The sequence below is a fragment of the Manis pentadactyla genome, chromosome 10 (assembly GCF_030020395.1).
Source record: "Manis pentadactyla isolate mManPen7 chromosome 10, mManPen7.hap1, whole genome shotgun sequence".
NCBI lineage: Eukaryota > Metazoa > Chordata > Mammalia > Pholidota > Manidae > Manis > Manis pentadactyla.
The window spans coordinates 55356227-55427220 of NC_080028.1; positions in this window are offsets into that span (position 1 = coordinate 55356227).

Consider the following 70994-nt stretch of genomic DNA (forward strand, 5'->3'; position numbering starts at 1 on the left):
GGCGCCCACCCGCGCGCCCGGCCTTCCTCGCAAGCCGCGCACGCCCCACAAGCCCCGCCCCACCGGCCCCCTCGGCCCGCCGTGATCCCATTCAGCCAACGGTCCCCACTCGTTTCCTCGGGTCCCCTCGGAGGCCTTCCCGCCGGTAAGACACGCTGACCCTCCCCAGACGGAGGACTTGACTTTGAAAGGTTTTTTTTTCTTCAGTCCTCAGGGGGTTCTGTGCCGTTTTCACCTCTTCAAACACCTTGGTGCGCGTCCACCGTGTCCTGTCTCCGTTTAGCCTCCGCTATGAGATATGCTGCCACAACTGCTCCCTTCTTTCAGTTCTGTTTTTTGGGGTCATTTTTCTATTCCTCCTATTTTTACTTTTATTTTTTTGGGGGGGGATCATTAGTGTACAGTTACATGAGCAACATTGTGGTTACTAGACTCCCCCCATTATCAAGTCCCCCCCTCATGCCCCATTGCAGTCACTGTCCATCAGCGTAGTGAGATGCTGTAGAGTCACTACTTGTCTTTTCTGTGTTCTCTACTGCCCTCCCCGTGCCCACCCCCCTACATCATCATGATGTAGGCCGATCCTAATGCCCCTTATTCCCCTTCTCCCTCCCTTCCGGCCCACCCCTCCCAGTCCTTTTCCCTTTGGGATCTGTTAGTCCCCTCTCGGGTTCTGTGAGGCTGCTGCTCTTTTGTGCCTTCAGGTTTGGCTTTGTTCTCACGCTCCACAGATGAGTGAAATCGCTGGATACCTGTATTTCTCTGCCTGGCATATTTCGCTGAGCATAATACCCTGTAGCCCCATCCACGTTGTTGCGAATCCTTCTTTCAGTTCTTAAAGCCCTGAACTTCAGCACAGAATGGGTTTAGCAGGAAACTTGGTAAATCACTTAAAATATCCCTGCTTCAGGTGAGAATACCATCTGTGTGTTTATTGCAGCACTCTTTACAACAGCCAAGATGTGGAAGCGACCTAAGTGTCCATCAGTAGATGAACGGATAGAGAAGAGGTGGCACATATACAAAATGTTACACTCTTCAGCCATAAGAAGAACACAGATCCTACCATTTGCAACCATATGGGTGGACCTAGAGGGGATTATGCTCAGCGAAATAAGCCGGGCTGAGAAAGACAAGTAGCCAATGATTTCCCTCATTTGTGGAGTATCAAATCACAGCAGATCTGAAGGAGCACAACAGCAGCGGACTCACAGACTCCAAGAAGCGACCAGCGGTTCCCAAAGGGGAGGCGTACGGCAGGTAGAAGAGGATTCAGGGGTATTATGATTGGTGCACGTGGTGTGTGTGCGGTCACGGGGAAACAGTGTAGCTCAGAGAAGTCAAGTAGGGACTCCGTGGCATCGTGCTACGCTGACGGACAGCGGCGGCAATGGGGTAGGGGGTTGTGGGACTCGATAGTACGGGTGAATGTAGTACCCACACTGTTTCTCTTGTAAACCTTCAGGGCAGTGTATATCAAAGATCACCTTAATAAAAAAGAAAACAAGAAAACGAAAATGTTCACATGTTTGGTCTCCTGGGGTCGGCGCCGCTTCGGGGCCGGTGTCCGGTGGCTCCTGAAGGACCTGATTGTTTCCTTTTCCCTGATGAACGGTCTTCCTGGGGGTGGGGGTGGGCGTGGGGGTGGGGTCGTCCCTGGGTCTCTTTCTGGGGAGTGGGATGGAGGTTGGTGGGATGAATTTTCAGTAGCATTGCTTTGCAAGTAAAAGCAGTCTTTCCATCTCAGTCTGAAGAGATTAACCTGCATTGTCTAAGGAAACTGTAAAGACTTCCCTTGAGGCAAATTGCCATAGCATTCACCCAACTACATCTCTTTGCTTCTAGACCTTTAACCAGACTCAAGCCCGAGCACGCCCCTGAAGATGAGGGCAGGCTTATTCCCCTTGAGGAAGGAGCCCAAAACAATACTGGGGGTTCATCCTATTGACCTTTGTCCCGCTCTTCGCGGGGAGGCCTGGAGCCTTTCGCCGGGAGGACTGTTCATTGGGGAAGGGGAGGTGGTCGGGTCTTCCGGGAGCTGCTGGACACTGGCTCTGGGCTGGCACTGGTTTCGGGAGGCCCCGACGTGTCGCTGTGGTCCGCTGGGGTAGTCTTGGGGCGGCCGGGATGATCAGACCTTCCTTTTGAGAACAATAACTCCCTACGTCTGATTTTTACCTCTTCTCCAAAGGAACAGTTTAGCCTAATCTGAAATTATACAGTCATGGGAAGAATAACCAGATGATTGTGGTTGATAATTCTTGTGTTTCACTGTTTTGCTTCTTAAGTTGTATGGCTTTTGTTGTTGTTGTTGTTTCCTATTTTTCCTCTACAGTCTTTTGAGAAATAAATATATGGTCAACATGCACATGAAATGAAAAGACAATACTTGACAAAAAGAAAAAAAAAGAAAGTAAAAAACAAGTTCACGTTATACCAATTGACTCATTTTATGAAAGACTTAAATGCTTTTCTTTTCCTTTTCCTGTTTCTTTTTCGCCGTCTCGCCAACGGGTCTCGTGCTACTTGGTGGCCGCGGCGGCCGCGCTGGTCGAGCTGGCTGGGGGGCCGCCGCAGCGTGTGTGCGTGGGGGGGCCGAGCCGCGAGCCCCGAGCTGCCTGCCATTCGCGCGCCGTCTCCCGGCAACGGGAGCGCGCGCCGCCAGCGCACAATGCCCACCGGCGCACAACGCCCGCCAGCGCACAATGCCCGCCAGCGCACAATGCACGCCCGCCTCTAGCCCCGGCGCGCTAGCGAAGGCAGGCAGCCTGGCGGAGAGAGCCCCGCGGAAGCCTCTCGCCCGCGGGACAGAGCCCGCTCGTCGCTTCAAACGGGAGGAGTTTTGAGCAAGCCCCGCCCCCCGCAGCCCGCCCCCGATCCGGAGGCCAGGAGCCGGCGCCCACCCGCGCGCCCGGCCTTCCTCGCAAGCCGCGCGCGCCCCACAAGCCCCGCCCCACCGGCCCCCTCGGCCCGCCGTGATCCCATTCAGCCAACGGTCCCCACTCGTTTCCTCGGGTCCCCTCGGAGGCCTTCCCGCCGGTAAGACACGCTGACCCTCCCCAGACGGAGGACTTGACTTTGAAAGGTTTTTTTTTCTTCAGTCCTCAGGGGGTTCTGTGCCGTTTTCACCTCTTCAAACACCTTGGTGCGCGTCCACCGTGTCCTGTCTCCCTTTAGCCTCTGCTATGAGATGTGCTGCCACAACTGCTCCCTTCTTTCAGTTCTGTTTTTTGGCGTCATTTTTCTATTCCTCCTATTTTTACTTTTATTTTTTGGGGGGATTATTAGTGTACAGTTACATGAGCAACATTGTGGTTACTAGACTCCCCCCATTATCAAGTCCCCCCCTCATGCCCCATTGCAGTCACTGTCCATCAGCGTAGTGAGATGCTGTAGAGTCACTACTTGTCTTTTCTGTGTTCTCTACTGCCCTCCCCGTGCCCACCCCCCTACATCATCATGATGTAGGCCGATCCTAATGCCCCTTATTCCCCTTCTCCCTCCCTTCCGGCCCACCCCTCCCAGTCCTTTTCCCTTTGGGATCTGTTAGTCCCCTCTCGGGTTCTGTGAGGCTGCTGCTCTTCTGTGCCTTCAGGTTTGGCTTTGTTCTCACGCTCCACAGATGAGTGAGATCGCTGGATACCTGTATTTCTCTGCCTGGCATATTTCGCTGAGCATAATACCCTGTAGCCCCATCCACGTTGTTGCGAATCCTTCTTTCAGTTCTTAAAGCCCTGAACTTCAGCACAGAATGGGTTTAGCAGGAAACTTGGTAAATCACTTAAAATGTCCCTGCTTCAGGTGAGAATACCATCTGTGTGTTTATTGCAGCACTCTTTACAACAGCCAAGATGTGGAAGCGACCTAAGTGTCCATCAGTAGATGAACGGATAGAGAGGAGGTGGCACATATACAAAATGTTACACTCTTCAGCCATAAGAAGAACACAGATATTACCGTTTGCAACCATATGGGTGGACCTAGAGGGGATTATGCTCAGCGAAATAAGCCGGGCGGAGAAAGACAAGTAGCCAATGATTTCCCTCATTTGTGGAGTATCAAATCACAGCAGATCTGAAGGAGCACAACAGCAGCGGACTCACAGACTCCAAGAAGCGACCAGCGGTTCCCAAAGGGGAGGCGTACGGCAGGGAGAAGAGGATTCAGGGGTATTATGATTGGTGCACGTGGTGTGTGTGCGGTCACGGGGAAACAGTGTAGCTCAGAGAAGTCAAGTAGGGACTCCGTGGCATCGTGCTACGCTGACGGACAGCGGCGGCAATGGGGTAGGGGGTTGTGGGACTCGATAGTACGGGTGAATGTAGTACCCACACTGTTTCTCTTGTGAAACCTTCAGGGCAGTGTATATCAAAGATCACCTTAATAAAAAAGAAAACAAGAAAACGGAAATGTTCACATGTTTGGTCTCCTGGGGTCGGCGCCGGTTCGGGGCCGGTGTCCGGTGGCTCCTGAAGGACCTGATTGTTTCCTTTTCCCTGATGAACGGTCTTCCTGGTGGTGGGGGTGGGGGTGGGGGGGTCGTCCCTGGGTCTCTTTCTGGGGAGTGGGATGGAGGTTGGTGGGATGAATTTTCAGTAGCATTGCTTTGCAAGTAAAAGCAGTCTTTCCATCTCAGTCTGAAGAGATTAACCTGCATTGTCTAAGGAAACTGTAAAGACTTCCCTTGAGGCAAATTGCCATAGCATTCACCCAACTACATCTCTTTGCTTCTAGACCTTTAACCAGACTCAAGCCCGAGCACGCCCCTGAAGATGAGGGCAGGCTTATTCCCCTTGAGGAAGGAGCCCAAAACAATACTGGGGGTTCATCCTATTGACCTTTGTCCCGCTCTTCGCGGGGAGGCCTGGAGCCTTTCGCCGGGAGGACTGTTCATTGGGGAAGGGGAGGTGGTCGGGTCTTCCGGGAGCTGCTGGACACTGGCTCTGGGCTGGCACTGGTTTCGGGAGGCCCCGACGTGTCGCTGTGGTCCGCTGGGGTAGTCTTGGGGCGGCCGGGATGATCAGACCTTCCTTTTGAGAACAATAACTCCCTACGTCTGATTTTTACCTCTTCTCCAAAGGAACAGTTTAGCCTAATCTGAAATTATACAGTCATGGGAAGAATAACCAGATGATTGTGGTTGATAATTCTTGTGTTTCACTGTTTTGCTTCTTAAGTTGTATGGCTTTTGTTGTTGTTGTTGTTGTTTCCTATTTTTCCTCTACAGTCTTTTGAGAAATAAATATATGGTCAACATGCACATGAAATGAAAAGACATTACTTGAAAAAAAGAAAAAAAAAGAAAGAAAAAAACAAGTTCACGTTATACCAATTGACTCATTTTATGAAAGACTTAAATGCTTTTCTTTTCCTTTTCCTGTTTCTTTTTCGCCGTCTCGCCAACGGGTCTCGTGCTACCTGGTGGCCGCGGCGGCCGCGCTGGTCGAGCTGCCTGGGGGGCCGCCGCAGCGTGTGTGCGTGGGGGGGCCGAGCCGCGAGCCCCGAGCTGCCTGCCATTCGCGCGCCGTCTCCCGGCAACGGGAGCGCGCGCCGCCAGCGCACAATGCCCACCGGCGCACAACGCCCGCCAGCGCACAATGCCCGCCAGCGCACAATGCACGCCCGCCTCTAGCCCCGGCGCGCTAGCGAAGGCAGGCAGCCTGGCGGAGAGAGCCCCGCGGAAGCCTCTCGCCCGCGGGACAGAGCCCGCTCGTCGCTTCAAACGGGAGGAGTTTTGAGCAAGCCCCGCCCCCCGCAGCCCGCCCCCGATCCGGAGGCCAGGAGCCGGCGCCCACCCGCGCGCCCGGCCTTCCTCGCAAGCCGCGCGCACCCCACAAGCCCCGCCCCACCGGCCCCCTCGGCCCGCCGTGATCCCATTCAGCCAACGGTCCCCACTCGTTTCCTCGGGTCCCCTCGGAGGCCTTCCCGCCGGTAAGACACGCTGACCCTCCCCAGACGGAGGACTTGACTTTGAAAGGTTTTTTTTTCTTCAGTCCTCAGGGGGTTCTGTGCCGTTTTCACCTCTTCAAACACCTTGGTGCGCGTCCACCGTGTCCTGTCTCCCTTTAGCCTCTGCTATGAGATGTGCTGCCACAACTGCTCCCTTCTTTCAGTTCTGTTTTTTGGCGTCATTTTTCTATTCCTCCTATTTTTACTTTTATTTTTTGGGGGGATCATTAGTGTACAGTTACATGAGCAACATTGTGGTTACTAGACTCCCCCCATTATCAAGTCCCCCCCTCATGCCCCATTGCAGTCACTGTCCATCAGCGTAGTGAGATGCTGTAGAGTCACTACTTGTCTTTTCTGTGTTCTCTACTGCCCTCCCCGTGCCCACCCCCCTACATCATCATGATGTAGGCCGATCCTAATGCCCCTTATTCCCCTTCTCCCTCCCTTCCGGCCCACCCCTCCCAGTCCTTTTCCCTTTGGGATCTGTTAGTCCCCTCTCGGGTTCTGTGAGGCTGCTGCTCTTCTGTGCCTTCAGGTTTGGCTTTGTTCTCACGCTCCACAGATGAGTGAAATCGCTGGATACCTGTATTTCTCTGCCTGGCATATTTCGCTGAGCATAATACCCTGTAGCCCCATCCACGTTGTTGCGAATCCTTCTTTCAGTTCTTAAAGCCCTGAACTTCAGCACAGAATGGGTTTAGCAGGAAACTTGGTAAATCACTTAAAATATCCCTGCTTCAGGTGAGAATACCATCTGTGTGTTTATTGCAGCACTCTTTACAACAGCCAAGATGTGGAAGCGACCTAAGTGTCCATCAGTAGATGAACGGATAGAGAGGAGGTGGCACATATACAAAATGTTACACTCTTCAGCCATAAGAAGAACACAGATCCTACCGTTTGCAACCATATGGGTGGACCTAGAGGGGATTATGCTCAGCGAAATAAGCCGGGCGGAGAAAGACAAGTAGCCAATGATTTCCCTCATTTGTGGAGTATCAAATCAAAGCAGATCTGAAGGAGCACAACAGCAGCGGACTCACAGACTCCAAGAAGCGGCCAGCGGTTCCCAAAGGGGAGGCGTACGGCAGGGAGAAGAGGATTCAGGGGTATTATGATTGGTGCACGTGGTGTGTGTGCGGTCACGGGGAAACAGTGTAGCTCAGAGAAGTCAAGTAGGGACTCCGTGGCATCGTGCTACGCTGACGGACAGCGGCGGCAATGGGGTAGGGGGTTGTGGGACTCGATAGTACGGGTGAATGTAGTACCCACACTGTTTCTCTTGTGAAACCTTCAGGGCAGTGTATATCAAAGATCACCTTAATAAAAAAGAAAACAAGAAAACGAAAATGTTCACATGTTTGGTCTCCTGGGGTCGGCGCCGCTTCGGGGCCGGTGTCCGGTGGCTCCTGAAGGACCTGATTGTTTCCTTTTCCCTGATGAACGGTCTTCCTGGGGGTTGGGGGGGGGTGGGGTGGGGTCGTCCCCGGGTCTCTTTCTGGGGAGTGGGATGGAGGTTCGTGGGATGAATTTTCAGTAGCATTGCTTTGCAAGTAAAAGCAGTCTTTCCATCTCAGTCTGAAGAGATTAACCTGCATTGTCTAAGGAAACTGTAAAGACTTCCCTTGAGGCAAATTGCCATAGCATTCACCCAACTACATCTCTTTGCTTCTAGACCTTTAACCAGACTCAAGCCCGAGCACGCCCCTGAAGATGAGGGCAGGCTTATTCCCCTTGAGGAAGGAGCCCAAAACAATACTGGGGGTTCATCCTATTGACCTTTGTCCCGCTCTTCGCGGGGAGGCCTGGAGCCTTTCGCCGGGAGGACTGTTCATTGGGGAAGGGGAGGTGGTCGGGTCTTCCGGGAGCTGCTGGACACTGGCTCTGGGCTGGCACTGGTTTCGGGAGGCCCCGACGTGTCGCTGTGGTCCGCTGGGGTAGTCTTGGGGCGGCCGGGATGATCAGACCTTCCTTTTGAGAACAATAACTCCCTACGTCTGATTTTTACCTCTTCTCCAAAGGAACAGTTTAGCCTAATCTGAAATTATACAGTCATGGGAAGAATAACCAGATGATTGTGGTTGATAATTCTTGTGTTTCACTGTTTTGCTTCTTAAGTTGTATGGCTTTTGTTGTTGTTGTTGTTTCCTATTTTTCCTCTACAGTCTTTTGAGAAATAAATATATGGTCAACATGCACATGAAATGAAAAGACATTACTTGACAAAAAGAAAAAAAAAGAAAGAAAAAAACAAGTTCACGTTATACCAATTGACTCATTTTATGAAAGACTTAAATGCTTTTCTTTTCCTTTTCCTGTTTCTTTTTCGCCGTCTCGCCAACGGGTCTCGTGCTACCTGGTGGCCGCGGCGGCCGCGCTGGTCGAGCTGGCTGGGGGGCCGCCGCAGCGTGTGTGCGTGGGGGGGCCGAGCCGCGAGCCCCGAGCTGCCTGCCATTCGCGCGCCGTCTCCCGGCAACGGGAGCGCGCGCCGCCAGCGCACAATGCCCACCGGCGCACAACGCCCGCCAGCGCACAATGCCCGCCAGCGCACAATGCACGCCCGCCTCTAGCCCCGGCGCGCTAGCGAAGGCAGGCAGCCTGGCGGAGAGAGCCCCGCGGAAGCCTCTCGCCCGCGGGACAGAGCCCGCTCGTCGCTTCAAACGGGAGGAGTTTTGAGCAAGCCCCGCCCCCCGCAGCCCGCCCCCGATCCGGAGGCCAGGAGCCGGCGCCCACCCGCGCGCCCGGCCTTCCTCGCAAGCCGCGCGCGCCCCACAAGCCCCGCCCCACCGGCCCCCTCGGCCCGCCGTGATCCCATTCAGCCAACGGTCCCCACTCGTTTCCTCGGGTCCCCTCGGAGGCCTTCCCGCCGGTAAGACACGCTGACCCTCCCCAGACGGAGGACTTGACTTTGAAAGGTTTTTTTTTTCTTCAGTCCTCAGGGGGTTCTGTGCCGTTTTCACCTCTTCAAACACCTTGGTGCGCGTCCACCGTGTCCTGTCTCCCTTTAGCCTCTGCTATGAGATGTGCTGCCACAACTGCTCCCTTCTTTCAGTTCTGTTTTTTGGGGTCATTTTTCTATTCCTCCTATTTTTACTTTTATTTTTTGGGGGGGGATCATTAGTGTACAGTTACATGAGCAACATTGTGGTTACTAGACTCCCCCCATTATCAAGTCCCCCCCTCATGCCCCATTGCAGTCACTGTCCATCAGCGTAGTGAGATGCTGTAGAGTCACTACTTGTCTTTTCTGTGTTCTCTACTGCCCTCCCCGTGCCCACCCCCCTACATCATCATGATGTAGGCCGATCCTAATGCCCCTTATTCCCCTTCTCCCTCCCTTCCGGCCCACCCCTCCCAGTCCTTTTCCCTTTGGGATCTGTTAGTCCCCTCTCGGGTTCTGTGAGGCTGCTGCTCTTTTGTGCCTTCAGGTTTGGCTTTGTTCTCACGCTCCACAGATGAGTGAGATCGCTGGATACCTGTATTTCTCTGCCTGGCATATTTCGCTGAGCATAATACCCTGTAGCCCCATCCACGTTGTTGCGAATCCTTCTTTCAGTTCTTAAAGCCCTGAACTTCAGCACAGAATGGGTTTAGCAGGAAACTTGGTAAATCACTTAAAATATCCCTGCTTCAGGTGAGAATACCATCTGTGTGTTTATTGCAGCACTCTTTACAACAGCCAAGATGTGGAAGCGACCTAAGTGTCCATCAGTAGATGAACGGATAGAGAAGAGGTGGCACATATACAAAATGTTACACTCTTCAGCCATAAGAAGAACACAGATCCTACCATTTGCAACCATATGGGTGGACCTAGAGGGGATTATGCTCAGCGAAATAAGCCGGGCGGAGAAAGACAAGTAGCCAATGATTTCCCTCATTTGTGGAGTATCAAATCACAGCAAATCTGAAGGAACACAACAGCAGCGGACTCACAGACTCCAAGAAGCGACCAGCGGTTCCCAAAGGGGAGGCGTACGGCAGGGAGAAGAGGATTCGGGGGTATTATGATTGGTGCACGTGGTGTGTGTGCGGTCACGGGGAAACAGTGTAGCTCAGAGAAGTCAAGTAGGGACTCCGTGGCATCGTGCTACGCTGACGGACAGCGGCGGCAATGGGGTAGGGGGTTGTGGGACTCGATAGTACGGGTGAATGTAGTACCCACACTGTTTCTCTTGTAAACCTTCAGGGCAGTGTATATCAAAGATCACCTTAATAAAAAAGAAAACAAGAAAACGAAAATGTTCACATGTTTGGTCTCCTGGGGTCGGCGCCGCTTCGGGGCCGGTGTCCGGTGGCTCCTGAAGGACCTGATTGTTTCCTTTTCCCTGATGAACGGTCTTCCTGGGGGTGGGGGTGGGGGTGGGGGTGGGGTCGTCCCTGGGTCTCTTTCTGGGGAGTGGGATGGAGGTTGGTGGGATGAATTTTCAGTAGCATTGCTTTGCAAGTAAAAGCAGTCTTTCCATCTCAGTCTGAAGAGATTAACCTGCATTGTCTAAGGAAACTGTAAAGACTTCCCTTGAGGCAAATTGCCATAGCATTCACCCAACTACATCTCTTTGCTTCTAGACCTTTAACCAGACTCAAGCCCGAGCACGCCCCTGAAGATGAGGGCAGGCTTATTCCCCTTGAGGAAGGAGCCCAAAACAATACTGGGGGTTCATCCTATTGACCTTTGTCCCGCTCTTCGCGGGGAGGCCTGGAGCCTTTCGCCGGGAGGACTGTTCATTGGGGAAGGGGAGGTGGTCGGGTCTTCCGGGAGCTGCTGGACACTGGCTCTGGTCTGGCACTGGTTTCGGGAGGCCCCGACGTGTCGCTGTGGTCCGCTGGGGTAGTCTTGGGGCGGCCGGGATGATCAGACCTTCCTTTTGAGAACAATAACTCCCTACGTCTGATTTTTACCTCTTCTCCAAAGGAACAGTTTAGCCTAATCTGAAATTATACAGTCATGGGAAGAATAACCAGATGATTGTGGTTGATAATTCTTGTGTTTCACTGTTTTGCTTCTTAAGTTGTATGGCTTTTGTTGTTGTTGTTGTTTCCTATTTTTCCTCTACAGTCTTTTGAGAAATAAATATATGGTCAACATGCACATGAAATGAAAAGACATTACTTGACAAAAAGAAAAAAAAAGAAAGAAAAAAACAAGTTCACGTTATACCAATTGACTCATTTTATGAAAGACTTAAATGCTTTTCTTTTCCTTTTCCTGTTTCTTTTTCGCCGTCTCGCCAACGGGTCTCGTGCTACCTGGTGGCCGCGGCGGCCGCGCTGGTCGAGCTGGCTGGGGGGCCGCCGCAGCGTGTGTGCGTGGGGGGGCCGAGCCGCGAGCCCCGAGCTGCCTGCCATTCGCGCGCCGTCTCCCGGCAACGGGAGCGCGCGCCGCCAGCGCACAATGCCCACCGGCGCACAACGCCCGCCAGCGCACAATGCCCGCCAGCGCACAATGCACGCCCGCCTCTAGCCCCGGCGCGCTAGCGAAGGCAGGCAGCCTGGCGGAGAGAGCCCCGCGGAAGCCTCTCGCCCGCGGGACAGAGCCCGCTCGTCGCTTCAAACGGGAGGAGTTTTGAGCAAGCCCCGCCCCCCGCAGCCCGCCCCCGATCCGGAGGCCAGGAGCCGGCGCCCACCCGCGCGCCCGGCCTTCCTCGCAAGCCGCGCGCGCCCCACAAGCCCCGCCCCACCGGCCCCCTCGGCCCGCCGTGATCCCATTCAGCCAACGGTCCCCACTCGTTTCCTCGGGTCCCCTCGGAGGCCTTCCCGCCGGTAAGACACGCTGACCCTCCCCAGACGGAGGACTTGACTTTGAAAGGTTTTTTTTTTCTTCAGTCCTCAGGGGGTTCTGTGCCGTTTTCACCTCTTCAAACACCTTGGTGCGCGTCCACCGTGTCCTGTCTCCCTTTAGCCTCTGCTATGAGATGTGCTGCCACAACTGCTCCCTTCTTTCAGTTCTGTTTTTTGGGGTCATTTTTCTATTCCTCCTATTTTTACTTTTATTTTTTGGGGGGGGATCATTAGTGTACAGTTACATGAGCAACATTGTGGTTACTAGACTCCCCCCATTATCAAGTCCCCCCCTCATGCCCCATTGCAGTCACTGTCCATCAGCGTAGTGAGATGCTGTAGAGTCACTACTTGTCTTTTCTGTGTTCTCTACTGCCCTCCCCGTGCCCACCCCCCTACATCATCATGATGTAGGCCGATCCTAATGCCCCTTATTCCCCTTCTCCCTCCCTTCCGGCCCACCCCTCCCAGTCCTTTTCCCTTTGGGATCTGTTAGTCCCCTCTCGGGTTCTGTGAGGCTGCTGCTCTTTTGTGCCTTCAGGTTTGGCTTTGTTCTCACGCTCCACAGATGAGTGAGATCGCTGGATACCTGTATTTCTCTGCCTGGCATATTTCGCTGAGCATAATGCCCTGTAGCCCCATCCACGTTGTTGCGAATCCTTCTTTCAGTTCTTAAAGCCCTGAACTTCAGCACAGAATGGGTTTAGCAGGAAACTTGGTAAATCACTTAAAATATCCCTGCTTCAGGTGAGAATACCATCTGTGTGTTTATTGCAGCACTCTTTACAACAGCCAAGATGTGGAAGCGACCTAAGTGTCCATCAGTAGATGAACGGATAGAGAAGAGGTGGCACATATACAAAATGTTACACTCTTCAGCCATAAGAAGAACACAGATCCTACCATTTGCAACCATATGGGTGGACCTAGAGGGGATTATGCTCAGCGAAATAAGCCGGGCGGAGAAAGACAAGTAGCCAATGATTTCCCTCATTTGTGGAGTATCAAATCACAGCAAATCTGAAGGAACACAACAGCAGCGGACTCACAGACTCCAAGAAGCGACCAGCGGTTCCCAAAGGGGAGGCGTACGGCAGGGAGAAGAGGATTCGGGGGTATTATGATTGGTGCACGTGGTGTGTGTGCGGTCACGGGGAAACAGTGTAGCTCAGAGAAGTCAAGTAGGGACTCCGTGGCATCGTGCTACGCTGACGGACAGCGGCGGCAATGGGGTAGGGGGTTGTGGGACTCGATAGTACGGGTGAATGTAGTACCCACACTGTTTCTCTTGTAAACCTTCAGGGCAGTGTATATCAAAGATCACCTTAATAAAAAAGAAAACAAGAAAACGAAAATGTTCACTTGTTTGGTCTCCTGGGGTCGGCGCCGGTTCGGGGCCGGTGTCCGGTGGCTCCTGAAGGACCTGATTGTTTCCTTTTCCCTGATGAACGGTCTTCCTGGGGGTGGGGGTGGGGGTGGGGGTGGGGTCGTCCCTGGGTCTCTTTCTGGGGAGTGGGATGGAGGTTGGTGGGATGAATTTTCAGTAGCATTGCTTTGCAAGTAAAAGCAGTCTTTCCATCTCAGTCTGAATAGATTAACCTGCATTGTCTAAGGAAACTGTAAAGACTTCCCTTGAGGCAAATTGCCATAGCATTCACCCAACTACATCTCTTTGCTTCTAGACCTTTAACCAGACTCAAGCCCGAGCATGCCCCTGAAGATGAGGGCAGGCTTATTCCCCTTGAGGAAGGAGCCCAAAACAATACTGGGGGTTCATCCTATTGACCTTTGTTCCGCTCTTCGCGGGGAGGCCTGGAGCCTTTCGCCGGGAGGACTGTTCATTGGGGAAGGGGAGGTGGTCGGGTCTTCCGGGAGCTGCTGGACACTGGCTCTCGGCTGGCACTGGTTTCGGGAGGCCCCGACGTGTCGCTGTGGTCCGCTGGGGTAGTCTTGGGGCGGCCGGGATGATCAGACCTTCCTTTTGAAAACAATAACTCCCTACGTCTGATTTTTACCTCTTCTCCAAAGGAACAGTTTAGCCTAATCTGAAATTATACAGTCATGGGAAGAATAACCAGATGATTGTGGTTGATAATTCTTGTGTTTCACTGTTTTGCTTCTTAAGTTGTATGGCTTTTGTTGTTGTTGTTGTTTCCTATTTTTCCTCTACAGTCTTTTGAGAAATAAATATATGGTCAACATGCACATGAAATGAAAAGACATTACTTGACAAAAAGAAAAAAAAAGAAAGAAAAAAACAAGTTCACGTTATACCAATTGACTCATTTTATGAAAGACTTAAATGCTTTTCTTTTCCTTTTCCTGTTTCTTTTTCGCCGTCTCGCCAACGGGTCTCGTGCTACCTGGTGGCCGCGGCGGCCGCGCTGGTCGAGCTGGCTGGGGGGCCGCCGCAGCGTGTGTGCGTGGGGGGGCCGAGCCGCGAGCCCCGAGCTGCCTGCCATTCGCGCGCCGTCTCCCGGCAACGGGAGCGCGCGCCGCCAGCGCACAATGCCCACCGGCGCACAACGCCCGCCAGCGCACAATGCCCGCCAGCGCACAATGCACGCCCGCCTCTAGCCCCGGCGCGCTAGCGAAGGCAGGCAGCCTGGCGGAGAGAGCTCCGCGGAAGCCTCTCGCCCGCGGGACAGAGCCCGCTCGTCGCTTCAAACGGGAGGAGTTTTGAGCAAGCCCCGCCCCCCGCAGCCCGCCCCCGATCCGGAGGCCAGGAGCCGGCGCCCACCCGCGCGCCCGGCCTTCCTCGCAAGCCGCGCGCGCCCCACAAGCCCCGCCCCACCGGCCCCCTCGGCCCGCCGTGATCCCATTCAGCCAACGGTCCCCACTCGTTTCCTCGGGTCCCCTCGGAGGCCTTCCCGCCGGTAAGACACGCTGACCCTCCCCAGACGGAGGACTTGACTTTGAAAGGTTTTTTTTTTCTTCAGTCCTCAGGGGGTTCTGTGCCGTTTTCACCTCTTCAAACACCTTGGTTCGCGTCCACCGTGTCCTGTCTCCCTTTAGCCTCCGCTATGAGATGTGCTGCCACAACTGCTCCCTTCTTTCAGTTCTGTTTTTTGGGGTCATTTTTCTATTCCTCCTATTTTTACTTTTATTTTTTTGGGGGGGATCATTAGTGTACAGTTACATGAGCAACATTGTGGTTACTAGACTCCCCCCATTATCAAGTCCCCCCCTCATGCCCCATTGCAGTCACTGTCCATCAGCGTAGTGAGATGCTGTAGAGTCACTACTTGTCTTTTCTGTGTTCTCTACTGCCCTCCCCGTGCCCACCCCCCTACATCATCATGATGTAGGCCGATCCTAATGCCCCTTATTCCCCTTCTCCCTCCCTTCCGGCCCACCCCTCCCAGTCCTTTTCCCTTTGGGATCTGTTAGTCCCCTCTCGGGTTCTGTGAGGCTGCTGCTCTTTTGTGCCTTCAGGTTTGGCTTTGTTCTCACGCTCCACAGATGAGTGAAATCGCTGGATACCTGTATTTCTCTGCCTGGCATATTTCGCTGAGCATAATACCCTGTAGCCCCATCCACGTTGTTGCGAATCCTTCTTTCAGTTCTTAAAGCCCTGAACTTCAGCACAGAATGGGTTTAGCAGGAAACTTGGTAAATCACTTAAAATATCCCTGCTTCAGGTGAGAATACCATCTGTGTGTTTATTGCAGCACTCTTTACAACAGCCAAGATGTGGAAGCGACCTAAGTGTCCATCAGTAGATGAACGGATAGAGAAGAGGTGGCACATATACAAAATGTTACACTCTTCAGCCATAAGAAGAACACAGATCCTACCATTTGCAACCATATGGGTGGACCTAGAGGGGATTATGCTCAGCGAAATAAGCCGGGCGGAGAAAGACAAGTAGCCAATGATTTCCCTCATTTGTGGAGTATCAAATCACAGCAGATCTGATGGAGCACAACAGCAGCGGACTCACAGACTCCAAGAAGCGACCAGCGGTTCCCAAAGGGGAGGCGTACGGCAGGGAGAAGAGGATTCGGGGGTATTATGATTGGTGCACGTGGTGTGTGTGCGGTCACGGGGAAACAGTGTAGCTCAGAGAAGTCAAGTAGGGACTCCGTGGCATCGTGCTACGCTGACGGACAGCGGCGGCAATGGGGTAGGGGGTTGTGGGACTCGATAGTACGGGTGAATGTAGTACCCACACTGTTTCTCTTGTGAAACCTTCAGGGCAGTGTATATCAAAGATCACCTTAATAAAAAAGAAAACAAGAAAACGAAAATGTTCACATGTTTGGTCTCCTGGGGTCGGCGCCGGTTCGGGGCCGGTGTCCGGTGGCTCCTGAAGGACCTGATTGTTTCCTTTTCCCTGATGAACGGTCTTCCTGGGGGTTGGGGGGGGGGTGGGGTGGGGTCGTCAGTGGGTCTCTTTCTGGGGAGTGGGATGGAGGTTCGTGGGATGAATTTTCAGTAGCATTGCTTTGCAAGTAAAAGCAGTCTTTCCATCTCAGTCTGAAGAGATTAACCTGCATTGTCTAAGGAAACTGTAAAGACTTCCCTTGAGGCAAATTGCCATAGCATTCACCCAACTACATCTCTTTGCTTCTAGACCTTTAACCAGACTCAAGCCCGAGCACGCCCCTGAAGATGAGGGCAGGCTTATTCCCCTTGAGGAAGGAGCCCAAAACAATACTGGGGGTTCATCCTATTGACCTTTGTCCCGCTCTTCGCGGGGAGGCCTGGAGCCTTTCGCCGGGAGGACTGTTCATTGGGGAAGGGGAGGTGGTCGGGTCTTCCGGGAGCTGCTGGACACTGGCTCTGGGCTGGCACTGGTTTCGGGAGGCCCCGACGTGTCGCTGTGGTCCGCTGGGGTAGTCTTGGGGCGGCCGGGATGATCAGACCTTCCTTTTGAGAACAATAACTCCCTACGTCTGATTTTTACCTCTTCTCCAAAGGAACAGTTTAGCCTAATCTGAAATTATACAGTCATGGGAAGAATAACCAGATGATTGTGGTTGATAATTCTTGTGTTTCACTGTTTTGCTTCTTAAGTTGTATGGCTTTTGTTGTTGTTGTTGTTTCCTATTTTTCCTCTACAGTCTTTTGAGAAATAAATATATGGTCAACATGCACATGAAATGAAAAGACATTACTTGACAAAAAGAAAAAAAAAGAAAGAAAAAAACAAGTTCACGTTATACCAATTGACTCATTTTATGAAAGACTTAAATGCTTTTCTTTTCCTTTTCCTGTTTCTTTTTCGCCGTCTCGCCAACGGGTCTCGTGCTACCTGGTGGCCGCGGCGGCCGCGCTGGTCGAGCTGGCTGGGGGGCCGCCGCAGCGTGTGTGCGTGGGGGGGCCGAGCCGCGAGCCCCGAGCTGCCTGCCATTCGCGCGCCGTCTCCCGGCAACGGGAGCGCGCGCCGCCAGCGCACAATGCCCACCGGCGCACAACGCCCGCCAGCGCACAATGCCCGCCAGCGCACAATGCACGCCCGCCTCTAGCCCCGGCGCGCTAGCGAAGGCAGGCAGCCTGGCGGAGAGAGCCCCGCGGAAGCCTCTCGCCCGCGGGACAGAGCCCGCTCGTCGCTTCAAACGGGAGGAGTTTTGAGCAAGCCCCGCCCCCCGCAGCCCGCCCCCGATCCGGAGGCCAGGAGCCGGCGCCCACCCGCGCGCCCGGCCTTCCTCGCAAGCCGCGCGCGCCCCACAAGCCCCGCCCCACCGGCCCCCTCGGCCCGCCGTGATCCCATTCAGCCAACGGTCCCCACTCGTTTCCTCGGGTCCCCTCGGAGGCCTTCCCGCCGGTAAGACACGCTGACCCTCCCCAGACGGAGGACTTGACTTTGAAAGGTTTTTTTTTCTTCAGTCCTCAGGGGGTTCTGTGCCGTTTTCACCTCTTCAAACACCTTGGTGCGCGTCCACCGTGTCCTGTCTCCCTTTAGCCTCTGCTATGAGATGTGCTGCCACAACTGCTCCCTTCTTTCAGTTCTGTTTTTTGGCGTCATTTTTCTATTCCTCCTATTTTTACTTTTATTTTTTGGGGGGATCATTAGTGTACAGTTACATGAGCAACATTGTGGTTACTAGACTCCCCCCATTATCAAGTCCCCCCCTCATGCCCCATTGCAGTCACTGTCCATCAGCGTAGTGAGATGCTGTAGAGTCACTACTTGTCTTTTCTGTGTTCTCTACTGCCCTCCCCGTGCCCACCCCCCTACATCATCATGATGTAGGCCGATCCTAATGCCCCTTATTCCCCTTCTCCCTCCCTTCCGGCCCACCTCTCCCAGTCCTTTTCCCTTTGGGATCTGTTAGTCCCCTCTCGGGTTCTGTGAGGCTGCTGCTCTTTTGTGCCTTCAGGTTTGGCTTTGTTCTCACGCTCCACAGATGAGTGAGATCGCTGGATACCTGTATTTCTCTGCCTGGCATATTTCGCTGAGCATAATACCCTGTAGCCCCATCCACGTTGTTGCGAATCCTTCTTTCAGTTCTTAAAGCCCTGAACTTCAGCACAGAATGGGTTTAGCAGGAAACTTGGTAAATCACTTAAAATGTCCCTGCTTCAGGTGAGAATACCATCTGTGTGTTTATTGCAGCACTCTTTACAACAGCCAAGATGTGGAAGCGACCTAAGTGTCCATCAGTAGATGAACGGATAGAGAAGAGGTGGCACATATACAAAATGTTACACTCTTCAGCCATAAGAAGAACACAGATCCTACCATTTGAAACCATATGGGTGGACCTAGAGGAGATTATGCTCAGCGAAATAAGCCGGGCGGAGAAAGACAAGTAGCCAATGATTTCCCTCATTTGTGGAGTATCAAATCACAGCAAATCTGAAGGAACACAACAGCAGCGGACTCACAGACTCCAAGAAGCGACCAGCGGTTCCCAAAGGGGAGGCGTACGGCAGGGAGAAGAGGATTCGGGGGTATTATGATTGGTGCACGTGGTGTGTTTGCGGTCACGGGGAAACAGTGTAGCTCAGAGAAGTCAAGTAGGGACTCCGTGGCATCGTGCTACGCTGACGGACAGCGGCGGCAATGGGGTAGGGGGTTGTGGGACTCGATAGTACGGGTGAATGTAGTACCCACACTGTTTCTCTTGTGAAACCTTCAGGGCAGTGTATATCAAAGATCACCTTAATAAAAAAGAAAACAAGAAAACGAAAATGTTCACATGTTTGGTCTCCTGGGGTCGGCGCCGCTTCGGGGCCGGTGTCCGGTGGCTCCTGAAGGACCTGATTGTTTCCTTTTCCCTGATGAACGGTCTTCCTGGGGGTGGGGGTGGGGGTGGGGGTGGGGTCGTCCCTGGGTCTCTTTCTGGGGAGTGGGATGGAGGTTGGTGGGATGAATTTTCAGTAGCATTCAGTAGCATTCCATCTCAGTCTGAAGAGATTAACCTGCATTGTCTAAGGAAACTGTAAAGACTTCCCTTGAGGCAAATTGCCATAGCATTCACCCAACTGCATCTCTTTGCTTCTAGACCTTTAACCAGACTCAAGCCCGAGCACGCCCCTGAAGATGAGGGCAGGCTTATTCCCCTTGAGGAAGAAGCCCAAAACAATACTGGGGGTTCATCCTATTGACCTTTGTCCCGCTCTTCGCGGGGAGGCCTGGAGCCTTTCGCCGGGAGGACTGTTCATTGGGGAAGGGGAGGTGGTCGGGTCTTCCGGGAGCTGCTGGACACTGGCTCTGGGCTGGCACTGGTTTCGGGAGGCCCCGACGTGTCGCTGTGGTCCGCTGGGGTAGTCTTGGGGCGGCCGGGATGATCAGACCTTCCTTTTGAGAACAATAACTCCCTACGTCTGATTTTTACCTCTTCTCCAAAGGAACAGTTTAGCTTAATCTGAAATTATACAGTCATGGGAAGAATAACCAGATGATTGTGGTTGATAATTCTTGTGTTTCACTGTTTTGCTTCTTAAGTTGTATGGCTTTTGTTGTTGTTGTTGTTTCCTATTTTTCCTCTACAGTCTTTTGAGAAATAAATATATGGTCAACATGCACATGAAATGAAAAGACATTACTTGAAAAAAAGAAAAAAAAGAAAGAAAAACACAAGTTCACGTTATACCAATTGACTCATTTTATGAAAGACTTAAATGCTTTTCTTTTCCTTTTCCTGTTTCTTTTTCGCCGTCTCGCCAACGGGTCTCGTGCTACCTGGTGGCCGCGGCGGCCGCGCTGGTCGAGCTGGCTGGGGGGCCGCCGCAGCGTGTGTGCGTGGGGGGGCCGAGCCGCGAGCCCCGAGCTGCCTGCCATTCGCGCGCCGTCTCCCGGCAACGGGAGCGCGCGCCGCCAGCGCACAATGCCCACCGGCGCACAACGCCCGCCAGCGCACAATGCCCGCCAGCGCACAATGCACGCCCGCCTCTAGCCCCGGCGCGCTAGCGAAGGCAGGCAGCCTGGCGGAGAGAGCCCCGCGGAAGCCTCTCGCCCGCGGGACAGAGCCCGCTCGTCGCTTCAAACGGGAGGAGTTTTGAGCAAGCCCCGCCCCCCGCAGCCCGCCCCCGATCCGGAGGCCAGGAGCCGGCGCCCACCCGCGCGCCCGGCCTTCCTCGCAAGCCGCGCGCGCCCCACAAGCCCCGCCCCACCGGCCCCCTCGGCCCGCCGTGATCCCATTCAGCCAACGGTCCCCACTCGTTTCCTCGGGTCCCCTCGGAGGCCTTCCCGCCGGTAAGACACGCTGACCCTCCCCAGACGGAGGACTTGACTTTGAAAGGTTTTTTTTTCTTCAGTCCTCAGGGGGTTCTGTGCCGTTTTCACCTCTTCAAACACCTTGGTGCGCGTCCACCGTGTCCTGTCTCCCTTTAGCCTCTGCTATGAGATGTGCTGCCACAACTGCTCCCTTCTTTCAGTTCTGTTTTTTGGGGTCATTTTTCTATTCCTCCTATTTTTACTTTTATTTTTTGGGGGGGGATCATTAGTGTACAGTTACATGAGCAACATTGTGGTTACTAGACTCCCCCCATTATCAAGTCCCCCCCTCATGCCCCATTGCAGTCACTGTCCATCAGCGTAGTGAGATGCTGTAGAGTCACTACTTGTCTTTTCTGTGTTCTCTACTGCCCTCCCCGTGCCCACCCCCCTACATCATCATGATGTAGGCCGATCCTAATGCCCCTTATTCCCCTTCTCCCTCCCTTCCGGCCCACCCCTCCCAGTCCTTTTCCCTTTGGAATCTGTTAGTCCCCTCTCGGGTTCTGTGAGGCTGCTGCTCTTTTGTGCCTTCAGGTTTGGCTTTGTTCTCACGCTCCACAGATGAGTGAGATCGCTGGATACCTGTATTTCTCTGCCTGGCATATTTCGCTGAGCATAATACCCTGTAGCCCCATCCACGTTGTTGCGAATCCTTCTTTCAGTTCTTAAAGCCCTGAACTTCAGCACAGAATGGGTTTAGCAGGAAACTTGGTAAATCACTTAAAATATCCCTGCTTCAGGTGAGAATACCATCTGTGTGTTTATTGCAGCACTCTTTACAACAGCCAAGATGTGGAAGCGACCTAAGTGTCCATCAGTAGATGAACGGATAGAGAAGAGGTGGCACATATACAAAATGTTACACTCTTCAGCCATAAGAAGAACACAGATCCTACCATTTGCAACCATATGGGTGGACCTAGAGGGGATTATGCTCAGCGAAATAAGCCGGGCGGAGAAAGACAAGTAGCCAATGATTTCCCTCATTTGTGGAGTATCAAATCACAGCAAATCTGAAGGAACACAACAGCAGCGGACTCACAGACTCCAAGAAGCGACCAGCGGTTCCCAAAGGGGAGGCGTACGGCAGGGAGAAGAGGATTCGGGGGTATTATGATTGGTGCACGTGGTGTGTGTGCGGTCACGGGGAAACAGTGTAGCTCAGAGAAGTCAAGTAGGGACTCCGTGGCATCGTGCTACGCTGACGGACAGCGGCGGCAATGGGGTAGGGGGTTGTGGGACTCGATAGTACGGGTGAATGTAGTACCCACACTGTTTCTCTTGTAAACCTTCAGGGCAGTGTATATCAAAGATCACCTTAATAAAAAAGAAAACAAGAAAACGAAAATGTTCACATGTTTGGTCTCCTGGGGTCGGCGCCGGTTCGGGGCCGGTGTCCGGTGGCTCCTGAAGGACCTGATTGTTTCCTTTTCCCTGATGAACGGTCTTCCTGGGGGTGGGGGTGGGGGTGGGGGTGGGGTCGTCCCTGGGTCTCTTTCTGGGGAGTGGGATGGAGGTTCGTGGGATGAATTTTCAGTAGCATTGCTTTGCAAGTAAAAGCAGTCTTTCCATCTCAGTCTGATGAGATTAACCTGCATTGTCTAAGGAAACTGTAAAGACTTCCCTTGAGGCAAATTGCCATAGCATTCACCCAACTACATCTCTTTGCTTCTAGACCTTTAACCAGACTCAAGCCCGAGCATGCCCCTGAAGATGAGGGCAGGCTTATTCCCCTTGAGGAAGGAGCCCAAAACAATACTGGGGGTTCATCCTATTGACCTTTGTCCCGCTCTTCGCGGGGAGGCCTGGAGCCTTTCGCCGGGAGGACTGTTCATTGGGGAAGGGGAGGTGGTCGGGTCTTCCGGGAGCTGCTGGACACTGGCTCTGGGCTGGCACTGGTTTCGGGAGGCCCCGACGTGTCGCTGTGGTCCGCTGGGGTAGTCTTGGGGCGGCCGGGATGATCAGACCTTCCTTTTGAGAACAATAACTCCCTACGTCTGATTTTTACCTCTTCTCCAAAGGAACAGTTTAGCCTAATCTGAAATTATACAGTCATGGGAAGAATAACCAGATGATTGTGGTTGATAATTCTTGTGTTTCACTGTTTTGCTTCTTAAGTTGTATGGCTTTTGTTGTTGTTGTTGTTTCCTATTTTTCCTCTACAGTCTTTTGAGAAATAAATATATGGTCAACATGCACATGAAATGAAAAGACATTACTTGACAAAAAGAAAAAAAAAGAAAGAAAAAAACAAGTTCACGTTATACCAATTGACTCATTTTATGAAAGACTTAAATGCTTTTCTTTTCCTTTTCCTGTTTCTTTTTCGCCGTCTCGCCAACGGGTCTCGTGCTACCTGGTGGCCGCGGCGGCCGCGCTGGTCGAGCTGGCTGGGGGGCCGCCGCAGCGTGTGTGCGTGGGGGGGCCGAGCCGCGAGCCCCGAGCTGCCTGCCATTCGCGCGCCGTCTCCCGGCAACGGGAGCGCGCGCCGCCAGCGCACAATGCCCACCGGCGCACAACGCCCGCCAGCGCACAATGCCCGCCAGCGCACAATGCACGCCCGCCTCTAGCCCCGGCGCGCTAGCGAAGGCAGGCAGCCTGGCGGAGAGAGCCCCGCGGAAGCCTCTCGCCCGCGGGACAGAGCCCGCTCGTCGCTTCAAACGGGAGGAGTTTTGAGCAAGCCCCGCCCCCCGCAGCCCGCCCCCGATCCGGAGGCCAGGAGCCGGCGCCCACCCGCGCGCCCGGCCTTCCTCGCAAGCCGCGCGCGCCCCACAAGCCCCGCCCCACCGGCCCCCTCGGCCCGCCGTGATCCCATTCAGCCAACGGTCCCCACTCGTTTCCTCGGGTCCCCTCGGAGGCCTTCCCGCCGGTAAGACACGCTGACCCTCCCCAGACGGAGGACTTGACTTTGAAAGGTTTTTTTTTCTTCAGTCCTCAGGGGGTTCTGTGCCGTTTTCACCTCTTCAAACACCTTGGTGCGCGTCCACCGTGTCCTGTCTCCCTTTAGCCTCTGCTATGAGATGTGCTGCCACAACTGCTCCCTTCTTTCAGTTCTGTTTTTTGGCGTCATTTTTCTATTCCTCCTATTTTTACTTTTATTTTTTGGGGGGATCATTAGTGTACAGTTACATGAGCAACATTGTGGTTACTAGACTCCCCCCATTATCAAGTCCCCCCCTCATGCCCCATTGCAGTCACTGTCCATCAGCGTAGTGAGATGCTGTAGAGTCACTACTTGTCTTTTCTGTGTTCTCTACTGCCCTCCCCGTGCCCACCCCCCTACATCATCATGATGTAGGCCGATCCTAATGCCCCTTATTCCCCTTCTCCCTCCCTTCCGGCCCACCTCTCCCAGTCCTTTTCCCTTTGGGATCTGTTAGTCCCCTCTCGGGTTCTGTGAGGCTGCTGCTCTTTTGTGCCTTCAGGTTTGGCTTTGTTCTCACGCTCCACAGATGAGTGAGATCGCTGGATACCTGTATTTCTCTGCCTGGCATATTTCGCTGAGCATAATACCCTGTAGCCCCATCCACGTTGTTGCGAATCCTTCTTTCAGTTCTTAAAGCCCTGAACTTCAGCACAGAATGGGTTTAGCAGGAAACTTGGTAAATCACTTAAAATGTCCCTGCTTCAGGTGAGAATACCATCTGTGTGTTTATTGCAGCACTCTTTACAACAGCCAAGATGTGGAAGCGACCTAAGTGTCCATCAGTAGATGAACGGATAGAGAAGAGGTGGCACATATACAAAATGTTACACTCTTCAGCCATAAGAAGAACACAGATCCTACCATTTGAAACCATATGGGTGGAACTAGAGGAGATTATGCTCAGCGAAATAAGCCGGGCGGAGAAAGACAAGTAGCCAATGATTTCCCTCATTTGTGGAGTATCAAATCACAGCAAATCTGAAGGAACACAACAGCAGCGGACTCACAGACTCCAAGAAGCGACCAGCGGTTCCCAAAGGGGAGGCGTACGGCAGGGAGAAGAGGATTCGGGGGTATTATGATTGGTGCACGTGGTGTGTTTGCGGTCACGGGGAAACAGTGTAGCTCAGAGAAGTCAAGTAGGGACTCCGTGGCATCGTGCTACGCTGACGGACAGCGGCGGCAATGGGGTAGGGGGTTGTGGGACTCGATAGTACGGGTGAATGTAGTACCCACACTGTTTCTCTTGTGAAACCTTCAGGGCAGTGTATATCAAAGATCACCTTAATAAAAAAGAAAACAAGAAAACGAAAATGTTCACATGTTTGGTCTCCTGGGGTCGGCGCCGCTTCGGGGCCGGTGTCCGGTGGCTCCTGAAGGACCTGATTGTTTCCTTTTCCCTGATGAACGGTCTTCCTGGGGGTGGGGGTGGGGGTGGGGGTGGGGTCGTCCCTGGGTCTCTTTCTGGGGAGTGGGATGGAGGTTGGTGGGATGAATTTTCAGTAGCATTCAGTAGCATTCCATCTCAGTCTGAAGAGATTAACCTGCATTGTCTAAGGAAACTGTAAAGACTTCCCTTGAGGCAAATTGCCATAGCATTCACCCAACTGCATCTCTTTGCTTCTAGACCTTTAACCAGACTCAAGCCCGAGCACGCCCCTGAAGATGAGGGCAGGCTTATTCCCCTTGAGGAAGAAGCCCAAAACAATACTGGGGGTTCATCCTATTGACCTTTGTCCCGCTCTTCGCGGGGAGGCCTGGAGCCTTTCGCCGGGAGGACTGTTCATTGGGGAAGGGGAGGTGGTCGGGTCTTCCGGGAGCTGCTGGACACTGGCTCTGGGCTGGCACTGGTTTCGGGAGGCCCCGACGTGTCGCTGTGGTCCGCTGGGGTAGTCTTGGGGCGGCCGGGATGATCAGACCTTCCTTTTGAGAACAATAACTCCCTACGTCTGATTTTTACCTCTTCTCCAAAGGAACAGTTTAGCCTAATCTGAAATTATACAGTCATGGGAAGAATAACCAGATGATTGTGGTTGATAATTCTTGTGTTTCACTGTTTTGCTTCTTAAGTTGTATGGCTTTTGTTGTTGTTGTTGTTTCCTATTTTTCCTCTACAGTCTTTTGAGAAATAAATATATGGTCAACATGCACATGAAATGAAAAGACATTACTTGAAAAAAAGAAAAAAAAGAAAGAAAAACACAAGTTCACGTTATACCAATTGACTCATTTTATGAAAGACTTAAATGCTTTTCTTTTCCTTTTCCTGTTTCTTTTTCGCCGTCTCGCCAACGGGTCTCGTGCTACCTGGTGGCCGCGGCGGCCGCGCTGGTCGAGCTGGCTGGGGGGCCGCCGCAGCGTGTGTGCGTGGGGGGGCCGAGCCGCGAGCCCCGAGCTGCCTGCCATTCGCGCGCCGTCTCCCGGCAACGGGAGCGCGCGCCGCCAGCGCACAATGCCCACCGGCGCACAACGCCCGCCAGCGCACAATGCCCGCCAGCGCACAATGCACGCCCGCCTCTAGCCCCGGCGCGCTAGCGAAGGCAGGCAGCCTGGCGGAGAGAGCCCCGCGGAAGCCTCTCGCCCGCGGGACAGAGCCCGCTCGTCGCTTCAAACGGGAGGAGTTTTGAGCAAGCCCCGCCCCCCGCAGCCCGCCCCCGATCCGGAGGCCAGGAGCCGGCGCCCACCCGCGCGCCCGGCCTTCCTCGCAAGCCGCGCGCGCCCCACAAGCCCCGCCCCACCGGCCCCCTCGGCCCGCCGTGATCCCATTCAGCCAACGGTCCCCACTCGTTTCCTCGGGTCCCCTCGGAGGCCTTCCCGCCGGTAAGACACGCTGACCCTCCCCAGACGGAGGACTTGACTTTGAAAGGTTTTTTTTTCTTCAGTCCTCAGGGGGTTCTGTGCCGTTTTCACCTCTTCAAACACCTTGGTGCGCGTCCACCGTGTCCTGTCTCCCTTTAGCCTCTGCTATGAGATGTGCTGCCACAACTGCTCCCTTCTTTCAGTTCTGTTTTTTGGCGTCATTTTTCTATTCCTCCTATTTTTACTTTTATTTTTTGGGGGGATCATTAGTGTACAGTTACATGAGCAACATTGTGGTTACTAGACTCCCCCCATTATCAAGTCCCCCCCTCATGCCCCATTGCAGTCACTGTCCATCAGCGTAGTGAGATGCTGTAGAGTCACTACTTGTCTTTTCTGTGTTCTCTACTGCCCTCCCCGTGCCCACCCCCCTACATCATCATGATGTAGGCCGATCCTAATGCCCCTTATTCCCCTTCTCCCTCCCTTCCGGCCCACCTCTCCCAGTCCTTTTCCCTTTGGGATCTGTTAGTCCCCTCTCGGGTTCTGTGAGGCTGCTGCTCTTTTGTGCCTTCAGGTTTGGCTTTGTTCTCACGCTCCACAGATGAGTGAGATCGCTGGATACCTGTATTTCTCTGCCTGGCATATTTCGCTGAGCATAATACCCTGTAGCCCCATCCACGTTGTTGCGAATCCTTCTTTCAGTTCTTAAAGCCCTGAACTTCAGCACAGAATGGGTTTAGCAGGAAACTTGGTAAATCACTTAAAATGTCCCTGCTTCAGGTGAGAATACCATCTGTGTGTTTATTGCAGCACTCTTTACAACAGCCAAGATGTGGAAGCGACCTAAGTGTCCATCAGTAGATGAACGGATAGAGAAGAGGTGGCACATATACAAAATGTTACACTCTTCAGCCATAAGAAGAACACAGATCCTACCATTTGAAACCATATGGGTGGACCTAGAGGAGATTATGCTCAGCGAAATAAGCCGGGCGGAGAAAGACAAGTAGCCAATGATTTCCCTCATTTGTGGAGTATCAAATCACAGCAAATCTGAAGGAACACAACAGCAGCGGACTCACAGACTCCAAGAAGCGACCAGCGGTTCCCAAAGGGGAGGCGTACGGCAGGGAGAAGAGGATTCGGGGGTATTATGATTGGTGCACGTGGTGTGTTTGCGGTCACGGGGAAACAGTGTAGCTCAGAGAAGTCAAGTAGGGACTCCGTGGCATCGTGCTACGCTGACGGACAGCGGCGGCAATGGGGTAGGGGGTTGTGGGACTCGATAGTACGGGTGAATGTAGTACCCACACTGTTTCTCTTGTGAAACCTTCAGGGCAGTGTATATCAAAGATCACCTTAATAAAAAAGAAAACAAGAAAACGAAAATGTTCACATGTTTGGTCTCCTGGGGTCGGCGCCGCTTCGGGGCCGGTGTCCGGTGGCTCCTGAAGGACCTGATTGTTTCCTTTTCCCTGATGAACGGTCTTCCTGGGGGTGGGGGTGGGGGTGGGGGTGGGGTCGTCCCTGGGTCTCTTTCTGGGGAGTGGGATGGAGGTTGGTGGGATGAATTTTCAGTAGCATTCAGTAGCATTCCATCTCAGTCTGAAGAGATTAACCTGCATTGTCTAAGGAAACTGTAAAGACTTCCCTTGAGGCAAATTGCCATAGCATTCACCCAACTGCATCTCTTTGCTTCTAGACCTTTAACCAGACTCAAGCCCGAGCACGCCCCTGAAGATGAGGGCAGGCTTATTCCCCTTGAGGAAGAAGCCCAAAACAATACTGGGGGTTCATCCTATTGACCTTTGTCCCGCTCTTCGCGGGGAGGCCTGGAGCCTTTCGCCGGGAGGACTGTTCATTGGGGAAGGGGAGGTGGTCGGGTCTTCCGGGAGCTGCTGGACACTGGCTCTGGGCTGGCACTGGTTTCGGGAGGCCCCGACGTGTCGCTGTGGTCCGCTGGGGTAGTCTTGGGGCGGCCGGGATGATCAGACCTTCCTTTTGAGAACAATAACTCCCTACGTCTGATTTTTACCTCTTCTCCAAAGGAACAGTTTAGCTTAATCTGAAATTATACAGTCATGGGAAGAATAACCAGATGATTGTGGTTGATAATTCTTGTGTTTCACTGTTTTGCTTCTTAAGTTGTATGGCTTTTGTTGTTGTTGTTGTTTCCTATTTTTCCTCTACAGTCTTTTGAGAAATAAATATATGGTCAACATGCACATGAAATGAAAAGACATTACTTGAAAAAAAGAAAAAAAAGAAAGAAAAACACAAGTTCACGTTATACCAATTGACTCATTTTATGAAAGACTTAAATGCTTTTCTTTTCCTTTTCCTGTTTCTTTTTCGCCGTCTCGCCAACGGGTCTCGTGCTACCTGGTGGCCGCGGCGGCCGCGCTGGTCGAGCTGGCTGGGGGGCCGCCGCAGCGTGTGTGCGTGGGGGGGCCGAGCCGCGAGCCCCGAGCTGCCTGCCATTCGCGCGCCGTCTCCCGGCAACGGGCGCGCGCGCCGCCAGCGCACAATGCCCACCGGCGCACAACGCCCGCCAGCGCACAATGCCCGCCAGCGCACAATGCACGCCCGCCTCTAGCCCCGGCGCGCTAGCGAAGGCAGGCAGCCTGGCGGAGAGAGCCCCGCGGAAGCCTCTCGCCCGCGGGACAGAGCCCGCTCGTCGCTTCAAACGGGAGGAGTTTTGAGCAAGCCCCGCCCCCCGCAGCCCGCCCCCGATCCGGAGGCCAGGAGCCGGCGCCCACCCGCGCGCCCGGCCTTCCTCGCAAGCCGCGCGCGCCCCACAAGCCCCGCCCCACCGGCCCCCTCGGCCCGCCGTGATCCCATTCAGCCAACGGTCCCCACTCGTTTCCTCGGGTCCCCTCGGAGGCCTTCCCGCCGGTAAGACACGCTGACCCTCCCCAGACGGAGGACTTGACTTTGAAAGGTTTTTTTTTCTTCAGTCCTCAGGGGGTTCTGTGCCGTTTTCACCTCTTCAAACACCTTGGTGCGCGTCCACCGTGTCCTGTCTCCCTTTAGCCTCCGCTATGAGATGTGCTGCCACAACTGCTCCCTTCTTTCAGTTCTGTTTTTTGGGGTCATTTTTCTATTCCTCCTATTTTTACTTTTATTTTTTGGGGGGGGATCATTAGTGTACAGTTACATGAGCAACATTGTGGTTACTAGACTCCCCCCATTATCAAGTCCCCCCCTCATGCCCCATTGCAGTCACTGTCCATCAGCGTAGTGAGATGCTGTAGAGTCACTACTTGTCTTTTCTGTGTTCTCTACTGCCCTCCCCGTGCCCACCCCCCTACATCATCATGATGTAGGCCGATCCTAATGCCCCTTATTCCCCTTCTCCCTCCCTTCCGGCCCACCCCTCCCAGTCCTTTTCCCTTTGGGATCTGTTAGTCCCCTCTCGGGTTCTGTGAGGCTGCTGCTCTTTTGTGCCTTCAGGTTTGGCTTTGTTCTCACGCTCCACAGATGAGTGAAATCGCTGGATACCTGTATTTCTCTGCCTGGCATATTTCGCTGAGCATAATACCCTGTAGCCCCATCCACGTTGTTGCGAATCCTTCTTTCAGTTCTTAAAGCCCTGAACTTCAGCACAGAATGGGTTTAGCAGGAAACTTGGTAAATCACTTAAAATGTCCCTGCTTCAGGTGAGAATACCATCTGTGTGTTTATTGCAGCACTCTTTACAACAGCCAAGATGTGGAAGCGACCTAAGTGTCCATCAGTAGATGAACGGATAGAGAAGAGGTGGCACATATACAAAATGTTACACTCTTCAGCCATAAGAAGAACACAGATCCTACCATTTGCAACCATATGGGTGGACCTAGAGGGGATTATGCTCAGCGAAATAAGCCGGGCGGAGAAAGACAAGTAGCCAATGATTTCCTTCATTTGTGGAGTATCAAATCACAGCAAATCTGAAGGAACACAACAGCAGCGGACTCACAGACTCCAAGAAGCGACCAGCGGTTCCCAAAGGGGAGGCGTACGGCAGGGAGAAGAGGATTCGGGGGTATTATGATTGGTGCACGTGGTGTGTGTGCGGTCACGGGGAAACAGTGTAGCTCAGAGAAGTCAAGTAGGGACTCCGTGGCATCGTGCTACGCTGACGGACAGCGGCGGCAATGGGGTAGGGGGTTGTGGGACTCGATAGTACGGGTGAATGTAGTACCCACACTGTTTCTCTTGTAAACCTTCAGGGCAGTGTATATCAAAGATCACCTTAATAAAAAAGAAAACAAGAAAACGAAAATGTTCACATGTTTGGTCTCCTGGGGTCGGCGCCGGTTCGGGGCCGGTGTCCGGTGGCTCCTGAAGGACCTGATTGTTTCCTTTTCCCTGATGAACGGTCTTCCTGGGGGTGGGGGTGGGGGTGGGGGTGGGGTCGTCCCTGGGTCTCTTTCTGGGGAGTGGGATGGAGGTTGGTGGGATGAATTTTCAGTAGCATTGCTTTGCAAGTAAAAGCAGTCTTTCCATCTCAGTCTGAAGAGATTAATCTGCATTGTCTAAGGAAACTGTAAAGACTTCCCTTGAGGCAAATTGCCATAGCATTCACCCAACTACATCTCTTTGCTTCTAGACCTTTAACCAGACTCAAGCCCGAGCATGCCCCTGAAGATGAGGGCAGGCTTATTCCCCTTGAGGAAGGAGCCCAAAACAATACTGGGGGTTCATCCTATTGACCTTTGTCCCGCTCTTCGCGGGGAGGCCTGGAGCCTTTCGCCGGGAGGACTGTTCATTGGGGAAGGGGAGGTGGTCGGGTCTTCCGGGAGCTGCTGGACACTGGCTCTGGGCTGGCACTGGTTTCGGGAGGCCCCGACGTGTCGCTGTGGTCCGCTGGGGTAGTCTTGGGGCGGCCGGGATGATCAGACCTTCCTTTTGAGAACAATAACTCCCTACGTCTGATTTTTACCTCTTCTCCAAAGGAACAGTTTAGCTTAATCTGAAATTATACAGTCATGGGAAGAATAACCAGATGATTGTGGTTGATAATTCTTGTGTTTCACTGTTTTGCTTCTTAAGTTGTATGGCTTTTGTTGTTGTTGTTGTTTCCTATTTTTCCTCTACAGTCTTTTGAGAAATAAATATATGGTCAACATGCACATGAAATGAAAAGACATTACTTGAAAAAAAGAAAAAAAAAGAAAGAAAAAAACAAGTTCACGTTATACCAATTGACTCATTTTATGAAAGACTTAAATGCTTTTCTTTTCCTTTTCCTGTTTCTTTTTCGCCGTCTCGCCAACGGGTCTCGTGCTACCTGGTGGCCGCGGCGGCCGCGCTGGTCGAGCTGGCTGGGGGGCCGCCGCAGCGTGTGTGCGTGGGGGGGCCGAGCCGCGAGCCCCGAGCTGCCTGCCATTCGCGCGCCGTCTCCCGGCAACGGGAGCGCGCGCCGCCAGCGCACAATGCCCACCGGCGCACAACGCCCGCCAGCGCACAATGCCCGCCAGCGCACAATGCACGCCCGCCTCTAGCCCCGGCGCGCTAGAGAAGGCAGGCAGCCTGGCGGAGAGAGCCCCGCGGAAGCCTCTCGCCCGCGGGACAGAGCCCGCTCGTCGCTTCAAACGGGAGGAGTTTTGAGCAAGCCCCGCCCCCCGCAGCCCGCCCCCGATCCGGAGGCCAGGAGCCGGCGCCCACCCGCGCGCCCGGCCTTCCTCGCAAGCCGCGCGCGCCCCACAAGCCCCGCCCCACCGGCCCCCTCGGCCCGCCGTGATCCCATTCAGCCAACGGTCCCCACTCGTTTCCTCGGGTCCCCTCGGAGGCCTTCCCGCCGGTAAGACACGCTGACCCTCCCCAGACGGAGGACTTGACTTTGAAAGGTTTTTTTTTCTTCAGTCCTCAGGGGGTTCTGTGCCGTTTTCACCTCTTCAAACACCTTGGTGCGCGTCCACCGTGTCCTGTCTCCCTTTAGCCTCCGCTATGAGATGTGCTGCCACAACTGCTCCCTTCTTTCAGTTCTGTTTTTTGGGGTCATTTTTCTATTCCTCCTATTTTTACTTTTATTTTTTGGGGGGGGATCATTAGTGTACAGTTACATGAGCAACATTGTGGTTACTAGACTCCCCCCATTATCAAGTCCCCCCCTCATGCCCCATTGCAGTCACTGTCCATCAGCGTAGTGAGATGCTGTAGAGTCACTACTTGTCTTTTCTGTGTTCTCTACTGCCCTCCCCGTGCCCACCCCCCTACATCATCATGATGTAGGCCGATCCTAATGCCCCTTATTCCCCTTCTCCCTCCCTTCCGGCCCACCCCTCCCAGTCCTTTTCCCTTTGGGATCTGTTAGTCCCCTCTCGGGTTCTGTGAGGCTGCTGCTCTTTTGTGCCTTCAGGTTTGGCTTTGTTCTCACGCTCCACAGATGAGTGAGATCGCTGGATACCTGTATTTCTCTGCCTGGCATATTTCGCTGAGCATAATACCCTGTAGCCCCATCCACGTTGTTGCGAATCCTTCTTTCAGTTCTTAAAGCCCTGAACTTCAGCACAGAATGGGTTTAGCAGGAAACTTGGTAAATCACTTAAAATATCCCTGCTTCAGGTGAGAATACCATCTGTGTGTTTATTGCAGCACTCTTTACAACAGCCAAGATGTGGAAGCGACCTAAGTGTCCATCAGTAGATGAACGGATAGAGAAGAGGTGGCACATATACAAAATGTTACACTCTTCAGCCATAAGAAGAACACAGATCCTACCATTTGCAACCATATGGGTGGACCTAGAGGGGATTATGCTCAGCGAAATAAGCCGGGCGGAGAAAGACAAGTAGCCAATGATTTCCCTCATTTGTGGAGTATCAAATCACAGCAAATCTGAAGGAACACAACAGCAGCGGACTCACAGACTCCAAGAAGCGACCAGCGGTTCCCAAAGGGGAGGCGTACGGCAGGGAGAAGAGGATTCGGGGGTATTATGATTGGTGCACGTGGTGTGTGTGCGGTCACGGGGAAACAGTGTAGCTCAGAGAAGTCAAGTAGGGACTCCGTGGCATCGTGCTACGCTGACGGACAGCGGCGGCAATGGGGTAGGGGGTTGTGGGACTCGATAGTACGGGTGAATGTAGTACCCACACTGTTTCTCTTGTAAACCTTCAGGGCAGTGTATATCAAAAATCACCTTAATAAAAAAGAAAACAAGAAAACGAAAATGTTCACATGTTTGGTCTCCTGGGGTCGGCGCCGGTTCGGGGCCGGTGTCCGGTGGCTCCTGAAGGACCTGATTGTTTCCTTTTCCCTGATGAACGGTCTTCCTGGGGGTGGGGGTGGGGGTGGGGGTGGGGTCGTCCCTGGGTCTCTTTCTGGGGAGTGGGATGGAGGTTGGTGGGATGAATTTTCAGTAGCATTGCTTTGCAAGTAAAAGCAGTCTTTCCATCTCAGTCTGAAGAGATTAACCTGCATTGTCTAAGGAAACTGTAAAGACTTCCCTTGAGGCAAATTGCCATAGCATTCACCCAACTACATCTCTTTGCTTCTAGACCTTTAACCAGACTCAAGCCCGAGCACGCCCCTGTAGATGAGGGCAGGCTTATTCCCCTTGAGGAAGAAGCCCAAAACAATACTGGGGGTTCATCCTATTGACCTTTGTTCCGCTCTTCGCGGGGAGGCCTGGAGCCTTTCGCCGGGAGGACTGTTCATTGGGGAAGGGGAGGTGGTCGGGTCTTCCGGGAGCTGCTGGACACTGGCTCTGGGCTGGCACTGGTTTCGGGAGGCCCCGACGTGTCGCTGTGGTCCGCTGGGGTAGTCTTGGGGCGGCCGGGATGATCAGACCTTCCTTTTGAGAACAATAACACCCAACGTCTGATTTTTACCTCTTCTCCAAAGGAACAGTTTAGCCTAATCTGAAATTATACAGTCATGGGAAGAATAACCAGATGATTGTGGTTGATAATTCTTGTGTTTCACTGTTTTGCTTCTTAAGTTGTATGGCTTTTGTTGTTGTTGTTGTTTCCTATTTTTCCTCTACAGTCTTTTGAGAAATAAATATATGGTCAACATGCACATGAAATGAAAAGACATTACTTGAAAAAAAGAAAAAAAAAGAAAGAAAAAAACAAGTTCACGTTATACCAATTGACTCATTTTATGAAAGACTTAAATGCTTTTCTTTTCCTTTTCCTGTTTCTTTTTCGCCGTCTCGCCAACGGGTCTCGTGCTACCTGGTGGCCGCGGCGGCCGCGCTGGTCGAGCTGGCTGGGGGGCCGCCGCAGCGTGTGTGCGTGGGGGGGGCCGAGCCGCGAGCCCCGAGCTGCCTGCCATTCGCGCGCCGTCTCCCGGCAACGGGAGCGCGCGCCGCCAGCGCACAATGCCCACCGGCGCACAACGCCCGCCAGCGCACAATGCCCGCCAGCGCACAATGCACGCCCGCCTCTAGCCCCGGCGCGCTAGCGAAGGCAGGCAGCCTGGCGGAGAGAGCCCCGCGGAAGCCTCTCGCCCGCGGGACAGAGCCCGCTCGTCGCTTCAAACGGGAGGAGTTTTGAGCAAGCCCCGCCCCCCGCAGCCCGCCCCCGATCCGGAGGCCAGGAGCCGGCGCCCACCCGCGCGCCCGGCCTTCCTCGCAAGCCGCGCGCGCCCCACAAGCCCCGCCCCACCGGCCCCCTCGGCCCGCCGTGATCCCATTCAGCCAACGGTCCCCACTCGTTTCCTCGGGTCCCCTCGGAGGCCTTCCCGCCGGTAAGACACGCTGACCCTCCCCAGACGGAGGACTTGACTTTGAAAGGTTTTTTTTTCTTCAGTCCTCAGGGGGTTCTGTGCCGTTTTCACCTCTTCAAACACCTTGGTGCGCGTCCACCGTGTCCTGTCTCCCTTTAGCCTCTGCTATGAGATGTGCTGCCACAACTGCTCCCTTCTTTCAGTTCTGATTTTTGGCGTCATTTTTCTATTCCTCCTATTTTTACTTTTTTTTTTTGGGGGGGGATCATTAGTGTACAGTTACATGAGCAACATTGTGGTTACTAGACTCCCCCCATTATCAAGTCCCCCCCTCATGCCCCATTGCAGTCACTGTCCATCAGCGTAGTGAGATGCTGTAGAGTCACTACTTGTCTTTTCTGTGTTCTCTACTGCCCTCCCCGTGCCCACCCCCCTACATCATCATGATGTAGGCCGATCCTAATGCCCCTTATTCCCCTTCTCCCTCCCTTCCGGCCCACCCCTCCCAGTCCTTTTCCCTTTGGGATCTGTTAGTCCCCTCTCGGGTTCTGTGAGGCTGCTGCTCTTCTGTGCCTTCAGGTTTGGCTTTGTTCTCACGCTCCACAGATGAGTGAAATCGCTGGATACCTGTATTTCTCTGCCTGGCATATTTCGCTGAGCATAATACCCTGTAGCCCCATCCACGTTGTTGCGAATCCTTCTTTCAGTTCTTAAAGCCCTGAACTTCAGCACAGAATGGGTTTAGCAGGAAACTTGGTAAATCACTTAAAATATCCCTGCTTCAGGTGAGAATACCATCTGTGTGTTTATTGCAGCACTCTTTACAACAGCCAAGATGTGGAAGCGACCTAAGTGTCCATCAGTAGATGAACGGATAGAGAAGAGGTGGCACATATACAAAATGTTACACTCTTCAGCCATAAGAAGAACACAGATCCTACCATTTGCAACCATATGGGTGGACCTAGAGGGGATTATGCTCAGCGAAATAAGCCGGGCGGAGAAAGACAAGTAGCCAATGATTTCCCTCATTTGTGGAGTATCAAATCACAGCAAATCTGAAGGAACACAACAGCAGCGGACTCACAGACTCCAAGAAGCGACCAGCGGTTCCCAAAGGGGAGGCGTACGGCAGGGAGAAGAGGATTCAGGGGTATTATGATTGGTGCACGTGGTGTGTGTCCGGTCACGGGGAAACAGTGTAGCTCAGAGAAGTCAAGTAGGGACTCCGTGGCATCGTGCTATGCTGACGGACAGCAGCGGCAATGGGGTAGGGGGTTGTGGGACTCGATAGTACGGGTGAATGTAGTACCCACACTGTTTCTCTTGTGAAACCTTCAGGGCAGTGTATATCAAAGATCACCTTAATAAAAAAGAAAACAAGAAAACGAAAATGTTCACATGTTTGGTCTCCTGGGGTCGGCGCCGGTTCGGGGCCGGTGTCCGGTGGCTCCTGAAGGACCTGATTGTTTCCTTTTCCCTGATGAACGGTCTTCCTGGGGGTGGGGGTGGGGGGTGAGGGGTCGTCCCTGGGTCTCTTTCTGGGGAGTGGGATGGAGGTTGGTGGGATGAATTTTCAGTAGCATTCAGTAGCATTCCATCTCAGTCTGAAGAGATTAACCTGCATTGTCTAAGGAAACTGTAAAGACTTCCCTTGAGGCAAATTGCCATAGCATTCACCCAACTGCATCTCTTTGCTTCTAGACCTTTAACCAGACTCAAGCCCGAGCACGCCCCTGAAGATGAGGGCAGGCTTATTCCCCTTGAGGAAGAAGCCCAAAACAATACTGGGGGTTCATCCTATTGACCTTTGTCCCGCTCTTCGCGGGGAGGCCTGGAGCCTTTCGCCGGGAGGACTGTTCATTGGGGAAGGGGAGGTGGTCGGGTCTTCCGGGAGCTGCTGGACACTGGCTCTGGGCTGGCACTGGTTTCGGGAGGCCCCGACGTGTCGCTGTGGTCCGCTGGGGTAGTCTTGGGGCGGCCGGGATGATCAGACCTTCCTTTTGAGAACAATAACTCCCTACGTCTGATTTTTACCTCTTCTCCAAAGGAACAGTTTAGCTTAATCTGAAATTATACAGTCATGGGAAGAATAACCAGATGATTGTGGTTGATAATTCTTGTGTTTCACTGTTTTGCTTCTTAAGTTGTATGGCTTTTGTTGTTGTTGTTGTTTCCTATTTTTCCTCTACAGTCTTTTGAGAAATAAATATATGGTCAACATGCACATGAAATGAAAAGACATTACTTGAAAAAAAGAAAAAAAAGAAAGAAAAACACAAGTTCACGTTATACCAATTGACTCATTTTATGAAAGACTTAAATGCTTTTCTTTTCCTTTTCCTGTTTCTTTTTCGCCGTCTCGCCAACGGGTCTCGTGCTACCTGGTGGCCGCGGCGGCCGCGCTGGTCGAGCTGGCTGGGGGGCCGCCGCAGCGTGTGTGCGTGGGGGGGCCGAGCCGCGAGCCCCGAGCTGCCTGCCATTCGCGCGCCGTCTCCCGGCAACGGGAGCGCGCGCCGCCAGCGCACAATGCCCACCGGCGCACAACGCCCGCCAGCGCACAATGCCCGCCAGCGCACAATGCACGCCCGCCTCTAGCCCCGGCGCGCTAGCGAAGGCAGGCAGCCTGGCGGAGAGAGCCCCGCGGAAGCCTCTCGCCCGCGGGACAGAGCCCGCTCGTCGCTTCAAACGGGAGGAGTTTTGAGCAAGCCCCGCCCCCCGCAGCCCGCCCCCGATCCGGAGGCCAGGAGCCGGCGCCCACCCGCGCGCCCGGCCTTCCTCGCAAGCCGCGCGCGCCCCACAAGCCCCGCCCCACCGGCCCCCTCGGCCCGCCGTGATCCCATTCAGCCAACGGTCCCCACTCGTTTCCTCGGGTCCCCTCGGAGGCCTTCCCGCCGGTAAGACACGCTGACCCTCCCCAGACGGAGGACTTGACTTTGAAAGGTTTTTTTTTCTTCAGTCCTCAGGGGGTTCTGTGCCGTTTTCACCTCTTCAAACACCTTGGTGCGCGTCCACCGTGTCCTGTCTCCCTTTAGCCTCTGCTATGAGATGTGCTGCCACAACTGCTCCCTTCTTTCAGTTCTGTTTTTTGGGGTCATTTTTCTATTCCTCCTATTTTTACTTTTATTTTTTGGGGGGGGATCATTAGTGTACAGTTACATGAGCAACATTGTGGTTACTAGACTCCCCCCATTATCAAGTCCCCCCCTCATGCCCCATTGCAGTCACTGTCCATCAGCGTAGTGAGATGCTGTAGAGTCACTACTTGTCTTTTCTGTGTTCTCTACTGCCCTCCCCGTGCCCACCCCCCTACATCATCATGATGTAGGCCGATCCTAATGCCCCTTATTCCCCTTCTCCCTCCCTTCCGGCCCACCCCTCCCAGTCCTTTTCCCTTTGGAATCTGTTAGTCCCCTCTCGGGTTCTGTGAGGCTGCTGCTCTTTTGTGCCTTCAGGTTTGGCTTTGTTCTCACGCTCCACAGATGAGTGAGATCGCTGGATACCTGTATTTCTCTGCCTGGCATATTTCGCTGAGCATAATACCCTGTAGCCCCATCCACGTTGTTGCGAATCCTTCTTTCAGTTCTTAAAGCCCTGAACTTCAGCACAGAATGGGTTTAGCAGGAAACTTGGTAAATCACTTAAAATATCCCTGCTTCAGGTGAGAATACCATCTGTGTGTTTATTGCAGCACTCTTTACAACAGCCAAGATGTGGAAGCGACCTAAGTGTCCATCAGTAGATGAACGGATAGAGAAGAGGTGGCACATATACAAAATGTTACACTCTTCAGCCATAAGAAGAACACAGATCCTACCATTTGCAACCATATGGGTGGACCTAGAGGGGATTATGCTCAGCGAAATAAGCCGGGCGGAGAAAGACAAGTAGCCAATGATTTCCCTCATTTGTGGAGTATCAAATCACAGCAAATCTGAAGGAACACAACAGCAGCGGACTCACAGACTCCAAGAAGCGACCAGCGGTTCCCAAAGGGGAGGCGTACGGCAGGGAGAAGAGGATTCGGGGGTATTATGATTGGTGCACGTGGTGTGTGTGCGGTCACGGGGAAACAGTGTAGCTCAGAGAAGTCAAGTAGGGACTCCGTGGCATCGTGCTACGCTGACGGACAGCGGCGGCAATGGGGTAGGGGGTTGTGGGACTCGATAGTACGGGTGAATGTAGTACCCACACTGTTTCTCTTGTAAACCTTCAGGGCAGTGTATATCAAAGATCACCTTAATAAAAAAGAAAACAAGAAAACGAAAATGTTCACATGTTTGGTCTCCTGGGGTCGGCGCCGGTTCGGGGCCGGTGTCCGGTGGCTCCTGAAGGACCTGATTGTTTCCTTTTCCCTGATGAACGGTCTTCCTGGGGGTGGGGGTGGGGGTGGGGGTGGGGTCGTCCCTGGGTCTCTTTCTGGGGAGTGGGATGGAGGTTCGTGGGATGAATTTTCAGTAGCATTGCTTTGCAAGTAAAAGCAGTCTTTCCATCTCAGTCTGATGAGATTAACCTGCATTGTCTAAGGAAACTGTAAAGACTTCCCTTGAGGCAAATTGCCATAGCATTCACCCAACTACATCTCTTTGCTTCTAGACCTTTAACCAGACTCAAGCCCGAGCATGCCCCTGAAGATGAGGGCAGGCTTATTCCCCTTGAGGAAGGAGCCCAAAACAATACTGGGGGTTCATCCTATTGACCTTTGTCCCGCTCTTCGCGGGGAGGCCTGGAGCCTTTCGCCGGGAGGACTGTTCATTGGGGAAGGGGAGGTGGTCGGGTCTTCCGGGAGCTGCTGGACACTGGCTCTGGGCTGGCACTGGTTTCGGGAGGCCCCGACGTGTCGCTGTGGTCCGCTGGGGTAGTCTTGGGGCGGCCGGGATGATCAGACCTTCCTTTTGAGAACAATAACTCCCTACGTCTGATTTTTACCTCTTCTCCAAAGGAACAGTTTAGCCTAATCTGAAATTATACAGTCATGGGAAGAATAACCAGATGATTGTGGTTGATAATTCTTGTGTTTCACTGTTTTGCTTCTTAAGTTGTATGGCTTTTGTTGTTGTTGTTGTTTCCTATTTTTCCTCTACAGTCTTTTGAGAAATAAATATATGGTCAACATGCACATGAAATGAAAAGACATTACTTGACAAAAAGAAAAAAAAAGAAAGAAAAAAACAAGTTCACGTTATACCAATTGACTCATTTTATGAAAGACTTAAATGCTTTTCTTTTCCTTTTCCTGTTTCTTTTTCGCCGTCTCGCCAACGGGTCTCGTGCTACCTGGTGGCCGCGGCGGCCGCGCTGGTCGAGCTGGCTGGGGGGCCGCCGCAGCGTGTGTGCGTGGGGGGGCCGAGCCGCGAGCCCCGAGCTGCCTGCCATTCGCGCGCCGTCTCCCGGCAACGGGAGCGCGCGCCGCCAGCGCACAATGCCCACCGGCGCACAACGCCCGCCAGCGCACAATGCCCGCCAGCGCACAATGCACGCCCGCCTCTAGCCCCGGCGCGCTAGCGAAGGCAGGCAGCCTGGCGGAGAGAGCCCCGCGGAAGCCTCTCGCCCGCGGGACAGAGCCCGCTCGTCGCTTCAAACGGGAGGAGTTTTGAGCAAGCCCCGCCCCCCGCAGCCCGCCCCCGATCCGGAGGCCAGGAGCCGGCGCCCACCCGCGCGCCCGGCCTTCCTCGCAAGCCGCGCGCGCCCCACAAGCCCCGCCCCACCGGCCCCCTCGGCCCGCCGTGATCCCATTCAGCCAACGGTCCCCACTCGTTTCCTCGGGTCCCCTCGGAGGCCTTCCCGCCGGTAAGACACGCTGACCCTCCCCAGACGGAGGACTTGACTTTGAAAGGTTTTTTTTTCTTCAGTCCTCAGGGGGTTCTGTGCCGTTTTCACCTCTTCAAACACCTTGGTGCGCGTCCACCGTGTCCTGTCTCCCTTTAGCCTCTGCTATGAGATGTGCTGCCACAACTGCTCCCTTCTTTCAGTTCTGTTTTTTGGCGTCATTTTTCTATTCCTCCTATTTTTACTTTTATTTTTTGGGGGGATCATTAGTGTACAGTTACATGAGCAACATTGTGGTTACTAGACTCCCCCCATTATCAAGTCCCCCCCTCATGCCCCATTGCAGTCACTGTCCATCAGCGTAGTGAGATGCTGTAGAGTCACTACTTGTCTTTTCTGTGTTCTCTACTGCCCTCCCCGTGCCCACCCCCCTACATCATCATGATGTAGGCCGATCCTAATGCCCCTTATTCCCCTTCTCCCTCCCTTCCGGCCCACCTCTCCCAGTCCTTTTCCCTTTGGGATCTGTTAGTCCCCTCTCGGGTTCTGTGAGGCTGCTGCTCTTTTGTGCCTTCAGGTTTGGCTTTGTTCTCACGCTCCACAGATGAGTGAGATCGCTGGATACCTGTATTTCTCTGCCTGGCATATTTCGCTGAGCATAATACCCTGTAGCCCCATCCACGTTGTTGCGAATCCTTCTTTCAGTTCTTAAAGCCCTGAACTTCAGCACAGAATGGGTTTAGCAGGAAACTTGGTAAATCACTTAAAATGTCCCTGCTTCAGGTGAGAATACCATCTGTGTGTTTATTGCAGCACTCTTTACAACAGCCAAGATGTGGAAGCGACCTAAGTGTCCATCAGTAGATGAACGGATAGAGAAGAGGTGGCACATATACAAAATGTTACACTCTTCAGCCATAAGAAGAACACAGATCCTACCATTTGAAACCATATGGGTGGAACTAGAGGAGATTATGCTCAGCGAAATAAGCCGGGCGGAGAAAGACAAGTAGCCAATGATTTCCCTCATTTGTGGAGTATCAAATCACAGCAAATCTGAAGGAACACAACAGCAGCGGACTCACAGACTCCAAGAAGCGACCAGCGGTTCCCAAAGGGGAGGCGTACGGCAGGGAGAAGAGGATTCGGGGGTATTATGATTGGTGCACGTGGTGTGTTTGCGGTCACGGGGAAACAGTGTAGCTCAGAGAAGTCAAGTAGGGACTCCGTGGCATCGTGCTACGCTGACGGACAGCGGCGGCAATGGGGTAGGGGGTTGTGGGACTCGATAGTACGGGTGAATGTAGTACCCACACTGTTTCTCTTGTGAAACCTTCAGGGCAGTGTATATCAAAGATCACCTTAATAAAAAAGAAAACAAGAAAACGAAAATGTTCACATGTTTGGTCTCCTGGGGTCGGCGCCGCTTCGGGGCCGGTGTCCGGTGGCTCCTGAAGGACCTGATTGTTTCCTTTTCCCTGATGAACGGTCTTCCTGGGGGTGGGGGTGGGGGTGGGGGTGGGGTCGTCCCTGGGTCTCTTTCTGGGGAGTGGGATGGAGGTTGGTGGGATGAATTTTCAGTAGCATTCAGTAGCATTCCATCTCAGTCTGAAGAGATTAACCTGCATTGTCTAAGGAAACTGTAAAGACTTCCCTTGAGGCAAATTGCCATAGCATTCACCCAACTGCATCTCTTTGCTTCTAGACCTTTAACCAGACTCAAGCCCGAGCACGCCCCTGAAGATGAGGGCAGGCTTATTCCCCTTGAGGAAGAAGCCCAAAACAATACTGGGGGTTCATCCTATTGACCTTTGTCCCGCTCTTCGCGGGGAGGCCTGGAGCCTTTCGCCGGGAGGACTGTTCATTGGGGAAGGGGAGGTGGTCGGGTCTTCCGGGAGCTGCTGGACACTGGCTCTGGGCTGGCACTGGTTTCGGGAGGCCCCGACGTGTCGCTGTGGTCCGCTGGGGTAGTCTTGGGGCGGCCGGGATGATCAGACCTTCCTTTTGAGAACAATAACTCCCTACGTCTGATTTTTACCTCTTCTCCAAAGGAACAGTTTAGCCTAATCTGAAATTATACAGTCATGGGAAGAATAACCAGATGATTGTGGTTGATAATTCTTGTGTTTCACTGTTTTGCTTCTTAAGTTGTATGGCTTTTGTTGTTGTTGTTGTTTCCTATTTTTCCTCTACAGTCTTTTGAGAAATAAATATATGGTCAACATGCACATGAAATGAAAAGACATTACTTGAAAAAAAGAAAAAAAAGAAAGAAAAACACAAGTTCACGTTATACCAATTGACTCATTTTATGAAAGACTTAAATGCTTTTCTTTTCCTTTTCCTGTTTCTTTTTCGCCGTCTCGCCAACGGGTCTCGTGCTACCTGGTGGCCGCGGCGGCCGCGCTGGTCGAGCTGGCTGGGGGGCCGCCGCAGCGTGTGTGCGTGGGGGGGCCGAGCCGCGAGCCCCGAGCTGCCTGCCATTCGCGCGCCGTCTCCCGGCAACGGGAGCGCGCGCCGCCAGCGCACAATGCCCACCGGCGCACAACGCCCGCCAGCGCACAATGCCCGCCAGCGCACAATGCACGCCCGCCTCTAGCCCCGGCGCGCTAGCGAAGGCAGGCAGCCTGGCGGAGAGAGCCCCGCGGAAGCCTCTCGCCCGCGGGACAGAGCCCGCTCGTCGCTTCAAACGGGAGGAGTTTTGAGCAAGCCCCGCCCCCCGCAGCCCGCCCCCGATCCGGAGGCCAGGAGCCGGCGCCCACCCGCGCGCCCGGCCTTCCTCGCAAGCCGCGCGCGCCCCACAAGCCCCGCCCCACCGGCCCCCTCGGCCCGCCGTGATCCCATTCAGCCAACGGTCCCCACTCGTTTCCTCGGGTCCCCTCGGAGGCCTTCCCGCCGGTAAGACACGCTGACCCTCCCCAGACGGAGGACTTGACTTTGAAAGGTTTTTTTTTCTTCAGTCCTCAGGGGGTTCTGTGCCGTTTTCACCTCTTCAAACACCTTGGTGCGCGTCCACCGTGTCCTGTCTCCCTTTAGCCTCTGCTATGAGATGTGCTGCCACAACTGCTCCCTTCTTTCAGTTCTGTTTTTTGGCGTCATTTTTCTATTCCTCCTATTTTTACTTTTATTTTTTGGGGGGATCATTAGTGTACAGTTACATGAGCAACATTGTGGTTACTAGACTCCCCCCATTATCAAGTCCCCCCCTCATGCCCCATTGCAGTCACTGTCCATCAGCGTAGTGAGATGCTGTAGAGTCACTACTTGTCTTTTCTGTGTTCTCTACTGCCCTCCCCGTGCCCACCCCCCTACATCATCATGATGTAGGCCGATCCTAATGCCCCTTATTCCCCTTCTCCCTCCCTTCCGGCCCACCTCTCCCAGTCCTTTTCCCTTTGGGATCTGTTAGTCCCCTCTCGGGTTCTGTGAGGCTGCTGCTCTTTTGTGCCTTCAGGTTTGGCTTTGTTCTCACGCTCCACAGATGAGTGAGATCGCTGGATACCTGTATTTCTCTGCCTGGCATATTTCGCTGAGCATAATACCCTGTAGCCCCATCCACGTTGTTGCGAATCCTTCTTTCAGTTCTTAAAGCCCTGAACTTCAGCACAGAATGGGTTTAGCAGGAAACTTGGTAAATCACTTAAAATGTCCCTGCTTCAGGTGAGAATACCATCTGTGTGTTTATTGCAGCACTCTTTACAACAGCCAAGATGTGGAAGCGACCTAAGTGTCCATCAGTAGATGAACGGATAGAGAAGAGGTGGCACATATACAAAATGTTACACTCTTCAGCCATAAGAAGAACACAGATCCTACCATTTGAAACCATATGGGTGGACCTAGAGGAGATTATGCTCAGCGAAATAAGCCGGGCGGAGAAAGACAAGTAGCCAATGATTTCCCTCATTTGTGGAGTATCAAATCACAGCAAATCTGAAGGAACACAACAGCAGCGGACTCACAGACTCCAAGAAGCGACCAGCGGTTCCCAAAGGGGAGGCGTACGGCAGGGAGAAGAGGATTCGGGGGTATTATGATTGGTGCACGTGGTGTGTTTGCGGTCACGGGGAAACAGTGTAGCTCAGAGAAGTCAAGTAGGGACTCCGTGGCATCGTGCTACGCTGACGGACAGCGGCGGCAATGGGGTAGGGGGTTGTGGGACTCGATAGTACGGGTGAATGTAGTACCCACACTGTTTCTCTTGTGAAACCTTCAGGGCAGTGTATATCAAAGATCACCTTAATAAAAAAGAAAACAAGAAAACGAAAATGTTCACATGTTTGGTCTCCTGGGGTCGGCGCCGCTTCGGGGCCGGTGTCCGGTGGCTCCTGAAGGACCTGATTGTTTCCTTTTCCCTGATGAACGGTCTTCCTGGGGGTGGGGGTGGGGGTGGGGGTGGGGTCGTCCCTGGGTCTCTTTCTGGGGAGTGGGATGGAGGTTGGTGGGATGAATTTTCAGTAGCATTCAGTAGCATTCCATCTCAGTCTGAAGAGATTAACCTGCATTGTCTAAGGAAACTGTAAAGACTTCCCTTGAGGCAAATTGCCATAGCATTCACCCAACTGCATCTCTTTGCTTCTAGACCTTTAACCAGACTCAAGCCCGAGCACGCCCCTGAAGATGAGGGCAGGCTTATTCCCCTTGAGGAAGAAGCCCAAAACAATACTGGGGGTTCATCCTATTGACCTTTGTCCCGCTCTTCGCGGGGAGGCCTGGAGCCTTTCGCCGGGAGGACTGTTCATTGGGGAAGGGGAGGTGGTCGGGTCTTCCGGGAGCTGCTGGACACTGGCTCTGGGCTGGCACTGGTTTCGGGAGGCCCCGACGTGTCGCTGTGGTCCGCTGGGGTAGTCTTGGGGCGGCCGGGATGATCAGACCTTCCTTTTGAGAACAATAACTCCCTACGTCTGATTTTTACCTCTTCTCCAAAGGAACAGTTTAGCTTAATCTGAAATTATACAGTCATGGGAAGAATAACCAGATGATTGTGGTTGATAATTCTTGTGTTTCACTGTTTTGCTTCTTAAGTTGTATGGCTTTTGTTGTTGTTGTTGTTTCCTATTTTTCCTCTACAGTCTTTTGAGAAATAAATATATGGTCAACATGCACATGAAATGAAAAGACATTACTTGAAAAAAAGAAAAAAAAGAAAGAAAAACACAAGTTCACGTTATACCAATTGACTCATTTTATGAAAGACTTAAATGCTTTTCTTTTCCTTTTCCTGTTTCTTTTTCGCCGTCTCGCCAACGGGTCTCGTGCTACCTGGTGGCCGCGGCGGCCGCGCTGGTCGAGCTGGCTGGGGGGCCGCCGCAGCGTGTGTGCGTGGGGGGGCCGAGCCGCGAGCCCCGAGCTGCCTGCCATTCGCGCGCCGTCTCCCGGCAACGGGCGCGCGCGCCGCCAGCGCACAATGCCCACCGGCGCACAACGCCCGCCAGCGCACAATGCCCGCCAGCGCACAATGCACGCCCGCCTCTAGCCCCGGCGCGCTAGCGAAGGCAGGCAGCCTGGCGGAGAGAGCCCCGCGGAAGCCTCTCGCCCGCGGGACAGAGCCCGCTCGTCGCTTCAAACGGGAGGAGTTTTGAGCAAGCCCCGCCCCCCGCAGCCCGCCCCCGATCCGGAGGCCAGGAGCCGGCGCCCACCCGCGCGCCCGGCCTTCCTCGCAAGCCGCGCGCGCCCCACAAGCCCCGCCCCACCGGCCCCCTCGGCCCGCCGTGATCCCATTCAGCCAACGGTCCCCACTCGTTTCCTCGGGTCCCCTCGGAGGCCTTCCCGCCGGTAAGACACGCTGACCCTCCCCAGACGGAGGACTTGACTTTGAAAGGTTTTTTTTTCTTCAGTCCTCAGGGGGTTCTGTGCCGTTTTCACCTCTTCAAACACCTTGGTGCGCGTCCACCGTGTCCTGTCTCCCTTTAGCCTCCGCTATGAGATGTGCTGCCACAACTGCTCCCTTCTTTCAGTTCTGTTTTTTGGGGTCATTTTTCTATTCCTCCTATTTTTACTTTTATTTTTTGGGGGGGGATCATTAGTGTACAGTTACATGAGCAACATTGTGGTTACTAGACTCCCCCCATTATCAAGTCCCCCCCTCATGCCCCATTGCAGTCACTGTCCATCAGCGTAGTGAGATGCTGTAGAGTCACTACTTGTCTTTTCTGTGTTCTCTACTGCCCTCCCCGTGCCCACCCCCCTACATCATCATGATGTAGGCCGATCCTAATGCCCCTTATTCCCCTTCTCCCTCCCTTCCGGCCCACCCCTCCCAGTCCTTTTCCCTTTGGGATCTGTTAGTCCCCTCTCGGGTTCTGTGAGGCTGCTGCTCTTTTGTGCCTTCAGGTTTGGCTTTGTTCTCACGCTCCACAGATGAGTGAAATCGCTGGATACCTGTATTTCTCTGCCTGGCATATTTCGCTGAGCATAATACCCTGTAGCCCCATCCACGTTGTTGCGAATCCTTCTTTCAGTTCTTAAAGCCCTGAACTTCAGCACAGAATGGGTTTAGCAGGAAACTTGGTAAATCACTTAAAATGTCCCTGCTTCAGGTGAGAATACCATCTGTGTGTTTATTGCAGCACTCTTTACAACAGCCAAGATGTGGAAGCGACCTAAGTGTCCATCAGTAGATGAACGGATAGAGAAGAGGTGGCACATATACAAAATGTTACACTCTTCAGCCATAAGAAGAACACAGATCCTACCATTTGCAACCATATGGGTGGACCTAGAGGGGATTATGCTCAGCGAAATAAGCCGGGCGGAGAAAGACAAGTAGCCAATGATTTCCTTCATTTGTGGAGTATCAAATCACAGCAAATCTGAAGGAACACAACAGCAGCGGACTCACAGACTCCAAGAAGCGACCAGCGGTTCCCAAAGGGGAGGCGTACGGCAGGGAGAAGAGGATTCGGGGGTATTATGATTGGTGCACGTGGTGTGTGTGCGGTCACGGGGAAACAGTGTAGCTCAGAGAAGTCAAGTAGGGACTCCGTGGCATCGTGCTACGCTGACGGACAGCGGCGGCAATGGGGTAGGGGGTTGTGGGACTCGATAGTACGGGTGAATGTAGTACCCACACTGTTTCTCTTGTAAACCTTCAGGGCAGTGTATATCAAAGATCACCTTAATAAAAAAGAAAACAAGAAAACGAAAATGTTCACATGTTTGGTCTCCTGGGGTCGGCGCCGGTTCGGGGCCGGTGTCCGGTGGCTCCTGAAGGACCTGATTGTTTCCTTTTCCCTGATGAACGGTCTTCCTGGGGGTGGGGGTGGGGGTGGGGGTGGGGTCGTCCCTGGGTCTCTTTCTGGGGAGTGGGATGGAGGTTGGTGGGATGAATTTTCAGTAGCATTGCTTTGCAAGTAAAAGCAGTCTTTCCATCTCAGTCTGAAGAGATTAATCTGCATTGTCTAAGGAAACTGTAAAGACTTCCCTTGAGGCAAATTGCCATAGCATTCACCCAACTACATCTCTTTGCTTCTAGACCTTTAACCAGACTCAAGCCCGAGCATGCCCCTGAAGATGAGGGCAGGCTTATTCCCCTTGAGGAAGGAGCCCAAAACAATACTGGGGGTTCATCCTATTGACCTTTGTCCCGCTCTTCGCGGGGAGGCCTGGAGCCTTTCGCCGGGAGGACTGTTCATTGGGGAAGGGGAGGTGGTCGGGTCTTCCGGGAGCTGCTGGACACTGGCTCTGGGCTGGCACTGGTTTCGGGAGGCCCCGACGTGTCGCTGTGGTCCGCTGGGGTAGTCTTGGGGCGGCCGGGATGATCAGACCTTCCTTTTGAGAACAATAACTCCCTACGTCTGATTTTTACCTCTTCTCCAAAGGAACAGTTTAGCTTAATCTGAAATTATACAGTCATGGGAAGAATAACCAGATGATTGTGGTTGATAATTCTTGTGTTTCACTGTTTTGCTTCTTAAGTTGTATGGCTTTTGTTGTTGTTGTTGTTTCCTATTTTTCCTCTACAGTCTTTTGAGAAATAAATATATGGTCAACATGCACATGAAATGAAAAGACATTACTTGAAAAAAAGAAAAAAAAAGAAAGAAAAAAACAAGTTCACGTTATACCAATTGACTCATTTTATGAAAGACTTAAATGCTTTTCTTTTCCTTTTCCTGTTTCTTTTTCGCCGTCTCGCCAACGGGTCTCGTGCTACCTGGTGGCCGCGGCGGCCGCGCTGGTCGAGCTGGCTGGGGGGCCGCCGCAGCGTGTGTGCGTGGGGGGGCCGAGCCGCGAGCCCCGAGCTGCCTGCCATTCGCGCGCCGTCTCCCGGCAACGGGAGCGCGCGCCGCCAGCGCACAATGCCCACCGGCGCACAACGCCCGCCAGCGCACAATGCCCGCCAGCGCACAATGCACGCCCGCCTCTAGCCCCGGCGCGCTAGAGAAGGCAGGCAGCCTGGCGGAGAGAGCCCCGCGGAAGCCTCTCGCCCGCGGGACAGAGCCCGCTCGTCGCTTCAAACGGGAGGAGTTTTGAGCAAGCCCCGCCCCCCGCAGCCCGCCCCCGATCCGGAGGCCAGGAGCCGGCGCCCACCCGCGCGCCCGGCCTTCCTCGCAAGCCGCGCGCGCCCCACAAGCCCCGCCCCACCGGCCCCCTCGGCCCGCCGTGATCCCATTCAGCCAACGGTCCCCACTCGTTTCCTCGGGTCCCCTCGGAGGCCTTCCCGCCGGTAAGACACGCTGACCCTCCCCAGACGGAGGACTTGACTTTGAAAGGTTTTTTTTTCTTCAGTCCTCAGGGGGTTCTGTGCCGTTTTCACCTCTTCAAACACCTTGGTGCGCGTCCACCGTGTCCTGTCTCCCTTTAGCCTCCGCTATGAGATGTGCTGCCACAACTGCTCCCTTCTTTCAGTTCTGTTTTTTGGGGTCATTTTTCTATTCCTCCTATTTTTACTTTTATTTTTTGGGGGGGGATCATTAGTGTACAGTTACATGAGCAACATTGTGGTTACTAGACTCCCCCCATTATCAAGTCCCCCCCTCATGCCCCATTGCAGTCACTGTCCATCAGCGTAGTGAGATGCTGTAGAGTCACTACTTGTCTTTTCTGTGTTCTCTACTGCCCTCCCCGTGCCCACCCCCCTACATCATCATGATGTAGGCCGATCCTAATGCCCCTTATTCCCCTTCTCCCTCCCTTCCGGCCCACCCCTCCCAGTCCTTTTCCCTTTGGGATCTGTTAGTCCCCTCTCGGGTTCTGTGAGGCTGCTGCTCTTTTGTGCCTTCAGGTTTGGCTTTGTTCTCACGCTCCACAGATGAGTGAGATCGCTGGATACCTGTATTTCTCTGCCTGGCATATTTCGCTGAGCATAATACCCTGTAGCCCCATCCACGTTGTTGCGAATCCTTCTTTCAGTTCTTAAAGCCCTGAACTTCAGCACAGAATGGGTTTAGCAGGAAACTTGGTAAATCACTTAAAATATCCCTGCTTCAGGTGAGAATACCATCTGTGTGTTTATTGCAGCACTCTTTACAACAGCCAAGATGTGGAAGCGACCTAAGTGTCCATCAGTAGATGAACGGATAGAGAAGAGGTGGCACATATACAAAATGTTACACTCTTCAGCCATAAGAAGAACACAGATCCTACCATTTGCAACCATATGGGTGGACCTAGAGGGGATTATGCTCAGCGAAATAAGCCGGGCGGAGAAAGACAAGTAGCCAATGATTTCCCTCATTTGTGGAGTATCAAATCACAGCAAATCTGAAGGAACACAACAGCAGCGGACTCACAGACTCCAAGAAGCGACCAGCGGTTCCCAAAGGGGAGGCGTACGGCAGGGAGAAGAGGATTCGGGGGTATTATGATTGGTGCACGTGGTGTGTGTGCGGTCACGGGGAAACAGTGTAGCTCAGAGAAGTCAAGTAGGGACTCCGTGGCATCGTGCTACGCTGACGGACAGCGGCGGCAATGGGGTAGGGGGTTGTGGGACTCGATAGTACGGGTGAATGTAGTACCCACACTGTTTCTCTTGTAAACCTTCAGGGCAGTGTATATCAAAAATCACCTTAATAAAAAAGAAAACAAGAAAACGAAAATGTTCACATGTTTGGTCTCCTGGGGTCGGCGCCGGTTCGGGGCCGGTGTCCGGTGGCTCCTGAAGGACCTGATTGTTTCCTTTTCCCTGATGAACGGTCTTCCTGGGGGTGGGGGTGGGGGTGGGGGTGGGGTCGTCCCTGGGTCTCTTTCTGGGGAGTGGGATGGAGGTTGGTGGGATGAATTTTCAGTAGCATTGCTTTGCAAGTAAAAGCAGTCTTTCCATCTCAGTCTGAAGAGATTAACCTGCATTGTCTAAGGAAACTGTAAAGACTTCCCTTGAGGCAAATTGCCATAGCATTCACCCAACTACATCTCTTTGCTTCTAGACCTTTAACCAGACTCAAGCCCGAGCACGCCCCTGTAGATGAGGGCAGGCTTATTCCCCTTGAGGAAGAAGCCCAAAACAATACTGGGGGTTCATCCTATTGACCTTTGTTCCGCTCTTCGCGGGGAGGCCTGGAGCCTTTCGCCGGGAGGACTGTTCATTGGGGAAGGGGAGGTGGTCGGGTCTTCCGGGAGCTGCTGGACACTGGCTCTGGGCTGGCACTGGTTTCGGGAGGCCCCGACGTGTCGCTGTGGTCCGCTGGGGTAGTCTTGGGGCGGCCGGGATGATCAGACCTTCCTTTTGAGAACAATAACACCCAACGTCTGATTTTTACCTCTTCTCCAAAGGAACAGTTTAGCCTAATCTGAAATTATACAGTCATGGGAAGAATAACCAGATGATTGTGGTTGATAATTCTTGTGTTTCACTGTTTTGCTTCTTAAGTTGTATGGCTTTTGTTGTTGTTGTTGTTTCCTATTTTTCCTCTACAGTCTTTTGAGAAATAAATATATGGTCAACATGCACATGAAATGAAAAGACATTACTTGAAAAAAAGAAAAAAAAAGAAAGAAAAAAACAAGTTCACGTTATACCAATTGACTCATTTTATGAAAGACTTAAATGCTTTTCTTTTCCTTTTCCTGTTTCTTTTTCGCCGTCTCGCCAACGGGTCTCGTGCTACCTGGTGGCCGCGGCGGCCGCGCTGGTCGAGCTGGCTGGGGGGCCGCCGCAGCGTGTGTGCGTGGGGGGGCCGAGCCGCGAGCCCCGAGCTGCCTGCCATTCGCGCGCCGTCTCCCGGCAACGGGAGCGCGCGCCGCCAGCGCACAATGCCCACCGGCGCACAACGCCCGCCAGCGCACAATGCCCGCCAGCGCACAATGCACGCCCGCCTCTAGCCCCGGCGCGCTAGCGAAGGCAGGCAGCCTGGCGGAGAGAGCCCCGCGGAAGCCTCTCGCCCGCGGGACAGAGCCCGCTCGTCGCTTCAAACGGGAGGAGTTTTGAGCAAGCCCCGCCCCCCGCAGCCCGCCCCCGATCCGGAGGCCAGGAGCCGGCGCCCACCCGCGCGCCCGGCCTTCCTCGCAAGCCGCGCGCGCCCCACAAGCCCCGCCCCACCGGCCCCCTCGGCCCGCCGTGATCCCATTCAGCCAACGGTCCCCACTCGTTTCCTCGGGTCCCCTCGGAGGCCTTCCCGCCGGTAAGACACGCTGACCCTCCCCAGACGGAGGACTTGACTTTGAAAGGTTTTTTTTTCTTCAGTCCTCAGGGGGTTCTGTGCCGTTTTCACCTCTTCAAACACCTTGGTGCGCGTCCACCGTGTCCTGTCTCCCTTTAGCCTCTGCTATGAGATGTGCTGCCACAACTGCTCCCTTCTTTCAGTTCTGATTTTTGGCGTCATTTTTCTATTCCTCCTATTTTTACTTTTTTTTTTTGGGGGGGGATCATTAGTGTACAGTTACATGAGCAACATTGTGGTTACTAGACTCCCCCCATTATCAAGTCCCCCCCTCATGCCCCATTGCAGTCACTGTCCATCAGCGTAGTGAGATGCTGTAGAGTCACTACTTGTCTTTTCTGTGTTCTCTACTGCCCTCCCCGTGCCCACCCCCCTACATCATCATGATGTAGGCCGATCCTAATGCCCCTTATTCCCCTTCTCCCTCCCTTCCGGCCCACCCCTCCCAGTCCTTTTCCCTTTGGGATCTGTTAGTCCCCTCTCGGGTTCTGTGAGGCTGCTGCTCTTCTGTGCCTTCAGGTTTGGCTTTGTTCTCACGCTCCACAGATGAGTGAAATCGCTGGATACCTGTATTTCTCTGCCTGGCATATTTCGCTGAGCATAATACCCTGTAGCCCCATCCACGTTGTTGCGAATCCTTCTTTCAGTTCTTAAAGCCCTGAACTTCAGCACAGAATGGGTTTAGCAGGAAACTTGGTAAATCACTTAAAATATCCCTGCTTCAGGTGAGAATACCATCTGTGTGTTTATTGCAGCACTCTTTACAACAGCCAAGATGTGGAAGCGACCTAAGTGTCCATCAGTAGATGAACGGATAGAGAAGAGGTGGCACATATACAAAATGTTACACTCTTCAGCCATAAGAAGAACACAGATCCTACCATTTGCAACCATATGGGTGGACCTAGAGGGGATTATGCTCAGCGAAATAAGCCGGGCGGAGAAAGACAAGTAGCCAATGATTTCCCTCATTTGTGGAGTATCAAATCACAGCAAATCTGAAGGAACACAACAGCAGCGGACTCACAGACTCCAAGAAGCGACCAGCGGTTCCCAAAGGGGAGGCGTACGGCAGGGAGAAGAGGATTCAGGGGTATTATGATTGGTGCACGTGGTGTGTGTCCGGTCACGGGGAAACAGTGTAGCTCAGAGAAGTCAAGTAGGGACTCCGTGGCATCGTGCTATGCTGACGGACAGCAGCGGCAATGGGGTAGGGGGTTGTGGGACTCGATAGTACGGGTGAATGTAGTACCCACACTGTTTCTCTTGTGAAACCTTCAGGGCAGTGTATATCAAAGATCACCTTAATAAAAAAGAAAACAAGAAAACGAAAATGTTCACATGTTTGGTCTCCTGGGGTCGGCGCCGGTTCGGGGCCGGTGTCCGGTGGCTCCTGAAGGACCTGATTGTTTCCTTTTCCCTGATGAACGGTCTTCCTGGGGGTGGGGGTGGGGGGTGAGGGGTCGTCCCTGGGTCTCTTTCTGGGGAGTGGGATGGAGGTTGGTGGGATGAATTTTCAGTAGCATTCAGTAGCATTCCATCTCAGTCTGAAGAGATTAACCTGCATTGTCTAAGGAAACTGTAAAGACTTCCCTTGAGGCAAATTGCCATAGCATTCACCCAACTGCATCTCTTTGCTTCTAGACCTTTAACCAGACTCAAGCCCGAGCACGCCCCTGAAGATGAGGGCAGGCTTATTCCCCTTGAGGAAGAAGCCCAAAACAATACTGGGGGTTCATCCTATTGACCTTTGTCCCGCTCTTCGCGGGGAGGCCTGGAGCCTTTCGCCGGGAGGACTGTTCATTGGGGAAGGGGAGGTGGTCGGGTCTTCCGGGAGCTGCTGGACACTGGCTCTGGGCTGGCACTGGTTTCGGGAGGCCCCGACGTGTCGCTGTGGTCCGCTGGGGTAGTCTTGGGGCGGCCGGGATGATCAGACCTTCCTTTTGAGAACAATAACTCCCTACGTCTGATTTTTACCTCTTCTCCAAAGGAACAGTTTAGCTTAATCTGAAATTATACAGTCATGGGAAGAATAACCAGATGATTGTGGTTGATAATTCTTGTGTTTCACTGTTTTGCTTCTTAAGTTGTATGGCTTTTGTTGTTGTTGTTGTTTCCTATTTTTCCTCTACAGTCTTTTGAGAAATAAATATATGGTCAACATGCACATGAAATGAAAAGACATTACTTGAAAAAAAGAAAAAACAGAAAGAAAAAAACAAGTTCACGTTATACCAATTGACTCATTTTATGAAAGACTTAAATGCTTTTCTTTTCCTTTTCCTGTTTCTTTTTCGCCGTCTCGCCAACGGGTCTCGTGCTACCTGGTGGCCGCGGCGGCCGCGCTGGTCGAGCTGGCTGGGGGGCCGCCGCAGCGTGTGTGCGTGGGGGGGCCGATCCGCGAGCCCCGAGCTGCCTGCCATTCGCGCGCCGTCTCCCGGCAACGGGAGCGCGCGCCGCCAGCGCACAATGCCCACCGGCGCACAACGCCCGCCAGCGCACAATGCCCGCCAGCGCACAATGCACGCCCGCCTCTAGCCCCGGCGCGCTAGCGAAGGCAGGCAGCCTGGCGGAGAGAGCCCCGCGGAAGCCTCTCGCCCGCGGGACAGAGCCCGCTCGTCGCTTCAAACGGGAGGAGTTTTGAGCAAGCCCCGCCCCCCGCAGCCCGCCCCCGATCCGGAGGCCAGGAGCCGGCGCCCACCCGCGCGCCCGGCCTTCCTCGCAAGCCGCGCGCGCCCCACAAGCCCCGCCCCACCGGCCCCCTCGGCCCGCCGTGATCCCATTCAGCCAACGGTCCCCACTCGTTTCCTCGGGTCCCCTCGGAGGCCTTCCCGCCGGTAAGACACGCTGACCCTCCCCAGACGGAGGACTTGACTTTGAAAGGTTTTTTTTTCTTCAGTCCTCAGGGGGTTCTGTGCCGTTTTCACCTCTTCAAACACCTTGGTGCGCGTCCACCGTGTCCTGTCTCCCTTTAGCCTCCGCTATGAGATGTGCTGCCACAACTGCTCCCTTCTTTCAGTTCTGTTTTTTGGGGTCATTTTTCTATTCCTCCTATTTTTACTTTTATTTTTTTGGGGGGGATCATTAGTGTACAGTTACATGAGCAACATTGTGGTTACTAGACTCCCCCCATTATCAAGTCCCCCCCTCATGCCCCATTGCAGTCACTGTCCATCAGCGTAGTGAGATGCTGTAGAGTCACTACTTGTCTTTTCTGTGTTCTCTACTGCCCTCCCCGTGCCCACCCCCCTACATCATCATGATGTAGGCCGATCCTAATGCCCCTTATTCCCCTTCTCCCTCCCTTCCGGCCCACCCCTCCCAGTCCTTTTCCCTTTGGGATCTGTTAGTCCCCTCTCGGGTTCTGTGAGGCTGCTGCTCTTTTGTGCCTTCAGGTTTGGCTTTGTTCTCACGCTCCACAGATGAGTGAAATCGCTGGATACCTGTATTTCTCTGCCTGGCATATTTCGCTGAGCATAATACCCTGTAGCCCCATCCACGTTGTTGCGAATCCTTCTTTCAGTTCTTAAAGCCCTGAACTTCAGCACAGAATGGGTTTAGCAGGAAACTTGGTAAATCACTTAAAATATCCCTGCTTCAGGTGAGAATACCATCTGTGTGTTTATTGCAGCACTCTTTACAACAGCCAAGATGTGGAAGCGACCTAAGTGTCCATCAGTAGATGAACGGATAGAGAAGAGGTGGCACATATACAAAATGTTACACTCTTCAGCCATAAGAAGAACACAGATCCTACCATTTGCAACCATATGGGTGGACCTAGAGGGGATTATGCTCAGCGAAATAAGCCGGGCGGAGAAAGACAAGTAGCCAATGATTTCCTTCATTTGTGGAGTATCAAATCACAGCAAATCTGAAGGAACACAACAGCAGCGGACTCACAGACTCCAAGAAGCGACCAGCGGTTCCCAAAGGGGAGGCGTACGGCAGGGAGAAGAGGATTCGGGGGTATTATGATTGGTGCACGTGGTGTGTGTGCGGTCACGGGGAAACAGTGTAGCTCAGAGAAGTCAAGTAGGGACTCCGTGGCATCGTGCTACGCTGACGGACAGCGGCGGCAATGGGGTAGGGGGTTGTGGGACTCGATAGTACGGGTGAATGTAGTACCCACACTGTTTCTCTTGTAAACCTTCAGGGCAGTGTATATCAAAGATCACCTTAATAAAAAAGAAAACAAGAAAACGAAAATGTTCACATGTTTGGTCTCCTGGGGTCGGCGCCGGTTCGGGGCCGGTGTCCGGTGGCTCCTGAAGGACCTGATTGTTTCCTTTTCCCTGATGAACGGTCTTCCTGGGGGTGGGGGTGGGGGTGGGGGTGGGGTCGTCCCTGGGTCTCTTTCTGGGGAGTGGGATGGAGGTTGGTGGGATGAATTTTCAGTAGCATTGCTTTGCAAGTAAAAGCAGTCTTTCCATCTCAGTCTGAAGAGATTAATCTGCATTGTCTAAGGAAACTGTAAAGACTTCCCTTGAGGCAAATTGCCATAGCATTCACCCAACTACATCTCTTTGCTTCTAGACCTTTAACCAGACTCAAGCCCGAGCATGCCCCTGAAGATGAGGGCAGGCTTATTCCCCTTGAGGAAGGAGCCCAAAACAATACTGGGGGTTCATCCTATTGACCTTTGTCCCGCTCTTCGCGGGGAGGCCTGGAGCCTTTCGCCGGGAGGACTGTTCATTGGGGAAGGGGAGGTGGTCGGGTCTTCCGGGAGCTGCTGGACACTGGCTCTGGGCTGGCACTGGTTTCGGGAGGCCCCGACGTGTCGCTGTGGTCCGCTGGGGTAGTCTTGGGGCGGCCGGGATGATCAGACCTTCCTTTTGAGAACAATAACTCCCTACGTCTGATTTTTACCTCTTCTCCAAAGGAACAGTTTAGCTTAATCTGAAATTATACAGTCATGGGAAGAATAACCAGATGATTGTGGTTGATAATTCTTGTGTTTCACTGTTTTGCTTCTTAAGTTGTATGGCTTTTGTTGTTGTTGTTGTTTCCTATTTTTCCTCTACAGTCTTTTGAGAAATAAATATATGGTCAACATGCACATGAAATGAAAAGACATTACTTGAAAAAAAGAAAAAAAAAGAAAGAAAAAAACAAGTTCACGTTATACCAATTGACTCATTTTATGAAAGACTTAAATGCTTTTCTTTTCCTTTTCCTGTTTCTTTTTCGCCGTCTCGCCAACGGGTCTCGTGCTACCTGGTGGCCGCGGCGGCCGCGCTGGTCGAGCTGGCTGGGGGGCCGCCGCAGCGTGTGTGCGTGGGGGGGCCGAGCCGCGAGCCCCGAGCTGCCTGCCATTCGCGCGCCGTCTCCCGGCAACGGGAGCGCGCGCCGCCAGCGCACAATGCCCACCGGCGCACAACGCCCGCCAGCGCACAATGCCCGCCAGCGCACAATGCACGCCCGCCTCTAGCCCCGGCGCGCTAGCGAAGGCAGGCAGCCTGGCGGAGAGAGCCCCGCGGAAGCCTCTCGCCCGCGGGACAGAGCCCGCTCGTCGCTTCAAACGGGAGGAGTTTTGAGCAAGCCCCGCCCCCCGCAGCCCGCCCCCGATCCGGAGGCCAGGAGCCGGCGCCCACCCGCGCGCCCGGCCTTCCTCGCAAGCCGCGCGCGCCCCACAAGCCCCGCCCCACCGGCCCCCTCGGCCCGCCGTGATCCCATTCAGCCAACGGTCCCCACTCGTTTCCTCGGGTCCCCTCGGAGGCCTTCCCGCCGGTAAGACACGCTGACCCTCCCCAGACGGAGGACTTGACTTTGAAAGGTTTTTTTTTCTTCAGTCCTCAGGGGGTTCTGTGCCGTTTTCACCTCTTCAAACACCTTGGTGCGCGTCCACCGTGTCCTGTCTCCCTTTAGCCTCCGCTATGAGATGTGCTGCCACAACTGCTCCCTTCTTTCAGTTCTGTTTTTTGGGGTCATTTTTCTATTCCTCCTATTTTTACTTTTATTTTTTGGGGGGGGATCATTAGTGTACAGTTACATGAGCAACATTGTGGTTACTAGACTCCCCCCATTATCAAGTCCCCCCCTCATGCCCCATTGCAGTCACTGTCCATCAGCGTAGTGAGATGCTGTAGAGTCACTACTTGTCTTTTCTGTGTTCTCTACTGCCCTCCCCGTGCCCACCCCCCTACATCATCATGATGTAGGCCGATCCTAATGCCCCTTATTCCCCTTCTCCCTCCCTTCCGGCCCACCCCTCCCAGTCCTTTTCCCTTTGGGATCTGTTAGTCCCCTCTCGGGTTCTGTGAGGCTGCTGCTCTTTTGTGCCTTCAGGTTTGGCTTTGTTCTCACGCTCCACAGATGAGTGAGATCGCTGGATACCTGTATTTCTCTGCCTGGCATATTTCGCTGAGCATAATACCCTGTAGCCCCATCCACGTTGTTGCGAATCCTTCTTTCAGTTCTTAAAGCCCTGAACTTCAGCACAGAATGGGTTTAGCAGGAAACTTGGTAAATCACTTAAAATATCCCTGCTTCAGGTGAGAATACCATCTGTGTGTTTATTGCAGCACTCTTTACAACAGCCAAGATGTGGAAGCGACCTAAGTGTCCATCAGTAGATGAACGGATAGAGAAGAGGTGGCACATATACAAAATGTTACACTCTTCAGCCATAAGAAGAACACAGATCCTACCATTTGCAACCATATGGGTGGACCTAGAGGGGATTATGCTCAGCGAAATAAGCCGGGCGGAGAAAGACAAGTAGCCAATGATTTCCCTCATTTGTGGAGTATCAAATCACAGCAAATCTGAAGGAACACAACAGCAGCGGACTCACAGACTCCAAGAAGCGACCAGCGGTTCCCAAAGGGGAGGCGTACGGCAGGGAGAAGAGGATTCGGGGGTATTATGATTGGTGCACGTGGTGTGTGTGCGGTCACGGGGAAACAGTGTAGCTCAGAGAAGTCAAGTAGGGACTCCGTGGCATCGTGCTACGCTGACGGACAGCGGCGGCAATGGGGTAGGGGGTTGTGGGACTCGATAGTACGGGTGAATGTAGTACCCACACTGTTTCTCTTGTAAACCTTCAGGGCAGTGTATATCAAAAATCACCTTAATAAAAAAGAAAACAAGAAAACGAAAATGTTCACATGTTTGGTCTCCTGGGGTCGGCGCCGGTTCGGGGCCGGTGTCCGGTGGCTCCTGAAGGACCTGATTGTTTCCTTTTCCCTGATGAACGGTCTTCCTGGGGGTGGGGGTGGGGGTGGGGGTGGGGTCGTCCCTGGGTCTCTTTCTGGGGAGTGGGATGGAGGTTGGTGGGATGAATTTTCAGTAGCATTGCTTTGCAAGTAAAAGCAGTCTTTCCATCTCAGTCTGAAGAGATTAACCTGCATTGTCTAAGGAAACTGTAAAGACTTCCCTTGAGGCAAATTGCCATAGCATTCACCCAACTACATCTCTTTGCTTCTAGACCTTTAACCAGACTCAAGCCCGAGCACGCCCCTGTAGATGAGGGCAGGCTTATTCCCCTTGAGGAAGAAGCCCAAAACAATACTGGGGGTTCATCCTATTGACCTTTGTTCCGCTCTTCGCGGGGAGGCCTGGAGCCTTTCGCCGGGAGGACTGTTCATTGGGGAAGGGGAGGTGGTCGGGTCTTCCGGGAGCTGCTGGACACTGGCTCTGGGCTGGCACTGGTTTCGGGAGGCCCCGACGTGTCGCTGTGGTCCGCTGGGGTAGTCTTGGGGCGGCCGGGATGATCAGACCTTCCTTTTGAGAACAATAACACCCAACGTCTGATTTTTACCTCTTCTCCAAAGGAACAGTTTAGCCTAATCTGAAATTATACAGTCATGGGAAGAATAACCAGATGATTGTGGTTGATAATTCTTGTGTTTCACTGTTTTGCTTCTTAAGTTGTATGGCTTTTGTTGTTGTTGTTGTTTCCTATTTTTCCTCTACAGTCTTTTGAGAAATAAATATATGGTCAACATGCACATGAAATGAAAAGACATTACTTGAAAAAAAGAAAAAAAAAGAAAGAAAAAAACAAGTTCACGTTATACCAATTGACTCATTTTATGAAAGACTTAAATGCTTTTCTTTTCCTTTTCCTGTTTCTTTTTCGCCGTCTCGCCAACGGGTCTCGTGCTACCTGGTGGCCGCGGCGGCCGCGCTGGTCGAGCTGCCTGGGGGGCCGCCGCAGCGTGTGTGCGTGGGGGGGCCGAGCCGCGAGCCCCGAGCTGCCTGCCATTCGCGCGCCGTCTCCCGGCAACGGGAGCGCGCGCCGCCAGCGCACAATGCCCACCGGCGCACAACGCCCGCCAGCGCACAATGCCCGCCAGCGCACAATGCACGCCCGCCTCTAGCCCCGGCGCGCTAGCGAAGGCAGGCAGCCTGGCGGAGAGAGCCCCGCGGAAGCCTCTCGCCCGCGGGACAGAGCCCGCTCGTCGCTTCAAACGGGAGGAGTTTTGAGCAAGCCCCGCCCCCCGCAGCCCGCCCCCGATCCGGAGGCCAGGAGCCGGCGCCCACCCGCGCGCCCGGCCTTCCTCGCAAGCCGCGCGCGCCCCACAAGCCCCGCCCCACCGGCCCCCTCGGCCCGCCGTGATCCCATTCAGCCAACGGTCCCCACTCGTTTCCTCGGGTCCCCTCGGAGGCCTTCCCGCCGGTAAGACACGCTGACCCTCCCCAGACGGAGGACTTGACTTTGAAAGGTTTTTTTTTCTTCAGTCCTCAGGGGGTTCTGTGCCGTTTTCACCTCTTCAAACACCTTGGTGCGCGTCCACCGTGTCCTGTCTCCCTTTAGCCTCTGCTATGAGATGTGCTGCCACAACTGCTCCCTTCTTTCAGTTCTGATTTTTGGCGTCATTTTTCTATTCCTCCTATTTTTACTTTTTTTTTTTGGGGGGGGATCATTAGTGTACAGTTACATGAGCAACATTGTGGTTACTAGACTCCCCCCATTATCAAGTCCCCCCCTCATGCCCCATTGCAGTCACTGTCCATCAGCGTAGTGAGATGCTGTAGAGTCACTACTTGTCTTTTCTGTGTTCTCTACTGCCCTCCCCGTGCCCACCCCCCTACATCATCATGATGTAGGCCGATCCTAATGCCCCTTATTCCCCTTCTCCCTCCCTTCCGGCCCACCCCTCCCAGTCCTTTTCCCTTTGGGATCTGTTAGTCCCCTCTCGGGTTCTGTGAGGCTGCTGCTCTTCTGTGCCTTCAGGTTTGGCTTTGTTCTCACGCTCCACAGATGAGTGAAATCGCTGGATACCTGTATTTCTCTGCCTGGCATATTTCGCTGAGCATAATACCCTGTAGCCCCATCCACGTTGTTGCGAATCCTTCTTTCAGTTCTTAAAGCCCTGAACTTCAGCACAGAATGGGTTTAGCAGGAAACTTGGTAAATCACTTAAAATATCCCTGCTTCAGGTGAGAATACCATCTGTGTGTTTATTGCAGCACTCTTTACAACAGCCAAGATGTGGAAGCGACCTAAGTGTCCATCAGTAGATGAACGGATAGAGAAGAGGTGGCACATATACAAAATGTTACACTCTTCAGCCATAAGAAGAACACAGATCCTACCATTTGCAACCATATGGGTGGACCTAGAGGGGATTATGCTCAGCGAAATAAGCCGGGCGGAGAAAGACAAGTAGCCAATGATTTCCCTCATTTGTGGAGTATCAAATCACAGCAAATCTGAAGGAACACAACAGCAGCGGACTCACAGACTCCAAGAAGCGACCAGCGGTTCCCAAAGGGGAGGCGTACGGCAGGGAGAAGAGGATTCAGGGGTATTATGATTGGTGCACGTGGTGTGTGTCCGGTCACGGGGAAACAGTGTAGCTCAGAGAAGTCAAGTAGGGACTCCGTGGCATCGTGCTATGCTGACGGACAGCAGCGGCAATGGGGTAGGGGGTTGTGGGACTCGATAGTACGGGTGAATGCAGTACCCACACTGTTTCTCTTGTGAAACCTTCAGGGCAGTGTATATCAAAGATCACCTTAATAAAAAAGAAAACAAGAAAACGAAAATGTTCACATGTTTGGTCTCCTGGGGTCGGCGCCGGTTCGGGGCCGGTGTCCGGTGGCTCCTGAAGGACCTGATTGTTTCCTTTTCCCTGATGAACGGTCTTCCTGGGGGTGGGGGTGGGGGGTGAGGGGTCGTCCCTGGGTCTCTTTCTGGGGAGTGGGATGGAGGTTGGTGGGATGAATTTTCAGTAGCATTCAGTAGCATTCCATCTCAGTCTGAAGAGATTAACCTGCATTGTCTAAGGAAACTGTAAAGACTTCCCTTGAGGCAAATTGCCATAGCATTCACCCAACTGCATATCTTTGCTTCTAGACCTTTAACCAGACTCAAGCCCGAGCACGCCCCTGAAGATGAGGGCAGGCTTATTCCCCTTGAGGAAGGAGCCCAAAACAATACTGGGGGTTCATCCTATTGACCTTTGTCCCGCTCTTCGCGGGGAGGCCTGGAGCCTTTCGCCGGGAGGACTGTTCATTGGGGAAGGGGAGGTGGTCGGGTCTTCCGGGAGCTGCTGGACACTGGCTCTGGGCTGGCACTGGTTTCGGGAGGCCCCGACGTGTCGCTGTGGTCCGCTGGGGTAGTCTTGGGGCGGCCGGGATGATCAGACCTTCCTTTTGAGAACAATAACTCCCTACGTCTGATTTTTACCTCTTCTCCAAAGGAACAGTTTAGCTTAATCTGAAATTATACAGTCATGGGAAGAATAACCAGATGATTGTGGTTGATAATTCTTGTGTTTCACTGTTTTGCTTCTTAAGTTGTATGGCTTTTGTTGTTGTTGTTGTTTCCTATTTTTCCTCTACAGTCTTTTGAGAAATAAATATATGGTCAACATGCACATGAAATGAAAAGACATTACTTGAAAAAAAGAAAAAACAGAAAGAAAAAAACAAGTTCACGTTATACCAATTGACTCATTTTATGAAAGACTTAAATGCTTTTCTTTTCCTTTTCCTGTTTCTTTTTCGCCGTCTCGCCAACGGGTCTCGTGCTACCTGGTGGCCGCGGCGGCCGCGCTGGTCGAGCTGCCTGGGGGGCCGCCGCAGCGTGTGTGCGTGGGGGGGCCGAGCCGCGAGCCCCGAGCTGCCTGCCATTCGCGCGCCGTCTCCCGGCAACGGGAGCGCGCGCCGCCAGCGCACAATGCCCACCGGCGCACAACGCCCGCCAGCGCACAATGCCCGCCAGCGCACAATGCACGCCCGCCTCTAGCCCCGGCGCGCTAGCGAAGGCAGGCAGCCTGGCGGAGAGAGCCCCGCGGAAGCCTCTCGCCCGCGGGACAGAGCCCGCTCGTCGCTTCAAACGGGAGGAGTTTTGAGCAAGCCCCGCCCCCCGCAGCCCGCCCCCGATCCGGAGGCCAGGAGCCGGCGCCCACCCGCGCGCCCGGCCTTCCTCGCAAGCCGCGCGCGCCCCACAAGCCCCGCCCCACCGGCCCCCTCGGCCCGCCGTGATCCCATTCAGCCAACGGTCCCCACTCGTTTCCTCGGGTCCCCTCGGAGGCCTTCCCGCCGGTAAGACACGCTGACCCTCCCCAGACGGAGGACTTGACTTTGAAAGGTTTTTTTTTTCTTCAGTCCTCAGGGGGTTCTGTGCCGTTTTCACCTCTTCAAACACCTTGGTGCGCGTCCACCGTGTCCTGTCTCCCTTTAGCCTCCGCTATGAGATGTGCTGCCACAACTGCTCCCTTCTTTCAGTTCTGTTTTTTGGGGTCATTTTTCTATTCCTCCTATTTTTACTTTTATTTTTTTGGGGGGGATCATTAGTGTACAGTTACATGAGCAACATTGTGGTTACTAGACTCCCCCCATTATCAAGTCCCCCCCTCATGCCCCATTGCAGTCACTGTCCATCAGCGTAGTGAGATGCTGTAGAGTCACTACTTGTCTTTTCTGTGTTCTCTACTGCCCTCCCCGTGCCCACCCCCCTACATCATCATGATGTAGGCCGATCCTAATGCCCCTTATTCCCCTTCTCCCTCCCTTCCGGCCCACCCCTCCCAGTCCTTTTCCCTTTGGGATCTGTTAGTCCCCTCTCGGGTTCTGTGAGGCTGCTGCTCTTTTGTGCCTTCAGGTTTGGCTTTGTTCTCACGCTCCACAGATGAGTGAAATCGCTGGATACCTGTATTTCTCTGCCTGGCATATTTCGCTGAGCATAATACCCTGTAGCCCCATCCACGTTGTTGCGAATCCTTCTTTCAGTTCTTAAAGCCCTGAACTTCAGCACAGAATGGGTTTAGCAGGAAACTTGGTAAATCACTTAAAATATCCCTGCTTCAGGTGAGAATACCATCTGTGTGTTTATTGCAGCACTCTTTACAACAGCCAAGATGTGGAAGCGACCTAAGTGTCCATCAGTAGATGAACGGATAGAGAAGAGGTGGCACATATACAAAATGTTACACTCTTCAGCCATAAGAAGAACACAGATCCTACCATTTGCAACCATATGGGTGGACCTAGAGGGGATTATGCTCAGCGAAATAAGCCGGGCGGAGAAAGACAAGTAGCCAATGATTTCCTTCATTTGTGGAGTATCAAATCACAGCAAATCTGAAGGAACACAACAGCAGCGGACTCACAGACTCCAAGAAGCGACCAGCGGTTCCCAAAGGGGAGGCGTACGGCAGGGAGAAGAGGATTCGGGGGTATTATGATTGGTGCACGTGGTGTGTGTGCGGTCACGGGGAAACAGTGTAGCTCAGAGAAGTCAAGTAGGGACTCCGTGGCATCGTGCTACGCTGACGGACAGCGGCGGCAATGGGGTAGGGGGTTGTGGGACTCGATAGTACGGGTGAATGTAGTACCCACACTGTTTCTCTTGTAAACCTTCAGGGCAGTGTATATCAAAGATCACCTTAATAAAAAAGAAAACAAGAAAACGAAAATGTTCACATGTTTGGTCTCCTGGGGTCGGCGCCGGTTCGGGGCCGGTGTCCGGTGGCTCCTGAAGGACCTGATTGTTTCCTTTTCCCTGATGAACGGTCTTCCTGGGGGTGGGGGTGGGGGTGGGGGTGGGGTCGTCCCTGGGTCTCTTTCTGGGGAGTGGGATGGAGGTTGGTGGGATGAATTTTCAGTAGCATTGCTTTGCAAGTAAAAGCAGTCTTTCCATCTCAGTCTGAAGAGATTAATCTGCATTGTCTAAGGAAACTGTAAAGACTTCCCTTGAGGCAAATTGCCATAGCATTCACCCAACTACATCTCTTTGCTTCTAGACCTTTAACCAGACTCAAGCCCGAGCATGCCCCTGAAGATGAGGGCAGGCTTATTCCCCTTGAGGAAGGAGCCCAAAACAATACTGGGGGTTCATCCTATTGACCTTTGTCCCGCTCTTCGCGGGGAGGCCTGGAGCCTTTCGCCGGGAGGACTGTTCATTGGGGAAGGGGAGGTGGTCGGGTCTTCCGGGAGCTGCTGGACACTGGCTCTGGGCTGGCACTGGTTTCGGGAGGCCCCGACGTGTCGCTGTGGTCCGCTGGGGTAGTCTTGGGGCGGCCGGGATGATCAGACCTTCCTTTTGAGAACAATAACTCCCTACGTCTGATTTTTACCTCTTCTCCAAAGGAACAGTTTAGCTTAATCTGAAATTATACAGTCATGGGAAGAATAACCAGATGATTGTGGTTGATAATTCTTGTGTTTCACTGTTTTGCTTCTTAAGTTGTATGGCTTTTGTTGTTGTTGTTGTTTCCTATTTTTCCTCTACAGTCTTTTGAGAAATAAATATATGGTCAACATGCACATGAAATGAAAAGACATTACTTGAAAAAAAGAAAAAACAGAAAGAAAAAAACAAGTTCACGTTATACCAATTGACTCATTTTATGAAAGACTTAAATGCTTTTCTTTTCCTTTTCCTGTTTCTTTTTCGCCGTCTCGCCAACGGGTCTCGTGCTACCTGGTGGCCGCGGCGGCCGCGCTGGTCGAGCTGGCTGGGGGGCCGCCGCAGCGTGTGTGCGTGGGGGGGCCGATCCGCGAGCCCCGAGCTGCCTGCCATTCGCGCGCCGTCTCCCGGCAACGGGAGCGCGCGCCGCCAGCGCACAATGCCCACCGGCGCACAACGCCCGCCAGCGCACAATGCCCGCCAGCGCACAATGCACGCCCGCCTCTAGCCCCGGCGCGCTAGCGAAGGCAGGCAGCCTGGCGGAGAGAGCCCCGCGGAAGCCTCTCGCCCGCGGGACAGAGCCCGCTCGTCGCTTCAAACGGGAGGAGTTTTGAGCAAGCCCCGCCCCCCGCAGCCCGCCCCCGATCCGGAGGCCAGGAGCCGGCGCCCCACCCGCGCGCCCGGCCTTCCTCGCAAGCCGCGCGCGCCCCACAAGCCCCGCCCCACCGGCCCCCTCGGCCCGCCGTGATCCCATTCAGCCAACGGTCCCCACTCGTTTCCTCGGGTCCCCTCGGAGGCCTTCCCGCCGGTAAGACACGCTGACCCTCCCCAGACGGAGGACTTGACTTTGAAAGGTTTTTTTTTCTTCAGTCCTCAGGGGGTTCTGTGCCGTTTTCACCTCTTCAAACACCTTGGTGCGCGTCCACCGTGTCCTGTCTCCCTTTAGCCTCTGCTATGAGATGTGCTGCCACAACTGCTCCCTTCTTTCAGTTCTGTTTTTTGGGGTCATTTTTCTATTCCTCCTATTTTTACTTTTATTTTTTGGGGGGGGATCATTAGTGTACAGTTACATGAGCAACATTGTGGTTACTAGACTCCCCCCATTATCAAGTCCCCCCCTCATGCCCCATTGCAGTCACTGTCCATCAGCGTAGTGAGATGCTGTAGAGTCACTACTTGTCTTTTCTGTGTTCTCTACTGCCCTCCCCGTGCCCACCCCCCTACATCATCATGATGTAGGCCGATCCTAATGCCCCTTATTCCCCTTCTCCCTCCCTTCCGGCCCACCCTTCCCAGTCCTTTTCCCTTTGGGATCTGTTAGTCCCCTCTCGGGTTCTGTGAGGCTGCTGCTCTTTTGTGCCTTCAGGTTTGGCTTTGTTCTCACGCTCCACAGATGAGTGAGATCGCTGGATACCTGTATTTCTCTGCCTGGCATATTTCGCTGAGCATAATACCCTGTAGCCCCATCCACGTTGTTGCGAATCCTTCTTTCAGTTCTTAAAGCCCTGAACTTCAGCACAGAATGGGTTTAGCAGGAAACTTGGTAAATCACTTAAAATATCCCTGCTTCAGGTGAGAATACCATCTGTGTGTTTATTGCAGCACTCTTTACAACAGCCAAGATGTGGAAGCGACCTAAGTGTCCATCAGTAGATGAACGGATAGAGAAGAGGTGGCACATATACAAAATGTTACACTCTTCAGCCATAAGAAGAACACAGATCCTACCATTTGCAACCATATGGGTGGACCTAGAGGGGATTATGCTCAGCGAAATAAGCCGGGCGGAGAAGACAAGTAGCCAATGATTTCCCTCATTTGTGGAGTATCAAATCACAGCAGATCTGAAGGAGCACAACAGCAGCGGACTCACAGACTCCAAGAAGCGACCAGCGGTTCCCAAAGGGGAGGCGTACGGCAGGGAGAAGAGGATTCAGGGGTATTATGATTGGTGCACGTGGTGTGTGTGCGGTCACGGTGGAAACAGTGTAGCTCAGAGAAGTCAAGTAGGGACTCCGTGGCATCGTGCTACGCTGACGGACAGCGGCGGCGGCAATTGGGGTAGGGGGTTGTGGGACTCGATAGTACGGGTGAATGTAGTACCCACACTGTTTCTCTTGTGAAACCTTCAGGGCAGTGTATATCAAAGATCACCTTAATAAAAAAGAAAACAAGGAAAACGAAAATGTTCACATGTTTGGTCTCCTGGGGTCGGCGCCGCTTCGGGGCCGGTGTCCGGTGGCTCCTGAAGGACCTGATTGTTTCCTTTTCCCTGATGAACGGTCTTCCTGGGGGTGGGGGGTGGGGGTGGGGGTTGGGGTCGTCCCTGGGTCTCTTTCTGGGGAGTGGGATGGAGGTTCGTGGGATGAATTTTCAGTAGCATTGCTTTGCAAGGTAAAAGCAGTCTTTCCATCTCTCAGTCTGATGAGATTAACCTGCATTGTCTAAGGAAACTGTAAAGACTTCCCTTGAGGCAAATTGCCATAGCATTCACCCAACTACATCTCTTTGCTTCTAGACCTTTTAACCAGACTCAAGCCCGAGCATGCCCCTGAAGATGAGGGCAGGCTTATTCCCCTTGAGGAAGGAGCCCAAAAACAATACTGGGGGTTCATCCTATTGACCTTTGTGCCGCTCTTCGCGGGGAGGCCTGGAGCCTTTCGCCGGGAGGACTGTTCATTGGGGAAGGGGAGGTGGTCGGGTCTTCAGGGAGCTGCTGGACACTGGCTCTGGGCTGGCACTGGTTTCGGGAGGCCCCGACGTGTCGCTGTGGTCCGCTGGGGTAGTCTTGGGGCGGCCGGGATGATCAGACCTTCCTTTTGAGAACAATAACACCCAACGTCTGATTTTTACCTCTTCTCCAAAGGAACAGTTTAGCCTAATCTGAAATTATACAGTCATGGGAAGAATAACCAGATGATTGTGGTTGATAATTCTTGTGTTTCACTGTTTTGCTTCTTAAGTTGTATGGCTTTTGTTGTTGTTGTTGTTTCCTATTTTTCCTCTACAGTCTTTTGAGAAATAAATATATGGTCAACATGCACATGAAATGAAAAGACATTACTTGAAAAAAAGAAAAAAAAAGAAAGAAAAAAACAAGTTCACGTTATACCAATTGACTCATTTTATGAAAGACTTAAATGCTTTTCTTTTCCTTTTCCTGTTTCTTTTTCGCCGTCTCGCCAACGGGTCTCGTGCTACCTGGTGGCCGCGGCGGCCGCGCTGGTCGAGCTGGCTGGGGGGCCGCCGCAGCGTGTGTGCGTGGGGGGGCCGAGCCGCGAGCCCCGAGCTGCCTGCCATTCGCGCGCCGTCTCCCGGCAACGGGAGCGCGCGCCGCCAGCGCACAATGCCCACCGGCGCACAACGCCCGCCAGCGCACAATGCCCGCCAGCGCACAATGCACGCCCGCCTCTAGCCCCGGCGCGCTAGCGAAGGCAGGCAGCCTGGCGGAGAGAGCCCCGCGGAAGCCTCTCGCCCGCGGGACAGAGCCCGCTCGTCGCTTCAAACGGGAGGAGTTTTGAGCAAGCCCCGCCCCCCGCAGCCCGCCCCCGATCCGGAGGCCAGGAGCCGGCGCCCACCCGCGCGCCCGGCCTTCCTCGCAAGCCGCGCGCGCCCCACAAGCCCCGCCCCACCGGCCCCCTCGGCCCGCCGTGATCCCATTCAGCCAACGGTCCCCACTCGTTTCCTCGGGTCCCCTCGGAGGCCTTCCCGCCGGTAAGACACGCTGACCCTCCCCAGACGGAGGACTTGACTTTGAAAGGTTTTTTTTTCTTCAGTCCTCAGGGGGTTCTGTGCCGTTTTCACCTCTTCAAACACCTTGGTGCGCGTCCACCGTGTCCTGTCTCCCTTTAGCCTCTGCTATGAGATGTGCTGCCACAACTGCTCCCTTCTTTCAGTTCTGATTTTTGGCGTCATTTTTCTATTCCTCCTATTTTTACTTTTTTTTTTTGGGGGGGGATCATTAGTGTACAGTTACATGAGCAACATTGTGGTTACTAGACTCCCCCCATTATCAAGTCCCCCCCTCATGCCCCATTGCAGTCACTGTCCATCAGCGTAGTGAGATGCTGTAGAGTCACTACTTGTCTTTTCTGTGTTCTCTACTGCCCTCCCCGTGCCCACCCCCCTACATCATCATGATGTAGGCCGATCCTAATGCCCCTTATTCCCCTTCTCCCTCCCTTCCGGCCCACCCCTCCCAGTCCTTTTCCCTTTGGGATCTGTTAGTCCCCTCTCGGGTTCTGTGAGGCTGCTGCTCTTCTGTGCCTTCAGGTTTGGCTTTGTTCTCACGCTCCACAGATGAGTGAAATCGCTGGATACCTGTATTTCTCTGCCTGGCATATTTCGCTGAGCATAATACCCTGTAGCCCCATCCACGTTGTTGCGAATCCTTCTTTCAGTTCTTAAAGCCCTGAACTTCAGCACAGAATGGGTTTAGCAGGAAACTTGGTAAATCACTTAAAATATCCCTGCTTCAGGTGAGAATACCATCTGTGTGTTTATTGCAGCACTCTTTACAACAGCCAAGATGTGGAAGCGACCTAAGTGTCCATCAGTAGATGAACGGATAGAGAAGAGGTGGCACATATACAAAATGTTACACTCTTCAGCCATAAGAAGAACACAGATCCTACCATTTGCAACCATATGGGTGGACCTAGAGGGGATTATGCTCAGCGAAATAAGCCGGGCGGAGAAAGACAAGTAGCCAATGATTTCCCTCATTTGTGGAGTATCAAATCACAGCAGATCTGAAGGAGCACAACAGCAGCGGACTCACAGACTCCAAGAAGCGACCAGCGGTTCCCAAAGGGGAGGCGTACGGCAGGGAGAAGAGGATTCAGGGGTATTATGATTGGTGCACGTGGTGTGTGTGCGGTCACGGGGAAACAGTGTAGCTCAGAGAAGTCAAGTAGGGACTCCGTGGCATCGTGCTACGCTGACGGACAGCGGCGGCAATGGGGTAGGGGGTTGTGGGACTCGATAGTACGGGTGAATGTAGTACCCACACTGTTTCTCTTGTGAAACCTTCAGGGCAGTGTATATCAAAGATCACCTTAATAAAAAAGAAAACAAGAAAACGAAAATGTTCACATGTTTGGTCTCCTGGGGTCGGCGCCGCTTCGGGGCCGGTGTCCGGTGGCTCCTGAAGGACCTGATTGTTTCCTTTTCCCTGATGAACGGTCTTCCTGGGGGTGGGGGTGGGGGTGGGGGTGGGGTCGTCCCTGGGTCTCTTTCTGGGGAGTG